General features: G+C 42.2%; 1 protein-coding gene across 1 annotated transcript; it reads left to right on the top strand.

Moving 5' to 3' along the window:
* The first annotated feature begins 15,521 nt into the window (after positions 1 to 15,521).
* On the top strand, positions 15,522 to 54,387 carry LOC124798587. Its single transcript, XM_047262050.1, has 4 exons — positions 15,522 to 15,701; positions 25,643 to 25,792; positions 45,063 to 45,230; positions 54,037 to 54,387. Exons 1-4 carry the CDS (start codon positions 15,534 to 15,536, stop codon positions 54,187 to 54,189), a joined length of 639 nt encoding a protein of 212 aa, XP_047118006.1. The 5' UTR covers positions 15,522 to 15,533; the 3' UTR covers positions 54,190 to 54,387.
* The last annotated feature ends 16,427 nt before the right edge of the window (positions 54,388 to 70,814 follow it).

The following is a 70,814-nucleotide window of genomic DNA, read 5'->3' as shown; positions in this document are numbered from 1 at the left end:
GATAGTGGCGACACGCGGGTCCGACGTATACTACCGGACCGCGGCCGATTTAAAGGCTACCACCTAGCAAGTGTGGTGTCTGGCGGTGACACCACAGTCTCATCATACATTCTTTCAGCTTCTTAATGATAGACATTTTTGCCACTCCGTTGGGTGTTGGTTTCATGTCTATTTTGCTCACTTTGCCTACTATAATGTGGTCAATATGCTGCTAATAGTAGCTTTCCCGAATTCTCATTTCCTCGTTCATTATTAGACCCAATCCTTCAATATCCCTATTTGATTTCGTATTTATGTCCCTCTACTCACGTGACTGGAGGTTCTGTTCTTCCCGAACCTAACTCCACTGATTCCGACTGTATGTGTTTTCAACTTATCCAGTACCCATTTTAAATTCTATATCATACCTACACGCTTAAGGGTTCTACCGCTCCACAATCCGATCCATAGAATATTATCCTGATAATGAGATTCTCCTGAGTAGTTCCCACTGTTTACCCCCAGAATACTTTGTCCAAGATATCCGTGGTCTAGGGGTAGCGTATTTGATTAATAAACAAAAAAAGTCTTTGATTAATAATAAAAAAAACGACTTCGGTCCCGGGTTCGAACCTCGCCGAAGACTGAAACGGTACAGTAGTTTCCGCTCTATAAGCAGCAGGTTTCGCTGCTCGCCCGCACCGGAAAATAGAAACAGAGGCGGCTCCGCAGCCAATTTTATTACACCACGCGGCCGGCCGCGGGTGCAACACAACCCATGTGGACGGGTGGAAAGAAATGTGTCAGGCTTCATAATACGTATTTATATTTGTCGTGTATTATGCGTTTCTTGTACGTGAATGTGAATCTGCACATGAACTTTACTAATCCTCCTCACACCTTTCCGTAAAGCGTGGCCAAATCTTTGTTGTAGTATAGTAGTGCCAACCTTACTCCTGGCTAGGGGATCAGAGAGACAGCACAGGCAGGTAAAAGTCAAAGACTTTCCAGTGTCACAAGATTTGGGGTGGAGAGGTTGGTCACGGCCAAGTGGTTCGACCATCCCCTCCACCGGGGCCCAGCAAGACCTCCGGGTGCCCGCGATATTCTAAGAGTGTTACAGAAGACGGGTAAGTGAGCAGACGTGCCCTCAGTGCGTCTGTCTCAATGTTCACGCATGGAAGAAAGGTATTCGAATATTTGTACTAATTCTTTTATTTCCAGCATCGGATTGTGTAAGGAAATGAATGATCTCGTTAATTTAGGAAATTTGACCCCCTGTGTTAACGTATCTGGTCCCCAGTTTGCCCGTTATCCTCCTCACATAGTGGAAGTCCTATGTAAAATGTTGGGAGACTTTGCTGATGTACATTTGGCCAACGCAATTTCGTCTTACCTGTAGAAATATGCGTGCAGATTAGTGTATAAGTTGAAAATTTGTAATATCTGTAAACAGAAACAATTGCTGCTATCGGTGTAAAATCGTGTGATAATGCTTAAAATAAATAGGAAATCAACTGTCATCAATCTTTAACATACCTTAAAAATCCCAAGAAGTCAAGTTAAAGGAATTTATTTAAAATAAAAGCTACAGAATGCAGGGACCCACACATCAGCGTGTGAGCCCTCCAGCCCCTTGCCTAGTAACGTACAGAAAGAACACGCTCTCTAGGTAGAGCCCTCAAGCTCGTCTCCCCAGTTATCCGTTGCGCAATTTTGACTCAGGGCTTGACATCAACTTTCGTCTGGCGTCCCAAGGCAAGGAGGTTGGACGGTAAACTTTCAAGACATCCGGCACAAGAGGAAACCCTCATTCTGCCAACGGCCTTGTCAAAGAGGCTGAAGGAGCGGACAGAGATTCAGGGCACTCTCTCGTCCTAGGGGTGCGAAACTGCCCCTAAAGGCGGAAGAAGCAGCAAGGATCAACAGCATTAAGATGCAGAAGGCAATGAAAACCACTACATTAAAGGACAAATAACGTGTATCCACAGGACATGTGACCCGTAACTGAAGAAGTGCCATGATGATCTCTCCATTGGCAAAAGAGTCCCCCATTCGGATCTCCGAGAGAGGTCTTCCGAGGGAGAGGTTACCATGAGAAAAAGATTGAATAATCAACTAAAGGATAGCGTTCTACGAGTGAAACGATAGTTCAAGATTACATGCCGACGTCGCAAACAGAAGATGAAAAGAAAAAGTGTATGAGGATATTGAAAGGGTAATACGGTATGTAAATGGGGATGAAAGTCTAATAGTAACGGGGGACTGGAATGCAGATGTAGGGGAAGGAGTAGAAGAAAAGGTTACGGGAGATTATGGGCTTGGGACAAGGACTGAGAGAGGAGAAAGACTAATTAAGTTCTGTATCCAGTTTCAGCTAGTAATAGCGAACACTCTGTTCAAGAATCACAAGGGGAGGAGGTATACTTGGAAAAGGCCAGGTGATACGGGAGGATTTCAGTTAGATTACATCATGGTCAGACAGAGATTCCGAAATTAGATACTGGATTGTAAGGCGTACCCAGGAGCAGATATAGACTCAGATTACAATATAGTAGTGATTAAGAGTAGGCTGAAGTTTTAGACATTGACCAGGAAGAATCAATACGCAAAGAAGTGAGATACGGAAGTACTAAGGAATGACAAGATACGGTTGATGTTTTCTAAGGTTATAGATAGAGCAATAAGGAATAGCTCAGTAGGCAGTACAGTTGAAGAGGAATGACCATCTCTACGAAGGGCTATCACAGAAGTTGGGAAGTAAAACATAGGTACAAAGAAGGTAACTACGAAGAAACCATGGGTAACACATGAAATACTTCAATTGGCCGATGGAAGGAGGAAGTACAAAAATGTTCCTGGAAACTCAGGAGTACAGAAATACAAGTCGCTGAGGAATCAAATAAATTAGGAGTCCAGGGAAGCTAAGACGAAATGGCTGCAGGAAAAATGTGAAGACATCGAAAAAGAAATGATTGTTGGAAGTACAGACTCAGCATACAAGAAAGTAAAAAAAAAAAACTTCGGTGACATTAAAAGCAAGGGTGATAACTTTAAGAGTGCAACGGGAATTCAACTGTTAAATGCAGAGGAGAGAGCGTATAGGTGGAAACAATACATTGAAAGCCTCTACGAGGGGGAAGATTTGTCTGATGTGATAGAAGAAGAAACAGGAGTCGATTTAGAAGAGATAAGGGATTTAGTATTAGAATCAGTATTTAAAAGAGCTTTGGAGGACTTAAAATCAAATAAGGCCGAAGGGATATATAACATTCCATCAGAATTTTTAAAATCATTAGGGAAAGTGGCAACAAAGCGACGACTATTCACGGCCGGCCGAAGTGGCCGAGCGGTTCTAGGCGCCACAGTCTGGAACCGCGCGACCGCTACGGTCGCAGGTTCGAATTCTGCCTCGGGCATGGATGTGTGTGATGACCTTAGGTTAGTTAGGTTTAAGTAGTTCTAAGTTCTAGGGGACTGATGACCTCAGCAGTTAAGCCCCATAGTGCTCAGAGCCATTTGAACATATTTGACTATTCACGCTGGTGTGTAGAATGTATGAGTCCGCGACATACGATCTGACTTTCAGAAAAGCATCATCCACACAATTCCGAAGACAGCAAGAGCTGAGTGCGAGAATTATCGCACAATCAACTTAACAGCTCATGCATCGAAGCTGCTTACAAGAGTAATATACAGAAGAATGGAAAAGAAAATTGAGAATGCGCTAGGTGACGATCAGTTTGGCTTTAGGAAAAGTAAAAGGGACGAGAGAGGTAATTCTGACGTTTCGGCTAATAATGGAAGCAAGGCTAAAGAAAAATCAAGACACTTTCGTAGGATTTGTCGACCTGGAAAAAGCGTTCGATAATGTAAAGTGGTGCAAGATGTTCGAAATTCTGAAGAAGTATGGGTAAGCTAAAAGGGAAGACGGGTCATATACAACGTATACAACAGCCAAGATGCAATAATTAGAGTGGACGACCAAGAACGAAGTGCTCGTATTAAAATGGGTGTAAGACAAGGATGTAGCCTTTCACCACTACTGTTCAATCTGTACATCGAGGAAGCAATGATGGAAATAAAAGAAAGGTTCAGGAGTGGAATTAAAATTCAAGGTGAAAGGATATCAATGATATGATTCGCTGATGAAATGGCTGTCTTGAGTGAAAGTGAAGAAGAATTACATCATCTTCTGAACGAAACGGTCTAATTTGTACAAAGTATGGACTGAGAGTAAATCGAACAAAGATGAAGGTAATGAGAAGCAGCAGAAATGAGAACAGTGAGAAACTTAACATTAGGACTGATCGCCACGACATAGATGCAGTTCAGGAATTCTGCTAGCTAGACAGTGAAATAACCAATGACGGACGGAGCAAGGAGGACATCAGAAGCAGGATAGCAATGGAAAAAAGTGCATTCCTGGCCAAGAGAAGTCTACTAATATCAAATATCGGCCTTAATTTGAGGACGAAATTTCTGAGGATGTACGTCTGACGTGCAGCATTGTATGGTAGTGAAACATGGACTGTGGGAAAACCAGAACAGAAGAGAATCGAATCATTTGAAATGTGGTTCTACAGACGAATGTTGAAAATTAGGTGGACTGATAAGGTACGCAATGAGGAGGTTTTGCGCAGAATCAGAGAGGAAAGCACTGATAAGGAGGAAGGACAGGATGATAGGACATCTGTAGAGAGCAAAAACTGTAGAGAGCAAAAACTGTAGAGAGCAAAAACTATAGAGAGCAAAAACTATAGAGAGCAAAGAGCAAAAACTGTAGAGAGCAAAAGCTGTAGAGAGCAAAAACTGTAGAGAGCAAAAACTGTAGAGAGCAAAAGCTGTAGAGAGCAAAAACTGTCGAGAGCAAAAACTGTAGAGAGCAAAAACTGTAGAGAGCAAAAACTGTAGAGACCAAAAACTGTAGAGAGCAAAAACTGTAGAGGAAGATAGTTACTGGAATACATCCAGAAAATAATTGAGGACATAGGTTGCAAGTGCTACCTTGTGCAAGAAGTTAGCACAGGAGAGGAATTCGTGAAGAAAAAAAAAAAAGACTTAGCATTGCTATGTAGGCTAATGTTAGAAGGTCTGATCAGTCAGTCTTCTAGATCGTTGCTCCTGCAATTACTGAACAGGCTGTTGTTCCTCTTCAGGAATCACAGACTGGTCTGTCCACATGTATCTTCCGTTGTGATTACACCTGCGATAAGGCTACCTGTATCTCAGAAACACTCCAGGTCCGTGGGTCATGGCGGGTGTGGTCAATTGGGTGGTGGTGGGGGGGGGGGGGGTGCGACCTAGTGCTTATGGTACTCCTCGATTGTTTATGTAAAACCAATTGCATCTAGTCAGTGGGCGACACCCATTTTAGTGAGTAGAAATCCGGATTTTTTATCATTTTAAAGCATTTATCAATGAAGTCCTGCAGTAGATGTCTATTCAGTTCCTCAGCCAGATGATTACTGAATTTACTATTTAGATTTAGCTGACAATTGCCTGTAACTATATGTAGATGCCGAATTTAAAAATTTTCTTTGTAATAAGTATAACCGATTATCTTCCGGCTGGTAAAATTTTAAAAATACTTTGAACAGGTTACAGAGTGGGTAGTACAAACTACAGGATTTTTAGAGGTCGTTATACTCAGTAGATCTACTTGGGAGCAACACTGTAAGGTGTCAGGCAAATCCAACACCTTCCATGAAAACCCTAACATGATAAGCAAATCCAGTAGTATGTCACATAGCTCCGAATAAATCGTGACATTAAATTAACCAAAGTAATACGAGTAACGAGTGAGCAAATGGAATACCACAGACTAACACAAGAATGCCTAAATGCATGTCATACCTTGCCACCGTCAGGCAGACGCAGTTCCGAAGGGAGAAACGAGAACAGAAGCCGAGAGCAGAAACGTGTTAAGCTGAAGGCCCTACGATAAGGGACGGACACCCACGTCGCCAGCTAACCGCTAGGACCAACCCAGTCGCAAGTTTTAGCGTGAGACCTTTTCGCGTCTCTGTTATGTCAGGACCACCCCCCCCCCCCCCCCCAGCCCATGTTAAAAGCTAGAGCCCTCCAGAAGAACAGTACAGATCTTACGATAACACAAAAAGGGCCACCCCAGTCGCACGTTTTAGCGTGAGACCTTTTCGCGTCTCTGTTACGTAAGGACCACCCCCCCCCCCCCCCCCCCCCGCCCATGTTGAAAGCTAGAGCCCTCCAGAAGAACAGTATAGATCTTATGATAACACAAAAAGGGTCACCCCAACCGCAAGCTTTAGCGTGAGACTTTTTCGCGTCTCTTTTACGTCAGGACCACCCCTCAGCCCATGTTGAAAGCTAGAGCCCTCCAGAAGAACAGTATAGATCTTACGATAACACAAAAAAGGCCACCCCAACCACAAGTTTTAGCGTGAGACTTTTTCACGTCTCTTTTACGTCAGGACCACCCCCCAGCCCATGTTAAGAGATAGAGCCCTCCAGAAGAACAGTATAGATCTTACGATAACATAAAAAGGATCACATCAGCTGCAAGTTTTAGCGTGAGACTTTTTCGCGTCTCTGTTACGTTGCAAACTTTAAAAACATTGCCCCACCACGAAAAGTATAACGTTTCTCATTGGACAGACAGAATTTTTGTAGGCGGAGCTTAAGGTTAACATTGAGACCCTGATTGGTCAGATGAAAACACAGCCAGATAGTTTTTTTTTAAGCCAACTTCGGTAAATTGTAGTATGGAGAAGTTAGGGGAGAGTTGCTTCCGAGACGGCGAGGTGAGCGGAGCTGTGCTGTTCGCCGCCCCATGACGAACACCGGCAAGGTAATGAACGCACGCGATGCCGCATAACAGCGCATAAATCTTCACTCAGAACTGCAGAAGTCTCATCTGTTACACCCCCTTTTTGCGTAATAGTAGTGTCGATCGTCAATTAAAGCTCATAGTGTTCACATTTGCCACTTGAAGTAAAAATCTGAAACGCGATGATTTTTCTGTTATACAGTTATTGAGAAGCCACATCAGCTACTGTAATTTACGACTAATTAGATAAGTAATTAAATATAATTGAGGGTCACTGTAGACCATTTTGATAGTTTTCTCTTTTGTGAAACTTAATTTAAACCTAGATTATAGATGTGATATGGCATAGGTCATCCTTCGATCCATTGTAAAACTTGGAAACCCATTCAGGGAATATTCGTTCACATTTTTGTTGAACACAGTTGGTTTTTACCATCCTGTATTAAAACATTTCCTTTTATCAATAGTGCAATTTATAAACAATGTTTTGTGAGTAGAATAAAATTTCCAATGGTAAACTTAACTGCTTTTTCGACGTTATTTTACCAGCTAACTAAAAATAGGAAAGCCTTGAATCCCTTCCACTATAGTTAGTATTAAGATTCTTTTACAGGGAGTGCAGTGGAGCTGACGCTGAAATCATTAAGTATTTGATTATATCATCGCTAGTCTCACTGAACTCTTCTGAACTCTACATGTCATGTGTGGTCTGGCGTCTCCTTACCAGCAACAGGTCCCAGGTTCAAAATAGTCAATTCCCTAAAAAAACACGCTCAGAGCGTCGTTGCGCGAAAGTGGTAGGGAGACACGATATAGAACAAACAGACACCACGCAGAGTGTTAGAACACTTCATTAGTTCAGCTGTTTAATCGTGGTTGTTGGTTCAAATACGAATTGAGTAAGTGTAGCTTTTCCCTTAAGTGTTCAGTTCCTTGGCTACGTAATGAGCCAAAATGATCTCAGGCCTGCGGCCGAACACGTCTGTGCAATTGACAATCTCCATGGCGTACAGAAACTTGGATCGCCATTCGTTCTTAAGGAAGATCTGTCATTATGATAAGTTTTTACCGAATTTTGTGCAGACACCGTTGGCCTCAATCAATCCTAAAAAGGGGCGTCAAATTTCAGAGGTCAACAATTTATCACAATGATTTCTTGAAGCTAAACTTATTTTTTATGTCTGCTCCCTGCCTGGCCACCTTACTGTCCTGACGACAGGTACTTCATAACTGGTGACTGGCGCTGTTCTGTCACAGAAGTTGTCAAATAGATCAGAACAACTATTGCGTATTCGTCTAAAACACTGACAATGACAAACGTCCATTACAATCGGAGAAAAGGATGTATTGGCTATTATTTACAATACAAAATAAAAACATTTTTTACACTGGTAAACTCCACCTGACGACGGACACAAAGCCACTATTTTTTTGGGCTCCTAGTGCACCCATCAAATAAGATGACGCAGAGATTACAGGAATGGGTGCAGTTTGCGAGCAGTTACAAATATAAGGTCTACTACTGCTTGAACGCGCATCATGTTTCATCTACTGATGGATCCAGATAATGACTATCATTCAAGAGATACTGTGCTTCCAAGATTTACGAAAATATGGACACGCTAGTCAGATTCCTCGTGATGCACTGAGATTGTATTCACTCTAACATCAGAAACTGACACTACACAAAATAATACTAATGCACATTTTGGTTGCTTGGTGCTCCTGCCTAAAACTACTCGTATGTAAGCACAACTAAGCATTCAAGACTCGATGAGCCAGAGACTCAATTTCAACCAGGGTGTACCTCTACTGTCTACAGAAGAATCCAAATTCCAGCTGATGATCCTGACTATGCTCAGGTCTCATATTCTCAAGCTATTACACGAATAGCACTGGCGTAAGTCGAGGACGGGGGGCTTCTTTGTGTGCCATACTAACAACCATGTGACCATGTGCAGCGTCTTTGAAAGGCACTACGTGAGGTATAGTAATAAATTCTGGCACTACGCCATGTCCGATGTGACAATACAGACAAAAGACTGTGGGGTGCCTGTGTAGGTCTGATCGCAGCCCCCAGCTATGGAAGCCCTATCTCTGCTGGTAGAGCAAGTCCCGGAGGCTCTCACGCCGCCACCGAGCTGCTTGTAGGGGTGCCAAGCTCTCGTGCCCTTGACGTCGCTTGTGCCATTTTTATCCCGTGCACTCTCCCTCCATTGGCCGGTAAAAGAGAACAGGCATCTAGTAACCAGCCGCTGTATCGATATGGTAAGAAGCATAGGCAACGATATCTTTGCGAAGGAAAGTTCGCTTGCTTCGTCCGCGATCCCAGAGATCGCCAACACATCACTTGGGGATGATCGTTTCTTCAACTGGATCGAATGTTCCTATCTCACCACTCAAGCCTACGAATACCACTGTAAATCTCGGCTTCATCTCCTGGTTTTGGAACTCAAATTGAATGTGTTGTTGTTTAGGACTATTCTGCCATTGTTAACTGGCAGTGTTCATGTGTGCTCCCATTACTTGTAATAGCAAAGTTCTCGGTCTACTGAGTTATCGGTCATCAGCCTGTGACATCAGATTAGCCTTAAACAATTATTTCTACATCATGCTCCACTTTATTAACTACATAGTTCATTGTGTTAATGTCTAATAATGTGTTGCCATCATATTTGAGAGGCAACGACCTTGCCGCAGTGGATACACCGGTTCCCGTGAGATCACCGAAGTTAAGCGCTGTTAGGCGTGGCCGGCATATGGCTGGGTGACCATCTAGGCCGCCATGCGCTGCTTCCATTTTTCGGGGTGCACTCAGCCTCGTGATGCCAATTGAGGAACTACTCGACCGAATAGAAGCGGCTCCGGTCACAGAAAACCATCATAACGACCGGGAGAGCGGTGTGCTGACCACACGACCCTCCTATCTGCATCCTCAACTGAGGATGAGACGGCGGTTGGATGGTCCCGATGGGCTACTTGTGGCCTGAAGACGCAGTGCTTTTTTTATCATACTTGAGGCGAGAGTATGTAGTTGTACTGGAGCTCCACTCTCACATTACTTTGGAGAACCTCTTATAACTTCAAATTATAGGGCATAGAGATTAGCATAGAAACAGAAATATCACAACTTAACCCCTCAAAGCTTAAGTTTTTACTTTGGCTGATGACTTACCGCACGAGTTGGTAGACATCGTTGGCAGGGCGTCGAAATCAGTGTCACAAAAGAACACGGAACCCATAGACGATGTGTGACAATATCTGTGGCGTTACCGCGGAAAGAGCAGCCGCAATGTGTTCCTGACTCCGAGCAAAGTAATAGAACTGCTGTACTATTCAACAAGTTTCTCGGACATTGGTGTGTGGGCGTCAGATCGCATCGCTACCACAGTGGCTTCTGGCAGCTGATTCCCGCAGGTGGGGTACGTCCGTCAGGCGGCGCCATCCCTTCAACAGCGTGCGCAGCTCCCGATCGTCGTGTGCACCAGCAACCGCGTCACAATAAGAAGATCCCACTGTACCACACACCGCCTGCAGACTGAGTTGCTTATCTCCACCTCCAGTTCTATCAACATCTTAAGCGTTTCTTACAAACTATGAACACTGCTATTCCTCTTGGTTATCATTTTGAAATGTACTTGGGCTTCGTCCGCTCTGCAGAGCTCACGGTTTTCTCGCTCTTGTACCGAAACGTTGCCTGTTCGTAATGACCGCTTCTGAAGTGGCGTGACTTACAATTCCACCATGTTTAATGTGGTCCGAAGTAACCCGCAAATGTCGTCATGAGCCGGACGCAGTGGCCGAGTGGTTCTAGACGCTTCAGTCTGGAACCGCACGACCGCTACGGTCGCAGGTTCGAATCCTGCCTCGGGCATGGATGTGTGTGATGTCCGAAGGTTAGTTAGGTTTAAGTAGTTCTAAGTCCTAAAATGGTTCAAATGGCTCTGAGCACTATGGGACTTAACATCTGTGGTCATCAGTCCCCTAGAACTTAGAACTAGTTAAACCTAACTAACCTAAGGACATCACACACATCCATGCCCGAGGCAGGATTCGAACCTGCGACCGTAGCAGTCCCGCGGTTCCGGACTGAGCGCCTAGAACCGCTAGACCACCGCGGCCGGCTCTAAGTCGTAAGGGACTGATGACCTCAGATTTTAAGTCCCATAGTACTCAGAACCATTTGAACCATTTTTGTCGGCATGAGTTTTACTAACTGAAGCTCCAGTACCATAAAAAATGTTTGTTTTCACACGACTGGTTGCAGCCTTTATGCCATTATTAATAGATTCATTCCTAATTTTTTTGTCTGTTCTTGTTTCGTATTTTTTATTTTCTAGAGGGAACTGTTTGACATTCGGTCTATTTCTTTCCAGTCAATATGCCACTAGGTTGGGAGTGTGGTAGATGGGATCCCAATCGGAAATATTTAGGAGTCGACTTGCAGTTGTGGAATTCGCCTGACTGTATAGATAAAGTCTCTTAGTACCGTTAATCGGTACACGGGGTTCGAACTGTGAGGGTACTGGTGTGTAGTATCTGTAAGTGGTTGTTCTTTGGAGGGCGACAATGTCCAGTGGCGCAGAGATTCGCAAGCTGAAGCAGTTGTTGAGAGGCTGTGGAAGGTGTAGGCTGCGTGAGCCAAAAGCGGTTCCGTAGCGAAGGATTTATCTCTATGTTTAATAGTAGTGGCACACAGTTTGAATGATAATGTGTTTATGTTTGTGCAGTGTGATAAAGGAAAGAAATTAAATTTTACCAGTTCTTAATGCGTCTCCATCAGTTAGTACCACACCACTGCATTTAACAACGAACCAAGTCTCGATATACACGGTCAAGTAAAACATGAGGAATGTAACATAATAATCATTAATTAACCCATATAATCTCCAAGGAGTCGGGAGCTTATAGAACTATATATTTTAACTTATTTTATCCACCATCTTATCCAAAAATTAAAAGAGATTGTATGTATGTATGTGTAAGGGTTGGACAGAAATGTGGGAACATCGCGACAAATGCGTCCTTGAACATAAATGCAGATGCCACCAATGTCTGCATATTCCACTGCCGTATTTGATCGTGAGTTGCACCTGTGAACAATTCTCTGTACGTGGTCAGAACAGTGTTCTGTGTAATTGTGGGCACATAATACCGGAGTCAAGTGGATTCGAACGCGGGCAAGTTGTTGGTACTTTTATGATGGGTGCTTTCCCAACCAATGTCAGCCTAAGTGCTAGGTGTTTCAAGGGGCCCCGTATCGAATTTTGTGTTGCATAGGGGAAAAGTAGAGGAACATTATCCACTAAGCTATAACTCGAACGAAAGCGTGTGTTGAGGAACAGTCGTTGAAGAGGACGAGAGCTGCAAAAGTCACTGCAGAACTGAATGTCGCACTTCCATACTGTACTAAAATTCCTTACTCCTTCGAAATTACCACTCCAACCTGCAAAAGATCCAAATCATTATCAGCAAAGACTCCATGATTATAAAATCCACAAACCCTGAATTCTACTCCTAGCTACTGGGCAAACTCTCTGCCATAACGTTTGGTCACCACGTGTCCTAGCGCCCTCTCGCACCATCACGTCCCAGAAAACATTAATTCCCTTCCGACTCTCACTGTCTTGATCGAAGGTGTTCGCCCAGAGATCACGACAGAGCAGGTTGACCGAGAACTGAATTCAAACCCCAACACCTCTGTCAGAAAAGCTCTCCGAATCCATAACATCTCTGGCACTACACTCCTTGTGCGTACTTTCTCGGAAATCCCATCATCCTTCAGTCACCCATATCGTCCTCATTTTCCACTGCAGTAAAAACAAGAACATTCCCAACATCAAACCTATTCATACTGCTGCCAGAATTACCTCATATATAATCTGCACCTGATCAAAATTTAGAAACCAACCCACGTGCCCCACTGAAACAATAACATTATCTATCTCCTTCAAAATGTGGTCAATCCCATACAACGTATCCTTGTAAGTAAAACCAAATTTACTCTCACTGTAATGGCACTGCTCCCCGACAACTCTTTATATCCGAATATCTCATCTGCTTTGTATAAAATTTACAACCCTTTGAATATCCCATATAGTACAAGAAATCCAAGTGGCTGCCCATTCATTGTTCCACATAAATTCCACTACAACATTTTCTCGAAACCATTCCCAATTCGTTTTCACCAATTTACACGCCATCGTAGAATTCGGAGAACAAATGCTATTCACCAGTCACCAGGTATCAATATTATTGAGCCTTCGTGGCGTACCTTGGAGAGAAGGGAGCGCCAACAACGTTACCTAAACTTGCCAATATTCTTCAGGAATCATGGTTTAAGATTCACTAGAAAACCATACATGGCATGTATTTATTCATTTCGAGACGATTGGAAGTTTTTTTGAAGGGCAACGGGTTTTCTACACCGTATTAGGCATGATAATGTGTCGTATTTTTGATGTCATATTTTTGTCCAGTTCTTTGCCCCGCCCCCTTCCCCTTTCCTCCACCCCCGCGCTGGGATGTCAACTGTGGTGTTGCTTATCTTTACCCTTTGATTCTTCAAAAAATGTCTAAAAATATAAAAATTTACAATGTTAAAATTCTGATTAAGTTTATGAAACAATGATGACGATTGTAGCACATTTGTAGTCGTAGTAAGAATGAAGTGTTTTGGGCTCATGCTGTGAGTGTGGATAAGGATGTGGGAGGTATTGGGGAGGATGTTGAATGGACAAGGATGAGAGATGTCTATGTGGGAAGGAATCGGTAGTTGGTTCAAATGGCTCTGAGCACTATGGGACTTAACTTCTGAGGTCATCAGTCCCCTAGAACTTAGAACTACTTAAGCCTAACTAACCTAAGGACATCACGCACGTCCATGCCCGAGACAGGATTCGAACCGGCGACCGTAGCGGTCGCGCGGTTCCGGACTGTAGCGCCTAGAACCGCTCGGCCACTTCGGCCGGCGAATCGGTAGTTGGGATGTGGCTGTTAGGATAGGAGTGGAATGCCAGCTGGGACAGGAATGGTTTGGTCGGGGCTTTTATTTGGTGATTGGCTGAATAGGTTAGGGTACGGTTGGAAGGAGGGGTCGATCTCAAAGGTAAGTTCATGTCTGGAAGGCAAAAGAATTGAAATTCCGCTTGGAAAGGATATCAGGTGCTTTGAGTTGGAGTGAAGGTGAGACAGGGGTGCGGCAACAGGGCTGGGTTCTCAAGTGTGTGGGGGCTGTAGTGTGTTGGGATACGGACTCAAAACAACTACACCTCTCCTATATCTTTTGTAAACGTAATTGCTGAAGGCGAGAGGGCACTTTGAGTACTACATTGGCAAAGGTAAGGATGAGACAAACAAGGGTCTTGCGGGGGCATTTAGTCCCAATGTTCCACACGTTAGTCTATTTGTAGTTTTAGTAGGATCGGTATTTCCGCCAGAGAAAAAAGCCATGTTTCAGAGGACAGTGCAATATACGAGTAAGACTTCACATTGCAGAACTCCACGGACCTACAGTGGGTTTCAGAACACGCAGCTCTTTCACCCACACCTGCAGCCACTCTTCTGGACATTGACGCTGGTCCAGCTGGCTCAATAACGAGTTCGGAGCCTAAAGAAACATAATTCATTTATGTCACCCCTCCCCCATCCTCCTCTGTTATGTCAGCCTGTTCATTTCTCCTCCGTGTGCTCTGGTGTCACCTTCGCGTGCCGTTGCAACAAGAGAAGTGTAGTATTTTGTATGGTCCATACAACTATTTCTGCAAGGTGCATTTGTTGAAACGTCTGTAGAGCGTTAATGGATTCCAGGCGTATAAAAAACGAGTTCCTTTGACTTACTTCACGCGTCCCAGTGCCTTCAGGTTCGCATCCAGCACAGGATGATACGCTGTAATCAAATCTAGTAGGAGAATTCTCAAGACATGAGAGTAAGTTCGTCTGGATTGCTTAATATATTTTAGTTCGTTACGTAGTTTCGTGTATAGTCACCATCAGATCAAGATTCAGAACTTGCAAAACAAATTTCAGGACCAGTTTCAATAAAACCTATGCAAACGTGGGAGCATCGAGTTGATATGTCGTATTAGATGAAAATTTGTAAACGATATAGACTAGCTTACAAGCAAAAATGCACAGTGATCACCGAATTATTGTGCGAATTCATTTCCTTCACTAATAAAAGCTTCTCTCACAAGGCTGAGTGTGTCCCATACCACTCCTCCCAACAAGGAAAACTGATTGAAATCACTGGCAGATCCGGAAATCGCTTCCTGGTCTCTCGCATGGCAGCCATTTACAGTGACTACTCAGCTACGGAGGCGGTCGATCTCTGGTGGTAGGGGAACGTTAAACATCACTCAAAGTCCTTAACTCGTATCAGGGACGAAACGTTACGACTTTGTAACTGAGCACATAGCGGGTTGTAGCAATCGAGATTAGTTCGTAGTGGCCTGCGTAACTATGTAATTTTCCTCTGCAGCAGAAAGGGGACGGCCAAACGTGGTGTGCCACAACAACGTGCCGTTCACAACGTTTATCGCCCATCGTCACGAAGCGTTTAAAGCCGGAAAGAATACCGTGTTGGACGCCGAACAAATAGCCACCGGATCCGCTTCCGGTCGCGACTGTATCTCTATCCGGTGCGTCTCCCGCTACCACAAAGCACTCTGCGTTCTGCCGCCCGAGCTTCAAGTTCGGACGGAGGTCTCTCTTATCTCGAGGCTCATGACGCACGGCGGCCATATAAATGATGGAGGCTGGGCAGGGGCTGTCAGACCCTGTGGGAGGCCTAAGCTTAGCCGGTGGCCCCAGCTGGAGTGGGCTGCGAGACGTGGGCATGGGGCGCTGGGCAGTCCTCGCTGTGGTGCTGGTCTGGACCTGTCTCGTCTCCGCTCAGGTGGACCAGCCGTACAAGGTACTGACCGCGATACGCCTGCCAAGTGTGCCATTAAGACATCGCGCCTTGCATCTGAGATAATGGGAGATGAACAGCAGTGAAAGATGGAAACTACCACTTTGTTAATTATTATTAAGAAAGTGTCAAGTGCAATTTGAAAAATCTGTCCCATCATGTAAACGTACAAGAAATATTCTGCTGGCCATTATAACTGCAACGCCAAGATGCAACATAAATAATAAAACTTTACTCGTTGTATGCATAGGCAATGGCCTTGCCGCAGTGGGTACACCGGTTCCCGTGAGATCACCGAAGTTAAGCGTTGTTGGGCGTGGCTGGAACTTGGATGGGTGACCATCCACCTGCCATGTGCTGTTTCCATTTTTTGGGGTGCACTCAGCCTCGTGATGCCAATTGAGGAGCTACTCGACCGAATAGCGGCGGCTTCGGTCAAGAATAGCATCATAACGACCGGGAGACCAGTGAGTTGACCACATGCCCCTCCTATCCGCATCCTCAGCTGAGGATGACACGGCGGTCGGATGGTGCCGGTAGGCCACTCGTGGCCTGAATGCGGAGTGCTTTTTTCGTTGTATGTATACAATAGACTGGAAACACCTACATCTACACATACATCTACATCATACTTTGTAAGCCACCTAATGGTGTGTGGCAGAGGGTGCTTTCGGTACCAGTATCTGTATTGGCACTAATTTCTCGAATTTTCTCCTTGTGGTAAACACGCGAGATGTATGTGGGGGAGAAGCAATATGTTGTCCGACTCCTCCTGAAAAGTGCTTTCCCGAAGTTTCAACAGTAAATCTCTCCGTGATGCACAACGCCACTTTTGTAACGTCTGCAAGTGGAATTTGTTTAGCATCTCCGTAATGCTCCCTCGCCAGCTAAACGATCCCGTGACGAAACGCGCCGCTCTTCGTTGGATCTTCTCTATTTCCTCTATCAGTCCTACCTGATTGGGATCCCACATAGATGAACAATACCCAAGAATCGGGCGAACAAGAGTCTTATAAACCACTTCTTTTGTGGACGACTTACATTCTTTTAAGATTCTGCTGATGCAACTTAGTATGGCGTCCGTTTTTCCCACTATCTGTTTTATGTAGTCTTTCCACTTAAGGTCGCTCTTGATAGTTACGCCCAGATATTTTACGACAGACGCTGTCTCCAGCTGTTTGTCATCAATAGTGTAGCTGTACGTTAGAGGATATCTTTTCCTATGTATGCGCAATGTGTTACATTTATTTACGTTCAGGGTCAACTGCCAGAGCCTGCAGCATTCATCAATTCTCTGCAGGCCGTTCTGCAAATTCTTACTATGTTCTGGAGTTGCTACTTTGGTATAGACAACTGCATCATCTGCAAATAGCGTTAAAGATTATCCGACGCTTTCTACTTGATCATTTAATTTATTTATATGTATTTACATATATTGTAAACTGCAACGAACCTATCACACTTCCCTGTGGTATTCCGGATATTACCTTTACATTTATCGATTTAGTTCCATTAAGAGCGACTTGTTGAGGACTATCTGCAACAAATTCTTGAATCCAATCGAAAGTCTTCTCCAATACTCCATAAGCTCGTATTTTTTTTGTTAAACGGCAATGCGCTGTTTTTTTTCCAAAATCAAGGAACACGGCATCAACGTGAGCGCCATTGTCACTGCGCTGTGGATCTCATGTGGAAGAACAGAGCGAGCTGAGTTTCGCAGGATCTCTGTTTGCGGAATCCATGTTGATTTTTATAGAGGAGATGTTCATTTTCCAAAAACGTCATAATTCTTGAGCATAAAACATGTTTCATAATTCTACAACAGATTGACGTCAATGATATAGGTGTATAATTGTGTGGATCTGTCTTAGGGCCTTTCTTAAAAACGGGAATGACCTGCTCGTTTTTCCAGTAGTTAGGTACCTTTCGTTGCTCAAGCGATCTACGATAAATTACTGCCAGAAGGGGAGCAAGTTCTTTCGCATAATCTTTATAGAATCTTTTAGGTATCTCATCTGGTCCTGACGCCTTTTTCACTACTAAGCGAGTGTAGCGGCTTTTCAGTTCCGCGATCGGTTATTTCAATATCTGGCATTTCGACGTTCGTACGACGACTGAAAGGAGGGACAGTGCTACGATCTTCCGCGGTGAAACAACTTCGGAAGACGAATTCAGTATTTCGGCCTTCTCTGTGCTATCTTCCGTATATATGAGTTCTTATGGGAACTGAGCGTATATAGGCTGCAAAATTTAGTACACAGACCTACCACGTCTGGCGGCAACAACGACTGTAAACCATCTCGCTCTAGAATCGAACTGAGCCTGGATGAGAGGTGCGGACATGTCATTCCATGTTGCTTCAAGGCCATGACACAGTTCATCAGTCATAGCACCTGGTGAGTGGTGACGCGCATCTTTCTAGGCGACCCACAACCACAGGTTTTCGTAGAGTGAGATATCTGGGCAACGTTTTGCTCAGCGGAAGCGTCTAACACTATTACTCTGTGAATTGCGGAAGTTAATAGAGGTGAACTGGAACAAGAAACCCATAATGTTAGAACACAGTGTCAATTTGCGCTGCTTCACGCAGTCACGTCGAATAAACATATAGGTGTAACGTCGTAAAGCGATATGAAGTGAAACGAGCACTTAATGACGGTGTAGGGAAGATGAATGGTCGACTTCGGTTTATTGAGAGAAGTTTAGGAATCTGTATGGGAGATGGCGCGCAGTGCGACCCATTCTTCAGTACTTATAGAGGTTTGGGATTCCCAGCCCGCCTCTGAATAACTTCGATGTCTTTCCATAATTCGACCTGAATTAAGGAAAGACATCGAAATAATTCAGAGATGGGCTGCTATATTTGTAACTTGTAGGTTCGATCAACTCACAAGTATTACAGAGATACTTGATGAACTCAGGTCAGTATCCCTGGAAGGAAGACAACGTTCCCTTCACGGCATACTATTGAGAAAATTGAGAGAAATGGCATTTGAAGCTGACTGCAAACGATTCTACTGCCACTAATGTACATTTACGTAAGTATAGATAGCCGACTTTCCCTTGCATTCTCTGGGAGTGGAACAGGAGTATAGCTGGAAGAGTGTGTTTGTAGATGTAAATGAAGATGTATCGCGGTGGGAAAGACAGTATGGGCAGCATGAGGTCTTCCGTTAAGTCGTTAAAATACAAAGTCAGACAGACCTCGAAAATGGAGCACAGCCACTGGCCTTAATACTTGAGAAACGGAACGGCTGCCAAATTTTCCAGCTGCGTGGACGGTAGGTCATCGTGTTGTGTATCCATCGCCACTCAATCTCATCACCTCAAGATCATATGGTGATGAACTCAAACTGGTGCAAACCCCTGTGGTGTCTGTAACATATAGTGTATGTGTATATGTGGTTGTCCAGTTTTGCCTCCGCACTAGCATTCTCACGCCTACAAATAATTAAGACGACTCTACCATTGACAATCTACACCTAGGGATTTCCATAAAACGAAGTATCGTGTTGTGGTTTTACTTCACTTCATTTTAGCACATCAAACCAATGACTCCTGTCGAGATGCTACTAGAATCAATCATAACTTGGATACCGTAAATTATTTATTCTAAAAACACAAGTAGACTACAAGAATAAATAAATATGAAGTAACCACTGTCACATTCTACGCTACATCCAGTTTCGAGATTGGCAGAATGCGTGTTTGACTTTCTTTACACCACGCCCCCCCCACCTTTTCTTTGTTATTAGACGGACATGAATTGGCTGACATTGATATGTGGTGAGAAACAGGAGTCCTCGGCCCTGACTGGCTCTTTCAGAAAACGCTCAGTGGACAAGCAGTGGAGCTCAATACATTTATTGCGAGAGTTTCCCCGTCCTCCAAGCAAGAGGGCGCATTTCACCTAGTAAAGTATAGACTGCATTTGTACAGCATCAGTAGTCCGCTCGGCGGGGCACTGGACGTTGTGCAGAAGACGTACGTGACATACTCGCAATTCTCTGCCTACACAATGCACGCACAATGCCGTCCGCAAAGCTAAATTTAATTTTAGCCAATCTCTCCAACATTAAAACACATGGTCCGTTTCTCCCAAATAACATTAGTCCATCTCTCGCGATTGTCTGGGAGAGATGGACTACACCGACTTCTGCCTGCAAAGTGCGAACTCTGTGGCCATTTTAGGTTAATTTCATGCCTACACGTTTGTCATGCTGGCTGAAAAAAAACTGCTTCAAGATTGTACAAACTAAGTCTTATTAATAAAATTAAGTAACTACACAATAAATCTTTTCGGATTATCTGAAAGAAGAATGCGATTCTTCTCCAGAACCAAGACGAATAAAACAGCAACACTTCCTAGCCACGTTCGTTAACAAAAGAGCTTCCTCACAAATAGTGATGTCCTCTCTCTAGCGGCGCATTTGTTAAATACGCCACTGGTTCGTCTCGCCCATTGAACCAGCTCTCCTGGACTTACCCTAATTTGCAGTTCCTGTTGGTGTCGCAGTTTTCATGACAGCAGTGGATAACTTCTTATAAATTATTATGATGAACCCGTTTGAAGCCTCTGTTAAAACTCCGTGAGAATCTACAGGCAAACATTATGTATTGAGTATTAAGATTCTCCTCAGGTGAATTTGGTTTCACATGCAGGACATCTGTGTAGCATTCTCCTGCCTGACGACATTCGTATAGGTCTTGGTGCTATATCTCATTGTGTAGCCATGATTCTATCATGCGCTCACGTAGGTAAAAAGGGCCACAGAGCGTGGATCGGTCAGTTGCGATGCCACTATCCGAATGTACTGTAATATTTTTAGACCATGCGGCATCGGACGTCTTGTAAACGGCTATCGCGTGTAATAAGCCTGAATAGCTTTGCTATGTAGTTCAGACTACTACACGGAATTACTGAATAAATATTGGCGATGGCGTACAAGAAATCAAATGTTAAATGAATTCTGATTTTCATTAACAAAAATAACCTCTTTGAAGTGACTGAACAGAATGCACTAACTAGTGTACGTTAATCACGCCTAGCAGGCGAACAACATTTAAGTAACACAAAATACAAACACATATGATAAACACTTGAACTTACTGTAAGTTAGATTGATCTACACCAACTGTCAGCAATGATTTTAATGTTACTGAATTTGCATTGTACTGAATGTACAATGAGTACTGTGGTGGCAATAAATTCTTTAATTGAATAATCAATGAACACATAGAACTGATGGTTACTAGAGACGTCAAAAACATTACTTTAGAATAATTTTGTTCTAATGGGACTGAATGAGTTTTTAAGTTGATAATGTACTGAAAAGCCACCACATCGAGTTGAACTGTAATTAATGTGGCACAGTACCTGGCGTCTTCTGTCAGTTGTATAATCCGGCGTTTGTTGGAAATTTTCGGCGTTATCTCTGATTATATCCTCTTGTTGCATTAATATGCCGATACTCAAGTAATATACCCTTTTTACTGGTATTGCTGCACACACAGTGATGGATTTGGGATAATAATGAACTATTTTCTGTAAATAATTGATGACACTCGTGGAATGCACTTTGAATCACAAACTTATTATTTCACTCAGACATTACACTGTAGAGAACTTGACTTGATAAATTCATAAACTGGTTCGCTACGGATAAATGTACTTGTTATGACGGCGGTATAAAATACACTGTTCATAAAAACACTGTCGTACGATAACTACTAGTTCGTTGCTTGTGCTGGCATGAGCTCATCAGTGGATCTCATATGGTAGTAAGATCACATTGCAACATTAGCTGCAGACACCGGTCACTTCATACCTTGCTGCTGGTCGCTGCAGTCCGTCGTAAATTATGCAGACTTCCACAAGGCGTGCCATGTGCTTTTTGAGCGGGAACAGCAACTATATCGTTCACAAGCCGTCTCCGCCGAAATGTTGCATCCTGCAAGCCTTATTGTCCATTTTACTTGCTGACACACCATAAATCCAGTCCGTGTTTGTTGTAAGCTCAATTTTAACTGTCTATAAGCAACGTTACCGTACCGCACTAACACTGTCACTTTCGCGCCGCATAATCTCTGTTCTGCATCTGAACAGTTCCAGAACACATCTCTATCTACTGCCAAATTCACACACCAACCTGCATTGTCCACGTTCTCGGGGATTTCTCTCACATTTAAACATTAATTTACACTATGCCAAGTTCTCTATTTACAAATGGACGTACCATAACATTACCATATTCAATTACAGTCATATTTTATATATATAACTAATATTAAATTAATATTTTTACTATACGTAATAATGTTATCCTAGTTTAATGCTTCTTTATTTTGTCGTCCGAGTGCAGCATTATTCAGATACTGTCTTACTCGTAGTGCTATTTCATTTGACTGCCGCCAGGCGGAAGCACCTGTGCTTTTGTTTGCGAAACTATCCAACAGATGGCATGAGCGTCCACTTATTCAACTGCTGCGCCTCGGCTATGCTTCGTTGTGGCATTATACAGTCTCGAGCGAAACTCGTTTTCGAGAATGAGTTTTGTATATCTGTTTTTGTAAGTAAGGTATACCCGTTTTTACTATCATTTTCTATCCTAAAAAAGTGTTTCTATAATTTTCAGTGTGATAGTATCCCAAGATGCGATGAACTTTTTGAAATATTTCATGAAGCCTTCAGTTGCCATTCTCTTTATTTCCTGTGCGATTGTACAATTTCGGCCTTTGGCCATTTTAAAGTATTTTATGAATGATTTTTAGTATCAGATTATGTCATATATGTCATTGCTCCTATGGCATCATGTTCTGGTCATAAAATAAATACGAGGTGTTCACGCTATTTTAGAAGGACATTATTTTCGAGCAACTGCATGACGACCTCTGATTTATTTTATGACCATAACATGATGCCATAGGAGCAATGACATATGACATAATCTGCTAGTAGAAAATCATCCATAAAATACATGAAAATGGCCTAAGGCCAAAATTGTACAATCGTACAATAAATGAAGAGAATGGCAACTGAAGGCTTTAAGAAATCTTTCTAAAATAGTATATTCTAAGAAGTTGGTTTCCAGGAAAGTCTCTTGGTAAGATGTCCCGTGACATGAGTCTTTTCCTTTTTCTTTTGTTTGTCTTGAACAGTTAGCCATCTTTCTGGGACTGAAAACTTGCATTGCCAATTTTAGATGTCGAGAACTAAGTTTGTGTCTTTAAAACTGTACCTTCTGCAAAAGATTACGTTTTTCTTTAGTCTTTATCAAAAACATATTTAGAAACCTATGTGTTATCTTTAGCGGGTCTCGTTTTGTTTCTGTAACATACAATACAAAGAATTTGGGTAGTTTCCGTTTTTAGGCCTAAAAACTATATTTGTATTTATTTTTGTTGTGATTACTCTTCTGAAACTCCTTTGAAAGTAATCACTCTTAGAACAACGAAACTCAACTGGGGGCCAAGCCACACAATAACCCTGGGTTCGGTATGGGGCTGCGGTGGGGTGGGTGGACTGCTGTGTCTGTTGCAGGGTAGTGAACCACTGAGGGCTACGGTGGGACGAAGCCTCTCCATTGTTTCTAGGTCCCTGGTTTAATATATACATACAAGATGACACATCGGTGTCATAAATATTTGGATACAGAATAAAAAGATAAAATGTAGATTTTTGAGCATGCTCGACATTCAAAACCCAAAATTAAAAATTTAGGTCTTAAAATCGATTATTTGTTACATTTTAAACCCCTGGCTCAGATAGCAGCTTCAGAACATAGTTAATTTCATCCAGCATGTGTCCAAACCAAACTTAGTTTATCTGCTCAACAATAATATTAGCAAACTGTTGTGTACATAGTACCGCGTAGTCAGCGCATACACAACTTTCCCACTAGAGCGCGCCCCGCTAAGCACAACAGCGCAGGTGCAGCGTTGGTCCGCCTCCGCACTACGAGATGGCGCTGTCTTAGAGACGGACCAAATTCTGCTTCCGTCGATCCGCGTATTAGGAGGAGGAGGAGATTAGTGTTTAACATCCCATCGACAACGAGGTCATTAGAGATGGAGTGCAAGCTCGGGTGAGGGAAGGATGGGGAAGGAAATCGGCCGTGCCCTTTCAAAGGAACCATCCCGGCATTTGCCTGAAGCGATTTAGGGAAATCACGGAAAACCTAAATCAGGATGGCCGGAGACGGGATTGAACCGTCGTCCTCCCGAATGCGAGTCCAGTGTGCTAACCACTGCGCCACCTCGCTCGGTTGATCCGCGTATTAATATGCAACACAGCCAATGAGGTTGCTGCTAATGTAGAACCTTTTCTCCTCGTGGATCACACTCGCGCAGTGATACCTGAATGCACGAGGTGTTATAACGAGTGTACAGACCTCCGATTAGTCAGTCTGCATTTATCTGCACCAGTCTACAGTCAAGTTTCAGTCTGCGCCTGATAAGATTATCATATTCCTGTACATAGCCATGAAGATAAATGTATAGACACTTTGTCAAGTATCAGAGATATGTGAGAATAAGATTAATGGACCAAGACCAAAGGAACTTCATATTGTCAATTGTAAACAGCATCCAGAATCAAGTAACCTAAAGTCTATGCTTTTTATTATTTTAATAAATGTGTGTGAAAACTAATCAAGTTCTGTTTAAAGTTGGTCACCGTCAATCTGCTACTCTAAGCGTGCAAGTGGCATTTCTATCGTCTGACCTAATGGCAGAAGATAAACACGCCACGATAAGACCACGAGACATATTGCTGACACTCGCCTACTTCGTTAGAGCGACAAGTCAAATAATCTGATGGTGTGTGTACCGAAGGTCTTACAGTACGCACATCACACAAACCTTCCAATTATAGTGTTAAAATGTTCTTGATGAGTTTTCGCACATGCCAGAGCAGTGATAACATTCCTTTACTTCTAGCTTCATCGATACTAAATTCTGGCAGAGCAGTGTTCAATTTTACGTGAGTATTTCACTGGGAAGGTGGGAGCTTCATCCTGTTAAGTGACAAGATTAGCAGAAGCGTAACAAATGTGCGTCTAAGTGGTACTGGTGCCCACACCCATCGTTCATTGGGAAAAGTCAACTTTACCAAATCCACAATGACTTGCAGGTTTAATGTTATAGTGACTGGCTTTTCTGCTCCTCACTGAATAATAGCTTGTCGCTGAACTCATCCTTTGGTACAAGGTTCTGAATTTTACTGCTGTTGGTTGTGCTTTTTGTCGTGCTTGCTACTCCCAACTGCTGGGAGAAATGTACTTGCACTACTTATAGCGAGGTGGTTTCCTTAATTTGCAAGTAGTCCCCGTTGCTGATTTGCTTGGGCTCTTTACACGAACAGCTCGAATCCTCCCCAGTATCTTCTTTGACGTCTGTGGGCGACCAGGACAGTTTGTAGTCCATAAATAAACAGTAAATCGCAATAGTAGCACTCAACATTGTATGCAGTTCAAATGCAGTGGGCACTTGTTAAATTGTCTTCTAATGTGCATTTGCACGGTGGTATGTGTGCATTTCATAAACTGCTATGAAGCCACCATTTATTAAAAACAGAAACAGAGTTTTTTGTGATGAATACGTGAATTATACACGCAAGTATGAAACTTATGGTTGACAAACTCACACGATCATCTAGCGTCGCATGCTATCCTGGATCACGTATGTTATTTCGAAACAGAATAAATCAGGTTTACTTTTTATAAACACTTTTGATATTTTTCTATCGTTATTTGTATTTAATCATTTTTTTCGTACATAAAATAAGTTAGTTTTACTAACAGTTGTGAAGATATTGTTTTATAGCCTATCTATTTTCGTTACTTTTATTTTGCAGCTTTAGTTTACCATTGTGAGATATTCCGCCACTAACCAGATTTTTCTTCAAATTGTACTTTATTTATACTAATTTTTTACATTTCTTGCAGGATATTAAAATCAATGGCGTGGCGCCATGTGACGACAATGACGAATTGGTTGTGGCAATTCGAGAGCATGCTGTTGAAAGGATAGATCGGTCGGTACTAGAGGCGAACGCCACAACTGAAGTAACAAAGGAACTTCCCGTTGGCTTGAGCGTGAGTAACACAATATTAACCACTTCCTATGTTGCTGGAACAGTCTCTTACATGAAAGAAATGACATCCTCCCATTATCCCCATTGATGTAGTTGATATGTAGACCCAACACGTTGTTTGAACACAACTCAAAAGTTCTAGATACAGCTTCAATTCATTTTGCATTGAAGATATATAATTTGTAAAAGAAATAACTGTACTAGATACCAGAGCCAAAGGCTCCTCGCTTTAATCTGTGCTTACTCCTCTCCTCAAGGAAAACTTCACAGGTAATGTGTACGTATTTACGAAAATGTCGCGCATCATGCAATATTGACAGTAATATAGCTGCATTAGTAAACGAGGGGAGTAAACAAATTAAAGTCAGAGTAATTAACAGGTACAGATCAGTAGTGCCCACAGGGATGGGGGTGGGCTCTGTGGGGTGGGCGTAGCGGAGTTGAGGGGTGGGGCGAGGGGGGGGGGGGGGACTGCTCCTACTCAGAATTCGTTTAGGTTACCGATATGAAAAAGGGTGTACTGTATAACAACAGTATCCGAGTTTTTTTGCGACTTACAGTTCTTGGAAAATGATTATAAAATGATCTGAAAATAACCATAAAATGGCATAAATATGATACAAAATATAAGTAACGTGAGCTGTAAAATAAATGGGAGGTTGGAACTGAAACTACAAAAGGATAAAATTTTTCTTTAATAAATATCATTCTTCGACGCTGTGCGAAAATTATTGTGTAACCATCTTCCAGAGCTATCGCAGTGTATGACAGTCGGCATCAGAGGCTCTCGAAACTGATGCAACTTCTGTTTCTCGGACAATCTGCTCTAGCAGTTCGAGCATTTACTGAAACTGCTGGAGCGTGCTCTTTGATATTTTCTTAACTTATAAAAAGTAATCTAAAAAAATCGACTCACAAATGTCGATATTTCACGAATAGACATTACACGCGGTGCAATATCGATACTAAATATCGATATTTTGATTCAGTAACCATCTTTGACAAAAGTTAACAGCAGTAAATGACGTGACGGTTGCAATAGGCAAATTAACTATCAGTTTTTTTTAGAGAACATCTTATTCGCCGTTGACTGTAGTAATGCTTTATTTCACAATTGCAATTTCGGCCTTTCCAAGTGGTACTGCAAAAGATTTTGTTGCAGCACATGTCAGACTTCATGTCAGTACCACCTGAAAATGGCCCAAATGCCTAAATTGCAATTGGGAAATAAATGATTCCTACAGTCAAAGGTGAATGTAATGTCCTTTAAGAAATTCTACATGACTGTGAACCCCGACCATGGGAAGTTATCCATCAGTTTATTTTCGCCACATATAAATACATTCTAGAGCGACATTGTTGCGTTTCTCCTGGAGGCACATGCGTTGTTCGTTCTTTCCAGCATTAAAAGAACAAACTGTTGTGTCAATAATGGATGATAAACACAACCAAGTAAAATCTTAAAAACGATACCACCCATGAAAAATGAAATACAGTACAGTACCTCCATGACGAGAAATGCCAAATTAATTTTAAATTTGTTTATCCAGAGTATTCGGGACTGTTACATGTCAACAAAGTCTGGCAATTACTGTTAAGCTATAATAAAATGAAATGATACTGCCAATCAACTGAGTGAAGAAACAACTACATCTGTATGCGTTCCCAACAAGACAACACCTATATCAGATTTCATTTCTCCCAATCTGATATAGACCGATTACGTGACCCGATGTCGACCAGTGTCTACATATACATAGGACCTGTATTTCTCCCGATCCGATGTAGAGCGATTTCGCGTCCTGTGGCCGTTTTTGTGTTGGTTTCTGCTGGAAACGAACGTTCTCCTGAATAAGAGACTTAGAAAAAAAGTGTGGGTTCAGCAGTTTAACCAACGAAGATAGAGAGGCCAATATAAGTGTTCGAACATAAACATGTTTGCTAGTTCTGTCTTTTCTATAGTTATGCATAGAAAGTAGACAAAAATACAACTGGTACAAATTAAAGCTGAGTCTTCTACTAAACAAATGCAACTGAAATATATTTCCACTTCCAGAAAGAACTAAAATAGTTTCTTCATCTGGAACGAAGTATTCGAACAGAGGACAGCTAGTATTTAGTTAACATCTCCTTTCTACAAATTACTGCTGTTAGCCTTTCGGACACTGTCTGTAAATGAATTTTGGTGACTGCAGAGTGCATATTTCTCCACTTTGAAGAAGTGCTTTCAGATGGTCCTTACTTCTCATGTGGTGGTTCCTAACACGATCTTCGTATTCATTCCAGATGTTATCTGTGGGATTTAAATTGGCGATTAGGGCGGTGTCTTCAAAGTGTGAGGAGTGTTGTACACGATCCAAAGCTTCATAGTTTCAGCGGAATGCTGCCGGAAGTAGTAATCATTTCCTAATCGCGGCCTCTTGCGCGCATCTTAAGATTCTTAAGAATCCCCCTGTATGCCAACTTATCCGTGATCCCATCAATAAACGCGAATTTCCAACGCCTGATGGATAGCCCCATACCATTACAATGCCTCCTCCATGCTTCACTGCAGCTACCATGTTCTTAGGTCTCGATTCTGTATTTGGTAGCCTTAGCCTTCACACTGAGACATCCACCACCATTGCACCAGTTGAATTTGCTCTCGTCCGACCAGAAAATGTGATCCCAGAATTAGGATGGTTTCACCACCTACTCGTCACCAAGTTCTAAATGCTTTTTCGGATTCACATGATGGACGTATGGTTACCTCGTATGAATGCGAGCATTGTAACAACTTAAATTGGGAAGAACACACAGAATATGTTGTAGGAAAGGTGAACCAAAGACTGCGATTTATTGGCGGAAGATGACAGAAGATGCAACAAATCTACTACTGAGACTGTCTACACCACGCTGGTCCGCCCTCTTTTGGAGCACTACCATGTGGTGTGGGATCCTTACGAGGTACGATTAATGGAAGACATAGAGAAAGTTCAAAGAAAAGAATAACGTTTTGTGTTATCGAGAAACGAGTGTCACGGCCAGAATTTGGGATGAACATAATTAAAACAGAGGTGTTTCTCGTTGCTGTGGGATCTTAACACGAAATTTCAATTATCAGCTTTCTGCTCCGAATGCGACAATATTTTGTTCAAGCCGTCCTGCGTAGGGAGAAACGTTCATAATAATAAAATACGGTAAATCAGAGCTCGCACGGAAAGATACAGGTGTTCGTTTTCCCCTCTGCGCTGTTCCAGAGTGAAAGAAGAGATTTATTATGAAGGTAGTTCGATGAACCCTCTACCAAGCACTTAAATGTGATTTGCACAGTATCCATGTAGCTGTAGATGTATATGTAACCGGAACTATTTAAAACCTGGTCAACTGTTCTTGTGTGAATATCGTTCAAGGCATCCTCTGATTTCAGATGCCGTCAACCTCGGATTTTGCTTCACCATTTTTATTGTTTTTCCCCTGTCTCTAGTAGGAAGTTTCGGTGGAGCGCCACATCTCTGCTTTTTCACAACGCTATTAGTCTAGTCGAAGCACTGAATGGTAGAGAACACCGTAGTTTTGCTTCTGTTGACTGCACTGGCAGTTTCAGAGAGGAATATGTGTTGTTTGTGAAGATTAATTAAAACATTCCTCTCTTCCAGCGTTGTCTCTTCACATTCACACCCCATTTCACTCGTGAACGCTTACAGGTACGTCACGACTGTGAGCAACTGTTGCGAGGCGTAGGATGAATACAACGGCTTCGTGGTGGGGCACAAAGCAGTCGTAACACAGTGACTGATAAATATATGAACTACGATATTACAAATATAGTTTCTGAGACACATAATGATAACGTTTGTATGTTTACAAATTCGTAGATGTGCAGGACAGTTTTTTGAAACCCGGCAGCCTTTACAGAATTACCCAGATAAATTCAAGGACTATCACCATATGACTGTAAAAATATTTGATATTGTTGAAGGTGCAAGCAACGATAGAACTGATCGACATGGCAGATTTAAGGCCCAAGCAGAGAGGTGCACAAGTGCAAAATCTGTATAGATACTCTAGCAAAACGAAAAAGCAACAACGCACCACGAAGGCATGATCCGAATGGGACGGAAATCAGTAGATGTGATGTACATGTACAGAAAGAAATGACGACAGTTTCAGAAAAACTGGATGATTTTTTCAAGAGAAAAACTTCACAAACTGAGCAAGTCAATAACGTGTTGGTCCACCTCAGGGCCTTATTCAAACAGTTATTCGGCTTGATATTGAGTGATAGAGTTGTTCGTTGCCCTGCTGGGTGATATCGAGCCAAATTCTGTACAGTTGGTGCGGTTATATCGCCAAAATCCAGAGCTGGTTGCACGACCCTGCCTATAATGCCCCAAACATTCTCAACTGGAGAGGGATCCAGCGACCTTATTGGTCAAGGCGGGGTTTGGCGAGCACGTAGCTGTTGCCGGGTGCGGGCGGGCATTATATTACTGAAAAGTAAGCCCAGGATAGCTTGCAATGAAGGGCAGTAGAACAGGATGTAGAATGACGTTGACGTACTGCTGTGCTGTAAGGATTGCGTGGACATCCTGATATGAAAAAAAAATGGCACCGCAGACCATCAGTCGTGGCTGTCGGGCCATACGGCTGGTGAAGGCAACGCAACGCTGTACGCGGCGTCTCTACGCGCCATTGCTCGTCATCGGGGTTCAGTTCGAAATTGGATTGAAGACAACGCTGAAGACAATTCTACTGCAGCAATCAGATTCCAGACCGAAGACGTATTTGGAGATGCCTCTGTCAGGAGTGGGAAACCAACCTGAATGACGTCAGCCATAGGGACCGACAGCCAGGTGTGACGGTCTGGGATGCTATTTGTTTTCTTGGCAGAACCCCCCTTTGGTCGTCTTCCGTGGCACCCTTACAGCACAGCGGTACATCGACGATATTCTACGCCACGTTTTATTGCTCTTTATGGTAAGCCATCCAGAGTTTACGTTTCAGCAAGATAAATGCCTGCCCATACACGTCGAGAGCATTTACTGCTTCGCCGGGAAGGTCACCGGATATAACCCCAATTGAGAATTTTTGGAGCGTTACGAGCAGGGGCCTCCAACCAGATCGGGACTTTGACGATCTAAAGCGCCAGTTGTACAGAATAATTACGCGGACATCCAACATGTCTATCAGTCAATGCCAAGCGAAATTAGTGCTTGCATAAGGGCCAGATGTGGAGCAACGAGTCATTAGGTTGCTCAATTTGTGAAACTTTATCTCTTGAATAACTCATCCATTTGTTTCTCTGTACACGTATATGACATCTACCGATTTCCATCCTATTCGCCGGCCGAAGTGGCCTTGCGGTTAAAGGCGCTGCAGTGTGGAACCGCAAGACCGCTACGGTCGCAGGTTCGAATCCTGCCTCAGGCATGGATGTTTGTGATGTCCTTAGGTTAATTAGGTTTAACTAGTTCTAAGTTCTAGGGGACTGATGACCTCAGAAGTTGAGTCCCATAGTGCTCAGAGCCATTTGAACCATTTTGAACCGTCCTATTCGAATAATCCCTTCGCGGTGTATCTGAGAAAACCCGCTGGGCAGAACAGGTGATTAGGATTGTGGAAAGGGCCAAATAAAGTGTTGGTCAGTTTCACATCAAAACACCTTTAAAACAAAACAGCACATAGCCGAACCTTTACAACTACGAGTTTCAAAATCTAATTCTTAAAAATTAACAAGATAAATTTCAAGTGACTGAAGACATGCAGTTAAAATTGCAAATAATATATATATATATATATATATATATATATATATATATATATATATATAATCTCAGAAATAGGCGGAAAGCCTCAAGGAAAAATAAAAACGGCTGAAGGCCATAATTAAATTTCAAAATTTTAACATATATTACATAATCTTTTAAGGCAGAAGGCCGCTTAATGGCAAATTTGAGAATAAGGCTTTAAGCAGCTGAAGGCCCATAGTTGATTTTCCAAAAATTCAAAAATACGTTAACCTTCAAGTTTTCAATGGGGGAAAGCACACTAAATTAAAAAAAGAAAACAACGCAACGACAATAACTAAATTTAAGAATAAGGTTTTAAGCGGCTGAAAGCCCACAATTCATTTACATAGATTGATTTACATAAAACACAACAAAATTTTTTTTTTCTTTTAAAGCATTGGCTATAATAGATTGCCAATAGACCATTAAACACCCTTGAAAAGGGCAATATAGAAAACAGCACGCACCCCCCCCCCCCCTACCTCTCCACCCCCGGTGGGCCTGCCCTCGAAACATTAAGGTTCACTTAGGTGAGTCAGGTGATGGGCCGAAGTACACTTGCTCTATCGGTAACCCAACCAAGAGACACTCACGGACCGACCGAGCAACCGACTTGCTAGCCACCAATCGGTACACAAAAACTCAAAGACCAAACAGTTACGGATGTGGTTATCCACAATGAAATATGTAGTAAGCTGTCAAAACTACACACCATGTTGGACAGTGGCAACAGGTGTGGAAAGGGCGCTGCCTGAAATTACGTTAGTGGCCAGGACAGGTAACCGAACACTAACGGCCACATGGCAGAAAATTCCGCTGGTACACCTGAATTGTAGTGAACCAATATAGTTAATTCCACCGCATGGCGGCTCAGATTCACCACTACAAACACTCGGTGTTGCTCGCAGGACAAGCTCTCCAAAAGCGACCTACCGAAACGAACGACACAACATGAACGGACGTGGCTTGGGTACTTAACACACCACTCAACTTTGACGTCCTGGGTCGGTGAGCCACGAAGCTCGTAGCGGTCGGACAGCTCCACACACGCTCCGACACTGCACAGGGACAGCCAGTGGACCCAGCCGACTGCACCGCACGGAGATATCCTCCCTGGTCCGCACCAACCGACCTACTCCTTCAGAATGCCGCTAACATCTAAAATAGTCGTCAGTAGAAATAACGCAAACTACACACACAACCTGACAAACTTGCACGAAGACCTGAAGGATACCCAACAGCAACTAACAAGGGAACCTCCCCATCGCATCCCCCTCAGATTTAGTTATAAGTTGGCACAGTGGATAGGCCTTGAAAAACTGAACACAGATCAATCGAGAAAACAGGAAGAAGTTGTGTGGAACTATGAAAAAGTAAGCAAAATATACAAACTGAGTAGTCCATGCGCAACATATGGAATATCAAGGAGAGTCTCAGCTCAGGGGCGCCGTGGTCCCGTGGTTAGCGTGAGCAGCTGCGGAACGAGAGGTCCTTGGTTCAAGTCTTTCCTCGAGTGAAGTGTTTAATTTTTTATTTTCAGACAATTATCAAAGTTCAGACACTCACACACAATCAACTTCGCTCTCCAAAATTCCAGGACATGTTCAGATTTGCTTGGACACATGCAGGATTTGACGGTCTACACACGGAAAAATTTGAAAACGTTAAAAGGGAAACCTGTGTGACTGTGAAACTGTTGCAGTTTATGTGACAAACTCTTATGTTTTCATCACTTTTTTGGGAGTGGTTATCACATCCACAAGGAAACCTAAATCGGGCAAGGTAGAAGAATCTTTTTACCCATTCGCCAAGTGTACAAGTTAGGTGGGTCGACAACATATTCCTGTCATGTGACGCACATGCCGTCACCAGTGTCGTATAGAATGTATCAGGCGTGTTTTCCTGTGGAGGAATTGGTTGACCTATGACCTTGCGATCAAATGTTTTCGGTTCCCATTGGAGAGGCACGTCCTTTCGTCTACTAATCGCACGGTTTTGCGGTGCGGTCGCAAAACACACACTAAACTTATTACAGTGAACAGAGACGTCAATGAACGAACGGACAGACCATAACTTTGCGAAAATAAAGGAAGTAAAGTTTTCACACGAGGGAAGCCTTGAGCCGAGGACCTCTCGTTCCGCAGCTGCTCACGCTAACCACGGGACCACTGCGCTCCTGAGTTCAGACTCTCCTTTATGTTGCCTATCTTGCGCATGGACTACTAAGTTTGTATATTTTGCTTATTTTTTTTCATAGTCCCACACAACTTCTTCCTGTTTTCTCATCTGTGTTCAGTTTTTCAAGGCCTATCCACTGTGCCAACTTATAACCAAATCTGAAGGGGGTGCGATGGGTAGGTTCCCTTGTAAGCATGTGTGAAGACAAATCAGGAGTCGATGCACACACACACACACACACACACACACACACACACACACACGCACAGCCCACTCATGAACGATCGGTCCGTTAGGACGACCGACCGCCGGTCCACCAAGACCGTGGCCCGGCTCAAGTGATGTGTGGCGGCAATGGTCGGGCGAGCCATGTCGACGCAGACCTCACAGCTCCAACCCGACTGCACTAGTGCCGCATTGCAACTCCCCGACTGGCAGGTCCGGTCTGCGTTCCAGACGCGTTCCAACTGACTGGCAGCCCGAACTCGCGACCCGAACTGCGTTACGACAGACAACGACCGGGAAGTAATAACAGTCGAACAAAGATACTACGAGAGGAGATATACTGATACACGCTGCTAGCACCGCTCACGGTTAGGCAAAGCAGCAACTCAGTGACAACAGTAATTTAAATTAACGTAGTACGTTAAAAACACGGAGTAAAATACATGATGGTGGAAACTTGAGCCACGCACGGCTCAGTGTCTTTTCTTGCCTTAGAGTCTAGATTGAAAAATAATTAGTGGCGTAAGACTGACACAGACAGTACTGGTAGAAGAAAAAATTTTCGAGTAACCATGGCGCCGCTAACAAACATGACGCGAGAGCTTTAAGAATGTGTGGCTGCAAGCCACAAGTGTAAAATATTTCCTAGTTACTAAAAATCTATTTGAAATGTAATTTTTTCGAGTAAGCTTTCATCTGATTTGGCGTAAATTTCAGAAGGTCAGTCTCAACAAGAAATACAATTCTAGTCCAGCACGTTACTTGACACAAATTACTGTACAATAGTCCCTGTTGAAAGATTTGCTCCACATGTCGTCCTCCCATATGGGGGCAGTACGGCACTCGTCTCCGCAGAGAGCCACGAATAACACACCCAGTTCATCTCGTAAATCTTGACACCACTGAACAGAATAATCACAATGTCCTGTTACCCCGTATTGCGTGTCCACATATTCGTAGACTGTGGCATTATTTTCATGGGGCATCATGACAGAAGACAACTTAGGCGTAGTGTAACTAATATTTATTCCAAAGTGCCCGTGTCTAAGCCACCGTTTTCACAACAGAGTATGATGCTCCTCTATGTACGATGTGAAATCCACCTCAGCGTTGCTGGCGCGATGGCAGCAAGTATCCCACAACGTGTGGCAGGAAACTTCTGTTAATGAACTCCCGTATTACACTGTCGCAAGATTAGAGATCAAGACTTCGGAGTGACCATTCCAAAGGTACAGGCAAATGGACAGAACCACGTCCAATCCATTTATCAGGAAATAACGCACTGAGATATTCTCTAAGGGCAATAGTATAATGGACTGATGCTCCATTCTGCTGGAACCATACACGACCGAACATTCCCCGATCTTACAGAGGTGGGATAAACCGATCACGTAACATGGTGAGATATGCAGTATGATTCACAGCACTGTCAAAGAAAAAATGGACCTACCAGTTGGGCTGCAGACATTGCAGTGCAAGGCATGATGTGTGGTGGATCGTGATTAAGTTCTTCATAAAAATGTGAGTTTCCTTCATCCCAGAAATAAATGTTTCTCACGTTTGCTCTGCGATAAACAGCACTCTCTTCCGAGGAAAACACTTTCCATCTTCAACGAAGAGCTGTGAGGACATCGAGAATTCGGCCACAAGCCTGATGATGTTACTGTGTGTCATTACCACTCAATTCATTTATGAACTGAGGTATAATAACTTCAACTTTATACGTTTTCGTAATGTCGAATGGAGAAGGGACTTCTCTGGGGAACATTCGACAGACGCTGCAGCCTCGACAAAAATTTCCAGTCGTGTTAATGGACGTCCTGAACGGAGATCTTCCATTATAAAAATGTTCGTTTCGATGGGAAGGTTTTCGAAACATTACAGTGAAATCATGCTGAATATCTCACCAAGTTTTCCCTGTATGGGGTCGTTTGTGAGCCTACGTGCTCATTACGATCCGTTCCTCCAAGGTGTAAGTGGACTCATCGGCCTTGATTCAGAATATATCAGCACCTGCATGAATAAGAAACAACAAACGTCTAAGTAATACATAGGGGGTAATGGGACTTTGTGATCATTCTGCATCGCGGATACAGTTCTTAAACCGTATTAACGGGAGTGCTGTACGCAGCACTTCTGTGGCGACCCCACACAAAAAAATTGAAAGGTCTGATGTCATTTGATCTCCGAGGCCAAGGTACAAGCTTGGTGTGACCTATCCATCTTGGACCACGTCGACGCATTAGATATCAGCAACAAAATGTGCCTGTGCTCATCATGCTTGAGCCACATTTCCCGAAGTTGTGCATGGTTGGAGGGGGGGGGGGGGGGGGAGGAGGGGATGCGTGAAATTTGAGCCCAATTAAATGGGAACTTAATAGAAACTTGTGCATTTCAAATACATTCCTACTAAGTAGGACACTATTTGATAATGAAGTCAATGGCAGTTCGTAGCTACACATTCCCAATTTGCAGCAGTCAGCTCGGACCAGGGCAATGCTGTCACTGCTGCAATACTGGTTATTTTTCGTGTTTAACTATTCCTGTTAGTGCATATCGCTAAAACGAATGTCGCACTCGACTAATTTGGGTTCACTACATCGAATGGACACGTAAAATGCAGTGTTAAAAATATTTTTTTTTTTTTTTGTTTTTTTGTAACGGGAAAGAAACCGACGATTTCCGTCCACATTAGACATCCCATGGCAGACGTGATAAGCAGTATGTTTTTGGGTTGACTCCAGCTAGCAACGGCCAAAACAAAATTACAAAAATCTCCCGAAACACCAGGAAACATGAGCCTGACGACTCTTAGGAGGGGCGTCCGGTATGTAAGAAGAATATATTTTTCACTAATAATGAAATCAAACAGCAATCAGGTTTTTATAATTTGTTTTTATTACTGGTACTTGAAGTTCAGAACACAAATATCAAAAGGCCAAAACCGTACGACTCAACTAACAAAAATTCTCGAGGGAATTAACTTTAAGTTTTCGGAACATCTTTAAAATTAAAAAAAACATGGTCTACGAGCATTTCCGTGGAGCGTAAATTACATGAAGGGGGGAAAAATGCTCCACAGAGACTGGTAATCGCTGCTTCTTTTGGTAATAATTTTTTCATTCTTTCCCCTTTCAGTTCGCAAACGTACGTCATGTAAATATAAAATTCATCAAATATTTGCTAACTAACAAGTATGTGTCATTTTTATGAAAAATGCACGTCTCTATATTTCTTATTCTACAGCACACACAAAATTGCATTGCAAAAGTAATTCTTAGTTATCGATCTATTCTAAGAGATAGTTAATAAAGATTGTTTCAATTAAAAAAAGAGAAACATTAAAAATTAAATTTTTTATCTTTACATTTATCATGCTTCATGTGAACTATCGCCAACCACTTCTACCACAGCGCCACAACGTCCGTCGACGAATTGACCTTGATTTAGGTTATTAAAGACGCTAGGAGAGAGCGAAGAAGAGGAAAGAGTACACACTGAGGGCCTCTATGAGATGCAAGATTTGTCTGATGTGATAGAAGAAGAAAACGGGAGTCGACTTAGAAGAGCTAGGGATCCAGTATTAGAATCAGAATCTAAATTAGCTTTGGAAGAGTTAAGATTAAATAAGGCAGAAGGAATAGATGACATTCCACCAGGATTTCTAAAATCATTGGCGGGCAGGAACGGCTACAAAGCGCCTATTCACGTTGGTATGTACAATGTATGAGTTTGGCAATGTACCTTCTGACTTTCGGAAAAGTATCGTCCACACATTACGAAGACTGCAAGAACTGCCAAATGCGAGAATTATCGCACAATCAGCTTACCACCTCATGCATCGAAGTTGCTGACTAGAATAATATAAAGAAAAATCGAAAAGAAAATTGAGCATATGTTAGATGACGATCAGCTTGGCTTTAGGAAAGGTAAATGCGCCACAGAGGCAGTTCTGAGGATGCGGTTGATAAAGGAAGCAAGTGTAAAGAAAAATCAAAACACTTTCATAGGATCTGTCGGCTTAGAGAAAGGGTTCGATAATGTAAAATAGTGCAAGATGTTCGAAATTCTGAGGGAAACAGGTCTAAGCTATAGGGAGAGACGGGTAGTATTCAGCATAAGAGACAAGAGGGACCAATAAGAGTACAAGACCAAGAACGGAGCGCTCGGATTAAAAAGGGTGTTAGACAGGGATCTAGTCTTTCGCCCATAGTGCTCAATCTATACATCGAAGAAACAGTGGTGGAAATAAAAGAAAGGTCCAAGAGTGAAATTATAATTCAAAGTGAAATGATATCAATGATAAGATTCACTGACGACACAGCTATCCCGAGCGAAAGTGTAGAAAAATTACAGGATCTATTGAATGGAATGTACAGTCTAATGAGTATTGAGAGTAAATCGAAGAAACACGAAAGTAATGAGAAGTATCAGAAATGAGAACAGCGAGAAAACATCAGGACTGATGGTCACGAAGTAGACGACCATAAGGACTTTTGCTGTCTAGGCAGTAAAATAACCCACGACGGACGGAGAAAGGAAGGTATAAAAAGCGAACCAGCGCTGGACAAAAGCAAACTAGTATCAAACATCTTAATTTGAGGAAAAAAATTCTGAGAATGTATGTTTGGTTTGGGGCACAGAAGTAGTGAAAAGTAGACTGTGGGAAAACCGAAACATAAGAGAATCGAAGCACTTGAGATGTTGTGCTACAGACGAATGTTCAAAATTAGGTGGACTGATAAGATGAGGACTGAGGACGTACGGCGCAGAATCGGAGTGGAGAGGAGTATATGGAAACCACTGACAAGAAGAAGAGACAGTACGATAGGATATCTGTTAAGACATCAGAATATAACTGCCATGGTACTAGAGGAAGCTGTAGAGTGTGAAAACTGTAGAGGAAGACAGGGACTGGAATACTTGTAGCATATAATTGAGGACGAAGGTTGCAAGACATTGGTGAAAAAAATTCAATGTCGATTTTTTTTCCTCTAGGGTTGCGTAGAACTGCTAGTGACTGATATTTGAGTTCTGAACTTTATTTATTTATTTATGCATTTATTTTACCCGGCAAGATTAGGGCCTTCAGGCCCTCTCTTACATCTAACCAGGCATACGTAGATTCAACAAATTTCAGTTTCTACAGAACATTAAGGACATATAACATGTTATACAGTATTAATGTTACAGAAAAAAAATAGAGATTATAAAAGTAGTACAATGATAATTATAACAATCAAAAAATAATTATAACAGTCAATAATAATAATAATAATAATAATAATAATGACTATGTATATGAAAGTAAACATATTTTTCTTTTATGAATGTCAGTCCTATTGCTAGTTGGGAATTTACTCGTTATATTCTTGCAGCTTGTGAGTTATTCTCATCAAGCAGAGACATAAGACGATAGAATGGGGTGAAAGAGATATAGAAGAGGTAGATAGGTTAGAGGAAGAGAAATAGAATGGTAAAATTCGAAGCTATGATGGAGAGGAGAAAGAAAAAGATGAGAGGGGCACAACAATGGAGGCTATACCGTCCCTAATATGTAAGTCTTGAGTTCCCTCTTGAATGTTGAGTGGTTCTGGATAAGACGCAGATCACAGGGGACTGCGTTCCATAGTCGTATGACTGAGATGGAGAATGACACGGAGAAAGATTTCGTGTTATGTAAAGGTACAGTCAAGATGCTAGACTTATCCGATATGGTATTGCGGTTATGTAGTATAAAATCAAAAATTATGAAAATACGATTGCTGTGTGTCTCGTTTTAAGAGACTGTAGAGGTCTCAGGTGTTACCTTACATGGAAATGAAGTGTTACTTGTTTTAACTTTTAGCACTGTAATAAGGTTTAGGAATTTATTGCAACGGGCCCCATATAAATACTGGTCGTATTAGTGCAGTATGTATCTGAACATAGCCTGTTGCACCAGGTGCTTTATGTTTTTTAAATATTTTACCGATGACAAACATTTTATAACGTGCTATTTTCATTCACTTGACGACTTAGGCGTGGCGTCAGCGTAAAATGGACTTGTTTCAGAACAAAAGATTTGAAGACCTAGTCTGTTGAAACCGGTTGTCTTAAACAAATATATATATATATATATATATATATATATATATATATATATATATATATATATATATATATTATGCGGTCTTGGCTGTTGAATGGTTTTTAGCAATTAAACAGATTGCCCTTGAGTTCCTTGAAAATAAGAAAATTCAATTTCGAAACTTACATTCTGTTCGTGTCTGAACTGTTTATCGTTCACATTTCCCTTCCGTACAGAGGAACATCCCAGACAAATACCTTCAGAAAAAGCTTAACATTTAAATTCATATTCCTTGTTAACAAATTTATCTTTTTCAGAAATTTTTTCTTGCTTCCTATCTTCTTTTCGTTAATTTCTCCAAAGTGCAATATGATCTTCCAACGAGATCTACCGTTTTTCCACTTTTACGTAAATCATTCGTCAGTATTTGACTTATTAAACTTGTAGTTCGGTAATATTCTCACTTATCAGCACCCACCTTCTGTGCAACTGTTTTCTACAATGATAAGTCTTCTGATTTCATGTGGTTAGCCACAGCTTGCGTTTCTGTGCCGAACTCTTCATTCAGAGTAGCATTTAACAAACCTACTACCTCAATTATTTGTGGTGTCTATTCTGGTGTCCGTCTTCCCCTACAGATTTTACCCTCTACAGCTCCTAGCACCATTAAGTTATCACCTGATGTTGTAACACATATCTTATCATCCGGTCCTCTATTGTGGTCACTATTTTCGATATGTTCCTTTCTTTTCCGATTTTGCGGAAAACCGGGCGCATTTCGTTTCAGTTCACCTAATTTTCAGCAATCTTCTACCACATCACATCTGAAAAGCTTCGAGTGTCTTCTTCTTCGGTTTCCAACAGTCCAAGATTCACTTCCATAAAATGCTGTGACCAAGACATACGTCTCTGAAATTTCTTCCTCAAATTAAGGCCAATGTTTGATAGTACACAGTAGACTTCTCCTTGCAGAAATGCTATCTTCGCCCTGAATTTTAATCTCACTCCTAAATCTTTCACTTACGTCATTTGCTTCTTCGACGTTATATCTGAACGGCAAAAGATAAAGGCTGCATCCCTGTTTTACATCATTTTTTAATGTCCGCCTCCATATCTGAGTCGTCAGTGTGGTGGAACGCCATGTGTGTGTTTGTGTGCGTGTATGGGAGGGGAGGGGTGGGGGCGGTTCGATTTCCGGCTGTCTTGGAGATTTTGTCCGCTCGGAGACTGGGTGTTGTCCTCGTCATCATTTCACTCTCATCGACGCACAAGTCGCCGAAGTGGCGTCAGCTAAGCAGACTTGCACACGTGGCGGGGCTCCACCGCCTTTCCACAGAAAACAAAATAAACTCTTTTTAACCCTAGCACCTCATTCTTAGACATCCATCTTATTGTTACTTCTTTGTTCTTTTACATATAGCGTACACCTGCAGTCCCGAGGTTTCTAATGCCCTGCACCATTTTACAATGTCGAACGTTTTCTCTAGGTCGACAAATCCCACAAAGGTGCCTTGATTTTTCTCAAGTCTTGCTTCCGTTATCAAGCGCAACGTCAAAACTGACTCTCTGGTGCCGTTACCTTTCCTAATGCCAAAACCAGATGCTCAGTTTTGTTTTACATTCTTCTATATGCTCTTAAGCCGTGTATGCCACAATTCTCGCATTGACCTGCCATCGCTATTTTTGGAATTGTGCGGATGATATTTTTCCGAAACTCTGTTGGTATGTCTCCAGTCTTATAGATTAGTATCTTTTCGTGACCTTAGGCTTTTACAAGTATGTCTCCTCCTCTTGCGATTTTTGAACCAGCTGAAGTTTACTGCAGAACTCCATTAGTCTTGGTCCTGTTTCGTTCCTACTACAGAGTCTATATTTTCTCGTAACACCATCTTCTGTTCCTTCTCCTACTATAACGTTCCAGTCCCCAATAATTATTAGATTATCATCTTCTTTTACGTGCTGAATTACACGTTAAATCCCGTCATGTAGTCTCCCTCCATCTACGCTTGCGACGTCGGCATGTGTAGGTGAATCTTTGTTGCTGAAGTTGGTTTCTGTAGATTCTTATGGGAATAATCCTTTTCAAAGTACATCTCTGTCGTATCTTTCCAGTCATGACGAATCCTATTTCCGCTATCCCATTTTCTGCTGCTCTCGGTGTTACTCAATATTCGTCTCTCCCTGAAATACTTATCTTCTTTCTATTTCACTTCACTGACCCTCACAGTATCTAGAGTAAACCTTAGCACTGTATTCGTCAGGTTTATTAGCTTTCCTAGTACATTCATGCTTCTGACATTCCACGCTCCGATAGACTTCGTTGGTTATTCAATCTTTCTCTCAGGGTCACCTCCCTCTTGGCAGTTGCCAGTGAAGAGAGCGTCATGACACTTTTTTATGAATGCGTAATGACCACATCTTTTTTGTCTTTAGTGCAGTGGTTTCCATTGTCTTTCTGGACCAGAATCCTACCCCAAGAACAAGATGGCGCCAAATGATTTACCACTAGACCACTGTGTCCCTCTCTCCTTCCCTTTTGTAGAATATGAATGATTACACTCTTCTTCAAATCCAAAGTACTTCGCCTGCCTCACATAACCTCAATGCCAGTGGAATAACAGTTCTGATGAGTCTTCCAGGCTGCATAGCCTTGGTCGAAGAAGTTTTTCGTTTCCTGAAGTTTCGTCCAGAGGAGCACTGGACTCTTTGGAGGTGCTCCTGGTGACGACGCTGAGTCTCGCCGGCTCAGTAATGGAATGTTAATCGAATGATACTGTTGTGGCTGTATCTCCCTAGGTTCTCAGCATCTGAGCAAATATCTTCTACTTCAAGGGCCTTGTTTCAACTTAGGTCTTTCTTGCTCTTCCGGTAGTATCTCTGATCTCATCTTGGTATACTTCTTCTTCTCTTTCCATAATACTGTCTTCAAGATTGTTCTCCTTTTGGAGATACTCTGTATATGCCTATCACCTTTCAGCATTCCCTTCTTTGCTTAGTACTGGTTTGTCATCTGAGCTCTTAATATTTTTCAAAGATCTCTTCAATTTTCCTATAAGCTATATCTACCTTTTCTATAGTCATGCATTCTTCTACAGCTTTGCGTTTCCCCTCCAGCTATTCTTGCTTAGTAATTTTGTACTTTCTGAAAAATCTCAATTTCTACAGATCTGTGACTCCGTTTGTGTGCTTCATTTGATGTTATATTTTTTTTCTTCTTCAGTTAAATTAGATATCTCTTGAGTTATCCATACATTTATAATGGGCATTGTCTTATTCCCCTTACAGACTTTCAGGATTTATAGAGGGGACTGAGTAGATAATATTCTGAGCCCATGTCCGGAAACGTACCGCTTCCGTCCTATAACCGTTTGAACACGTGTTGCTAACGATACCACTTTTACTCAGAACATCGCATGTTTTAGAATGTCAGTCACTAGTAACCAAACAAAAAAAAAGTAAACTTAATCAGTCTTCACAGACACTATTGATTGGAGTTCAACTTAAGCCGTTTTTGTCCTTTTCAAAGAAGGGTAGCAGTCTGGTTCACGACAAGTAAGACATCAAGTTCGGTGCACACATTGTATCTATGAATGATGTTGTGGTGCACGCGCTCTATCACAGGTGGTGTCTCTGCAAGCTTTCCTGCAGCGGCCACAGCTCGCGAAACCCTATCTTTTTCTGTCTCTACTGGAATCTCACAGAGCAAACTCTTCATTTCATCCCAGAGGAAAAAGTCCAATGGACTCAAATCCGGTGATCATGGAGGCCGTGGGACTGGACCAGTTCGGTCTATCCACCTGTAAACGAATCGTTGGTCCAGGTGTTCCCGCACATGACGTGACAAATGAGGGGACTCGCCGTCATGCCGAAAACATATCTTGACGGACATCCTATGGCACATCATCCAACAACACACCCACTTGTTGTACGAGGGTCAAGTAGATGGGATCCGTGAACTTGGGTGGAAGCGTGTACAGTCCAGTCACACGACCATCCAGAATAAATATCGACACATTGATTCCAAATCTGCGTTGGAATCCCTGTACATACGTAGCATGCGTGTTTTCGACTTCCTAGAGATGGCTGTTTCGAGAATTGAGAACGCAGTGCCTAGTAAATTACCATTCATCCGTGAAGAGAATGCGCCGTCGAAGTACTAGGGGATCGTTGATGCAACGGCACAGAATCTGCGTACAGAACTCAACGTGTGGTGCAAAATCGGCTGACGTTAGTGATCGTGTCCTTTGGAGATGGGATGAATGTAGTTGTTACTCATGAAGAAAACACCAGATGGTGCTGGGAGCAATACCCATTTCACTTGCAAATGCTCGTATACTCGTTGGCGGGTTCTCTTCAGTGTGATGCAGTAAGACTCCACCCAATTCGGGTGTGCGGCGGCTTCTTAGAGCACCACAGTAACGCTTGCTCACGGTGAAGGTACGCCTTTCTTGAAGCAGTTGCCTAACTGTGGCGAAAAGGATATGCGATGGATTCGGGCGTTGTGGATAACGACCTTCATAAAGGCGACGAGCAACTCATCGATTACCGTGAGTTTTACTATACGGAAGGATCATGTCGGTGTATTCTGCAAACGAATACTCAACCATGTTGAGCTAAGTCTCACAGACACCTGAATTGGACTCGAACCAGGTGAGAGAGGTAGGGTAGACATCAGCCGATCCGGTAAGCACCACTCACAGTGACTACACTGTCGCAAAGCTACCTAGGAAATATATCTTCAAATGGATATTTTCAAATGCCTGTAGCACGGAAACCGTACGTTTTCGGACATGGGTTACAGTTCAAAATATTGTATACTCAGTCCCCTCTAAAAGCACTAGAAGTCTGCAAGGAGAATTTTAGAGCACCTTGTATTAGTTCTGAGAGATCCATTTTTAAGCAGCCCCAAGTTTTTTTCAACTTTCAAAGCGCTGTGTAGATGACTATTGTGCAACCATGATTTTCCGTTTCATCGAAAGCATTGTCAACCAACAATGTTTTATTTCGTTTTTCTTTTTTGTACACAGGTGAAGGTGGAATTCACGAGGTGTGACTCCAAATCGCAGCCATCTAGCTGCTCTCTCTTTTTCGAGGAAGAGTTTGACGACTTCTGTGATCGCATCAACGATCCCAACACACCCTGGTCGAACGCCGTCAAGACAACATCTCCACCGGTCGAATGTCCCGTGCAGCCGGTACGTTCCATACAGCAAAGTTAATTTGTACTCAGTGCGTTGTACGAAATGAAAATATCAATGTGAACAATGAAATCAAATCAGTACACCATCGCATTTACTGCGATAATCGTGGCAACTGCAAATACATGGTGTTTCAAAGTTGTGTAGGTTTTAAGACTTTTTAAAATTTATTACATTCAACTTACAATTATCAAAAAATAAATGAAAGAACAACTGGAACAGCTTTTCACGCAAGTGTTCAATGTGGGCATATTTCGTCAAATATCGAGTCGTTAGGCGCGTTCTTCCCAAACTTTGATCAGTATGACTGGAGTAATTGTTGCAACAACGCTGTTTCTAAAGTCGGGTAGATCCGCTGGTAACGGAGACACGTACACAATGTTCCATTATAATCCCCCATAGGTAAAAATCACAAGGCGTCAAGTCGTGTCTGACCGTAGAGGTCATGTAAAACAAGCTATGTCATCCAGCCCCGTGCGGCCAATCCAGCGGTCGGGTGCATCGTGTTTTAATCCATTGCATACTGAGTTTATGCCAGTGGGGCTTCGCGCCATTATGGTGCCAAACAAAGTTTTGTAGTTCAGTTTATTCCATTTGAGGAAGCAGCCACATAGTTGTAGCGCATCATGATAAGAAATATCAGTTACAGTTGCTTCACCGAAAAAGAATGGCTCATAAACTTTCCGCCGCGATTCGACTTAAAAACTGTTCCACGAGTCTCGTAACTGTACCATCTCGTGCGGATTTGCTGACCCACAGATGCAAACGTTATGTATCATGTCCATTATAAGTATCCTATCCGGGCTGTTATGCCGTGGTCGGTTGATGAATTCTGTGGTGATCACCACAGAATTCATCAACCGACCACGGCATAACAGCCCGGATAATTATAATGGACATGATGTTTCCGGCCGTGAAAGTTTACATTTTAGTATCAAACGTTATGTATGTTGACATGAAACGTCGATTCATCACTGAGGACGACACTATTCAGGAAATACTCATCGTCATGTAGCAACATTCGTTTGCAAAGGTAGCACGTGAACAATACTCTGTAGGCTTTAGAGCTTCTAACAACTGCAGACGTTAAGGACGCAGTTACAAGCTTCGCCTTTCTAGCACGTGAACAATGCTTTGTAGGCTTTAGAGCTTCTAACAACTGCAGACGTTAAGGACGCAGTTGCAAGCTTCGCCTTTCTAGCACGTGAACAATACTTTGTAGGCTTTAGAGCCTCTAACAACTGCAGACGTTAAGGACGCAGTTGCAAGCTTCGCCTTCAAAGTCTAGACATATATGTTAGTGGAAACGCTAATTGACGACTAGCCTTCCGAACTGATTTCTTGGGCTCTGTGCGAAAGACCCTCACTTGTTCAACACATTTTTCAGTGCTTTCGGTCGTTCCACACTCTTTGCTATCCACACACGTACAAAGAAAACTGAGTGAGTTGCTTTTTCATTTAATGTGTTAAAATGATTGCAAGTTGAATGTAATAAATGACACAAAGCCTCAAAAACCGTATATTCCGTTCAGGGGCTGTAGAAGGTAAAAACTGTAGAGGAAAACAGAAACGGAATACATCCAGCAAGTAATTGAGGATGTAGGTTGCATGTGTTACTTTGAGATGAAGAGGTTGGCACAGGAGACGAATTAGTGGCGGGTCGCATCAAACCGGTCAAAAGACTGAACACTTAAAAAATAATAATAATAATAATTTTAAAATGTCCTGTATATGCTAGACTACTTCCAACAAAAATTAACCAAGCATCACTAGTAGTTGTCATAACCACTTACGTCATCCAAGCGCGGTTGACTCAAACTGTTAGTCTCACTGTTATTTCTCCCTTACTATTTCCGAGAAACTCGATACGAGTCATGACATAAGAAAATTACCTTGATAACCACGTTTGTGAACTAACCTGAATGATGAAACTGAAAGTGTTACAGATGTTACCACCAGAACACACCTCTGCAGTGCTCAAACATCGGTTCCCCCAGTGGTGCTATTTATTCCAACACACTTCGTGCAAAAACTTTTAGTTGTATTGTGTGCAACAAATGCCCTGAAGGGACGAAACACTGCCCACCGCTAGAATAAATAGCTCCTAGAAGCATTTCGGGCACGTCATGTGATAAGTTAAATACATAACGGAAGGAAAGACCTATAAGAAATGATTCTAGCTTCGATACGGTCCGCTATGGAGAAATCCTCTGACATAAGCTACTTTGAGAGAGGACAGATGGCCACGGCCACGCGCCTGCAACCAGGCGTCTCGGAAATGCCGAAGCAGGTCAGTGATTCGCGTGCTACTATGTTAGGTATGTATGGAAACTGGCTGAAGGCTGGTGAACCCGCGAGCAGGCGACAAGATGTTAGACATCCATGCTTCATAACAGAACGTGGAGGTCCGAGAGTCTTGCCCTATCTGTAAAGCATTACTGGTGGCAATCTGTGGCAGATCTGACGGCACTGTACAATGCTTGTGCAGAAAAAAGTGCTTCAGATCAAACCGTTCAGCGCACTTCGTTGAACACGACGCTTCGCAGCAGGTGACTTTAGGTGTTCCCATGTTGACCCAACAACACCGTCAATTAAGATTGCAGTGAACATGGGATCATTGAGACTTGACTATGGAGAAGAGAAAAAGTGTCTTGTGATCGGATGAATCACGTTTCTTGTGACACCAGGTTGAATATTATCCTTTCATGCTTACTCGGAGTTAAAGATGGCCTGATGATGGCTTGATAAAAGACCGAAACCGATCACCAAATGAGATGTATACGATTCACATGCCATCTGGACTGTTTTATTGAAATAGTTTTAATATAATTTTATCGATCGCCGTTTTCCTAAGCAAAATGTTCTAAAAATTATGAAGCGATTTGAACGGAACACACCTTGGCTGCTACCAGCTGCCAGACCAGAGCCCACAAACAATTAGTCCGTAATTTAGGGGAATTGCGTGGAGTTTCATGTAGACATGCTGCGTTGCGATTGGTAAGAAATGTTAAACGCAATCACAAAGCTAATGTGATACTCTGTACGGCTGTATTCTACTCAGTACATGACAGGATCTGCATCGAACACCATTCAGGACTCAAGGAGTGCATCATCAACCTTGGCGCCAGTATCTGCTACCTTCTCTCGAAGCTGTCGAATCCGTGTCACACAGACTCGCTGGTGCTTGCCTTAGAAAGATGCTCCATAACGGTATTAGGAGGGTCATCATAATGGTTTCGCTCGGAAATACGATTGCGAGTTGTAAAGTAATGCCTCAGAAATTCTTATGTGCAAACTCTGAGAGCTTTTTAAATGAAACGAACTTCATTACCATTCGACAGTTTTATTCTTCATGTTTTCATATTTGTTTCTCTACATGGTCACCCTGGCGTCGAACACATTTCTCCCTGTGAGAGAGCAGGTTTGGCAATTGAGGAAAACTTCACAAGCAAAAAACACTAAAAAAGCATATATTGGATGGCTGGTTTCGACAGAGCAACCCTGTACGCTGTCATCATCGAATTTTGTGCTTTAAAGCATTACAATATATTGTTCGTGATAGTGGGAATTGTATATACAATGTGAAATGACTTGCAGCATTGGTGGACAATATATTGTAATATTTTAAAGCCTAAGATCTGATGACAGATCGGCTCTGTCGAAACCAATTACCCAATATAATGCTTTTTAGCGATCTTTGCTTGTGGAGTGTTCTTTAATAATGTATGTTCCAGACATCCGCCATACTGACGAGTGAGGAATATAGAGAGCCGTTCAGCTGCCCGTACAGGTAAGTTTTATGCAACCCGCAACGTCTCCTAGAACCACATAGGAGATTTTCATATTCCCTCGTTCGCTACATGAAAACTATTAGCCCTACTAAAAATGAAGGTAACTTTTTTGTAGTAAATTTCGTGTAGTTAAAATTTTGTACTGGGGTATGTTCCTGCTGGAGACCACAATTTTCGTGGTAGTACAGAAAACCGCATTTGCAGGTCACTTCTGTATGTTTTTCTTGCATGATTCGAAAACTATGACCTCTAGCGAAAACGTATCATAGTACAAAATGTAACTACATTAAATTTCCTACAGAAAGGTCCCATTCATTTTTTCTGCAGGGCTGATAGTTTTCATGTAGTGAGAAAGAGAATGTGAAAACCTTGCAAGTGGTGTTTTGAGGCACTGCGGATAGCATAGAACCCGTGGGTAGTGGCACCTGGATCACCCTGTGCAAAGATCAGGTTGTTGCAACAGTCATTGTGTAATGTTTGAGTTCATTCACGGACCCACAACCACACATCTGTTTGCACCGCTTCATGACTATCAAAGTCAGCTCCTCGAAAGTATTGTTTAAATTTTGGAAATAGAAGAAGATTGGATGGGATGAAGTCGGTACTGTACGGAGTATGTCGCAGTGCTCGTCTATAGCCTGACACTGTCTCGCTGAAAGAGACGGTGCTCCACATGTGGACAAATCTTTGGATTCGTGCTTTCAGTTCTCTGAGGGTCTCGCAGAACACCGACATAGTTAAGTTATATATACCTTCATATAACATGCTACAATTTGGAGTGACAGAGGGTTGCAACTTGCGTCAGCGAAGCGAGAAAGTCGCTCGAGTAATGTGCGTCACATGTAACTCATCTACAGACTTGAGAAGAGAATAAAAAATTCGGAGGCACTGCTTTTCAGCACCTGCTCGTAAATGTCAATAAATGTTTAGCTATTGATTAACAATTAAAAACGCAGATCACCTATTTCCACTCGTTGAATATAAGACTTCTTCTCAATTTCATCAGTTTTTACAATCCCACAGGAAAAGTCCGAAATATCTTCCACTTACATTACACAGAATGAAGTCGTTGGCTCTTTGATTGGAGTACCCTGTCATGTACCCTTAAACGGCATCGAAGACATTCGCAAGTACGCACGACACGTTGATAAAACATTTGATAGCAATAAATTTTATATAGGGCGAAAGTGCGGGTCCTCACATCCAGTAGAGGGCGCCGTTTTGAGTGGTGGCTCGCCAGGCTCAGCGCTTGGGCTTGGTATTGGGCTGTTTCGCTATGCACCAAAAATGGTTCAAATGGCTCTGAGCACTATGCGACTTAACTTATGAGATCATCAGTCGCCTAGAACTTAGAACTAATTAAACCTAACTAACCTAAGGACATCCCACACATCCATGCCCGAGGCAGGACTCGAACCTGCCACCGGAGCGCGCTATGCACCGGTTGCCAGCATAATGCCCTCATTGTGGACATTCTCTAAGATCTTCAGATACGTCTGTCTTGCAGATCTTTACAAAGTACAACAACTGAAATCCATGGAAGTTTTTTTCTGGTGACAATTTTCTTTTCTCCTTGCCCATTGTACCTGTACAACAGAGATTGAACGAGTAACGGTAAACTGCGAAATATTGAACCATTTCGGATCACGTTTTATGCCCATGCATTATGTAATTTCTCGAGATCACAAATTACCTTTTCCGCAGTCAAAGTGAATTCTGAAAACAGCAGTCGTGTGAAAGCCAGTTCGCCCTGTTTGTCCACGTGGTCCAGGTGGCAGCAGATACTGGCGCGGTGCCTAAGTCGATGCCGAGTTCCTTGAGTTCTGGACGGTGCTCGATACAGTTCCCAGCTGTCTTCGCCTGAATAAAATGTGGACACAGGGAATGAAATACGAGGTTAATGATTGGATTTAAGAGTTGTGACAAACGTATGGCAGCATTTTCTTAGTTACTTGTTCCACAAATCAGTTGAACGATTCTTTTATCGAAACATTCTGGAATGACTCAGGAAAACATCTTCAGACGTAAAGGTAGCTTAGGGTGTAACTCGTGGGAATTTTACAGGATCAATACTCATTAAAATGTATAGAACGGAATCTCGATATTATTCCGGGGACGGTACTACATGTGCTATTAAGAGAAAGTTGGCTGAGCGAACTATGTACAAGAGCTACCTTCTCCTTTCAGGCGGTTTCTGTCCCTGACTGTACCCATTCTGCTGGCAGCGCTTTTAACAGAGTACCATGTTGTAGTGTTTCAAATAGCCCACCAAGGCAAAAACTCACTTCTTTTCCTTTATCACTATTTCAGCGTCCCCCCCCCCACCCCCCGCCCCCCGGAAACTGGAGTTGGAACGGTACGACTCAGCCATGCTGACTCTACAGCCGTCCATAACTGCGAAAGTGTTGCTGGTGCAGGATTTTATGCGCGAACTGACTTCTCGATTATGTCCCATAAATATTCGATGGGAGTCACATCGGGCTATCAGGATGACCAAACTATCCGCCTGAATTTTTCAGAATGATTTTCAATCGAATCACGAACAGCTGAGCACCTGTGACATGGCGCATTGTTGTTTGGGAAACGTGATGTCCATGAATGGGTGCAAATGATTTCCAAGTAGTCGAACATCCAGAGGACCCAGTCCATTCCGCGTAAACACAGCCCACACCATTATGGAGCCACCACCAGCTTGTACAGTGCCATTTAGACAACTTTTGTCCCAGGCTTCGTGGGGCTTGCGCCATAATCGAACCCTACCATTAGCTCTTATCAATAGAAATCGGGACTCATCTGATCAGATTCGGCTTAACAATCGCCTAGGGTCCAACCGACAAGGTCACGAGCCCAGGAGAGGCACTGAAGGCGATGTCACTCTTTTCAGTTACCTGCTGCCATAGTCCATTAATGCCAAACGTCGCCACGCTATCCTAACGGACGCGTCTGTCATACGTCCCACACGGATTTCTGCGGTTATACCGCGCTGTGTTGCCTGTCTGTTAGCACTGACATCTCTACTCAAACGCCGCTGCTCTTGGTACAGTATTCACACTGTGGATCACAGAGTACTGAATTCCCTAACGATTTCAGGAATGGAATGTCTGATGCGTCCAGTTTCAATCGCCATCCCGCGTTCAGAGTCTGCTAATTCCCGTCTTGTGGCCAGAACTGCGTCGGACACCTTTTCATACGAATCATCTGAGTACAAACGACAGATCCGCCAAAGCACTGCCCTTTCGTACCTTGTGTGCGCGATACTATCACCATTTTTAAATGTGAATGTCGCTATTCAATGACTTTTGCTACCTCAGTGTAAGTCAGTGGATTTCCCCAAGCCGGCCGTTGTGGCCGAGCGGTTCTAGGCGCTTCAGTCCGGTACCGCGCCGCTGCTACGGTCTCAGGTTCGAATCCTGCCTCGGGCATGGATGTGTGTGAGGTCCTTAGGTTAGTTAGGTTTAAGTAGTTCTAAGTCTAGGGGACTGATGACCTCAGATGTTAAGTCCCATAGTGCTCAGAGCCATTTGAACCATTTTTGGATTTCCCCACTTGCGCCCTGTGTCGTCTCTAGAATGGGTCTTCGTTCGTCTCTGCTCCCCTTCTATACTTTCCAGTTATCTCGTGGTGGGCAGCGATCGTAATGTTTAGTCTCATCAGCTAATTATTTTGCCTTACTCTGAGGTGAGCAACCAGCTTACAAAATTGTCAAAATATCTTCGACTGCGGTATTGTTTCCTTAACCGACACCAATAAGAATTTTTTTTTTTTGATTGCAACATTTCAGAGAAAATTGAATTTACTTCTGCACGTATGATGGTTGTGTTTATTATGCGTAGAGAGTAGAGTTATTGATATTGAATATGTGATATCATAATTTATCTCAAAATGTTATGTGTAACTGTAATTTATTGGCATGTCGTGACTCCAACTAAATTTCACAGTAACTGAGATGCTTTTATCTCTTTTTGGGTAAGTTACCATGTAATCATATTTTTGGAGGATTATGTTTGCTTTATGAGTTGCTCATTTTGTCGACCAGATAAAAATTACCAAACTAAAGAGCCTAAGAACAAGAAAGGGAGACAGCATCTCAAAAGGGAGTGAAACATGCAGGCTATTTCCCAGGTTATTGAATATGTACCATGAACAAACAATAAGAGGAAATTCAAGGTTAGAGGAAGTAAACAATTTAATATTTGTTGATGAGATTTGAATTCTGTCAGAGAAAACCAAGGAACTGGAAAATCGGTTGAACGGAATGGATAGCGTGTTGAATAGATGCTAAAAGATGAACAACGAAACTGAAACAAAGGGAATGGAGTTTAGAAGAAATAAATGAGGCGTGTCTGAGCTAATTAGATTAGGAAACGAGTTCTGCCATTTCGGCAGCAAAGTAACAAATGATTGCCACAGTAGAGAAGATTTAAGGTTTATATAAGTATTTCAGCATGTAATATAAATTTAAGTGTGAGGTATTGGTTTGGAGTGTAAATTTATACAGAAGTGAAATGTAAACTATAAAGACGACAGACAAAAGTAGAATACAAGCTAATAAAACTTCTTGCCTCTGATGAACGCAGAAGATTCGACTGATAGATCGGAGAACTAATGAAGAGGTACTGAACTGCTCTGAAGGAATTTGTTGATAAGACACATCCTGAAGCAGTAATGGTTATGGAATTAAAGTGTGGTGGTAAAATTGTAGAGGGAGACGAAGGATTTACTGTGAAAAGCATATACAAATTACTGTAGTTTGCAGTAGGTATGAAGACACGCAGAGGCTTGCACGGGGTAGACTACCGTGAAGAAATTGATCAAACCAGTGTTCGTACTCACAACAACAACAGGAAAAACAATTCATATGTGCAATTGCTAATCACTGTACTTGTACAGGAAGTGAAATTTAAGAAGAACATGGCACAGAGCAAAATCCGTATTGTTCTTCGCCATTTCCTCTCATTTACCTACGTCATCTGCGAACTGTCAGATTACATATGGCTTTGTTTTGTTTTCAGGACACTTTCTTAACGTTAGGTACGCTGATAGACGCTACCACATTGGACAACGCCCCAGAAGGCTACTGGACGGCTAAGTTGCAAGCGGTGCGGGACGGTGAAACTGTATTTTGTCTCCTGGCCGATGCGAAAATCATAGAAGTTGTACTGTAATCGCTGCAGACCCGGCTTATGATTAGCTACTAGGAATAATGTTTTTAAACGGATAGAGGCTGTTTATTCTGCAGAATATGAGCACAAAGGGAAATAGAAGAACCAGGTGGTAACTACGCTTATTTTGTGTACCTTGAATGTAATTGTATTTAACTTGTCGTATGTAAACCTGATAATAAAAGATATACAGAAACGAGAGCAGAGATTAATGTGAAAGTCCAGAACGAACTCAATTTACAATAGAGACGGGGGTGAAAACAGAAGACAGAGTTACATAATTTCTGCTTCCAGCACTTGGAGTTCAGCTCGTGATAAAATGTAGCATACAGGGTAAGACGTTATCCTTTATGTTACTTGAGGAAATGAAAATTTGAAAATAAACATTAAGTAATAGGATTTCAATAAAGATATTAACAAATGATACAGTAAAAATCACAAAACGATATTCAGGTGATCTAAAATTGTATTCATTTAAAATTTATCAATCACTTTAATGGTGTTAAACAAATCGGTTCTCTCATTTCGAGAGATATCTATGAAAAGCCTTTCAAACCTATCCTCTCTGTTAGGCATCTAGTGCTTAAATGCAGTGATGAACAACATTATGACGTCTGCCACAGCGAGAGTGAATGCCTCCTGGTAAGGTTACGAGCGTGTGGTGTGGTACTGAAAGAATATAAGCTTAGTAGACATGATGGGGGGATAATTCAGGCAACAGTATGCAAATAGAGAAATAAGTAAAGCAATAAAACCGGTCCTGGTGTAAAGATTTATGGTGCCCTATCCTTCCTGTACCCCCTCTCCCTCCCTCTTGGTGAACTGAGTAATGTGTACATGGCATGCTGTTGAGTGACTGATTGAGCAGTTCATCTTGAATGTGTAGATACTTCCCCCACCCTTTCCCCTCCCTCCCAGTAGACCACATATTGTGTTATTTAACATCTAATTACTTACCCAGTTAGGATTATCCTATTCCTTATCACTATAATTAATTACCTAAAACTCCCACTCCCCCTTCCATCTAGGCCTGTCATTCCGTGTTTATTCAACAATAATTCTATTAGCGTTTGCCTCGGTAGCTGCGCGGTCAGCGTGGTAGATCACTGAGCGAAGGGGTCCTGGTTTGATATCCGGCCCCGTTGAAGATTTTCTCCACTTGGACGCTGTATTGTACAGACGCAAGCATTGTCATAAATGACATTCCACTATTGAGGTGGCTGAATGAGCACAGTCCAAAAGTCAATATATTAAAAAAATGTTCTGTTACACAGCTAGGAGTACCCTTTTCCTTACATTTATAATTTATTATCCTTATCACCGATATATATTCCTCAATTCGTAAAATTTACAACCCAAGATGACATTCAGTATACTGTGCTACCACAACGAAACATCGCTGCCCAAGTTGGAGGAAGACAAAAGGGTCACCAAGATGGCACACATGTAAAGTTTTGTATAAAACTACGGAAATTTAAAAAAAATCCAAGTGAGATAGCTTACATGTTGCATGGTACATTTATTTAAGACTGTATCTGGATCTTTCGAGACATGTATCTAGCAGTATTATATTAAAAACACATTACTGGTCGCATGCAAGATGTCATTAGTTCTGTGCTAAAAAGCACAGTTAAACAGTTGAATATTGCATGATGTATCAATTTGAAACATTTCGTTAAGTTTCGGTACATGTAGCACATCGCAGCTTTTAAAATTATATGTGTAGCCGTCCATTTCGAACAAAGTATTCTCTTACTGTATAACTGTGAAGAGGTTCATCTTCCTAAACAAAGTACACTGACAGTTCTGGGTTCTACGTTTAAAAATTACCAAAGGCACTTTTTTATGCAGTTGTACTGCACCCATACCAGTTCCTGCATCAACGTCCAGTGAGCCTCACACTGACAATGGTGCCCTGATACCACCTTCCACCGCTGTGTTCAAGGTGCGACAGAAGGAATGCAAGCCACGGCGCCAAGCCCGTCTGATTTCCTGACCTCCACCCCACACCCCGCGTTCATGTGTGGATACAGTGGCCCATATGCTATGGTCTAGCATGGAATATTACACAGTTTCTGTTGCACTAGGAGTAGTTCTAGAAATTCAATTTTTCGATTTGTCTTAATGGCTGGGGACTCGGTACACGTCACACACAGGTGCATGTGGAATGCAGCACATATGCACGAACAGACAGTATTTATGAGCCATCACGCCATCAGTGCTGGAGCTATGAGGCAGCAGACTGGCTGCCGTTAGTTGCATGCTGTACTCTGCCGCAAGTCGTCTTGTTATAGTGCTAATGTGCATAAAGCGATAGACATTATGTTTAAACACACTATGGTCTGTAGCAGTCACACATTATCAATCTCACCTTCTGTTTCTTATGCAAACATACACACACACACATGTAGATTTTTCCAGCTGTAGTAATAATACAATTTTTATAACGTTCACCAGCCAGTACTACCAGGGAGGGAGAAAATCAGATCCGATGCATAACACAGATTTCTTCCACGCCATTACAGGTACACAGTCCAGTCAGAGTAACGTAACCACCTAATATCTGCCACTTTAGCTGAGTGGTCAGTGCGTTTGACAGTCCTGCAGGGGGCCCGAGTTCGATTACTGGCTAGGTCAGAGATTTTCTCCGTACACAGACAGGCTGTTGTGTTGACCTAATCACCATTTCATCATCATTGACATGCAAGTCCCCCATTATGGGGTCAAAAGAAAAGTCTTGCAACTCGGTAGCCGAACTTCCCCAGATGGGGACTCCCACAATCAATACCATACTATCATTTAATTTCAACCTCCTGTCAAAAGCGTGAATAATCAAATTCTGCAGCGCGGGCCTTTGTGAGACGTGATGTCGATGTGGTTCTGGAAGGTACCAACAGCAATGTGGAGCCATGCCGGTTCCAGTGACGTCGCCAGGTGCGCTGGGTTTCTCTGTGCAGGACCCATGGCACAAGCAGCCCGATCGAGGTGGTCCCACAGATTCTCAATGGGGTTTAATTCCGAAGAGTCTGGTGCCCTGGGAGTATGACAAACACATCCTGTTGCTCTTCGAAACACGCACGTACACTGCGAGCAGTGTGACACGAATTAAACTGTCGTGCTGTAGATGCCATCCTGCTGAGGGGAAGACATTGTGATGTGCCGGTCGGCACGAATAATGTCATCCGCACGATTCAGTATGTGTGCAGCAGTGGCTGTGGCAGGACGTCCCGAACGTGGCTGATCGTGGAGCTCTGTTTCTGCATTTCTTGAGGCTGTAACTTTCTTTACCTATCGCCCAATGGTACTCCTATCAACTGCCGCATCGCCATAGAATGCACAGAAACGTTTATAGGTGTTCACAACGGTTTCTTTTTCTGCACACAAAAATTCAGTAGCAGTTAGGTTAGGTTAGTGTTGTTTAACGTCCCGTCGACAACGAGGTCATTAGAGACGGAGCGTGAGCTCGGGTTAGGAAAGGATGGGGAAGGAAATCGGCCGCGCCCTTTGAAAGGAACCATCCCGGCATTTGCCTAAAACGATTTAGGGAAAACACGGAAAACCTAACTCAGGATGGCTGGAGACGGGATTGAACCGTCGTCCTCCCGAATGCGAGTCCAGTGTGCAATTCAATAGCAGCACGCTGCTTGTAACGTGAGTTGTATGTAGACGCCCGCTGTACTACGGCTCTGCCATCTGCCAGAACGGTTCGAAACTTCACCGGCGCCAGAACAAACATCAAATGTGAACCATCAACAAGGACGTTTGTCTACGTATATTAATGGCTTTTTTAAAAAATATGAGGCATTACTTATTGAACGACCCTCGTACCATCCACTGTTAGTGCTGCCGCCCGCCGTCAGTAAGTGGTTATTGCACATAGTTGTCGAACATAATCGTAGGTGACATTAACGTGACTGGAGCATGCCTATTCTTTGTTGAACTAGGCATTGTACAGTAACTTCTCTAACTTTAATTAGTAATAGTTATGCATTGCTTAGGGTATCTGCAACCACACAGCACACTGGGAATGGGGACTGCACTTCTAATGCAAGAAGTAAAATGCCTGAATGGAAAGAATAGCATTCGCATCTCTTTCTGGAAGCAAGTTTTTACGCAGGTCGGGATTGACGAAATCCCTGACAGTCGCACACTGTTGTAATGCTGCATTTGGGATAACAACTATGATAGAAGTTTAATATTAGCTGCATACTTTGCTGCAATTATAGCGTCTTTGTTCCGATAAATCCATATATATAGGATGATTACAGTTAAAGTTAAACTTTCAAAACACTGTAAAAATAACACCACTGGTCAGAATGAAGTCAAATTGCAACGCAATATTATCGCAGAAGGGGGAAAACGTATGGCAGAAGAAAAACTAGTGTGAAAATTGATGAACAGGTGGCACTGTATGTGCCAGAATACACCTATCATGCGCACGACCCATTGAAGTTGGTATAAACACGCCGGATCATGGTTTTTTTCCTTTCGCGTCTGCGACGTTTGCCATAACTGTCTCAATGCAGGATCGCGCTGTGCTTGTAAGACTGTATTACAAGAATGATGAATGTGCACACATCGCCCTGCGGAAGTTTCGGACACTGAAGGGTTTGAAAAAAGACACTGATCCGATGACTGCCGTGGGTATGGAGAAAAGATTCGGAAATTGGAAAATACGGGCTCTTTTGGTGGACGACCTGATAGAGGGAGGAAACGAATTGATTCGACGAAAGTGGAAGCAGTGGCCACACCAATGCAGGAGGAGACGAGAGGTGGTGTGCAAATGTGTATTGCACGGAGAATTGCCCGAACATTGGACATATCCGTGAGCACAGAGCGTAATATCCTACGAAACATCCTTCTTTGGTATTCATTCAAAATTACGCATGTGCATGAGTTGCTTCCTGTTGACCTGCCAGCGAGAGAGACCTTTGCTATAGGATTTCTTGCTCTCATGGACGAGGACAATTATTGGCCGTGAAAGATTTTGTGTACAGACGAAGCCCCTTCCATCTGACAGGATATGTCAATACACAGAATTGTCTCATATGGGCAATGGAAAATCCACAGGCAAATCAACCAGTACCGTTTCATTTTGAAAAGGTCACTGTGTGGTGCGGGCTTTACGGCATCGTTTATGATAGGGCCATATTTTTTGATGGTAGGTGCTTCCGGGCATGTTACCTATACCGTCCCTGGCAAGCGCTATGAGTGTCTTTTGCTCAACCACGTCATTCCATCTCTCCAACAACGTGAATGTGTGGATGGGATCATTTTTGTGCAAGATGGCGCACCTCCGCACATTGCAAATCCAGTTAAGCAGCTGCTGAAGCGCCACTTCAGAAATGCTAGAATTATCAGCCTACCGTTTCCCTACTGCCTGGCCATCCCGATCACCTGATCTTAATCCGTGTGACTTGTGGCTGTGGGGCTATTTCGAAGATGTTGCGATCAGTGTTCCCATTGCAAACTTAGCTGCACTGAAGGCACGCATTGCGCAACACTATCTGAACGTGACCCCGGAAACACTTCCATCACTTGTGCAACATGCTGTTTCTCGATTTCAACCTGTTGCAGAAAACGGTGGACAGCACATTGAACATGTTTTGCGCTAGTCACACGGAAATTAACAATCCGATTTTATTTTGACATGCTTTTTATGTGGTTTTTGGCCTCAGAACAATTAAAATTCGATGTCGTTGATGCTTTTTATGCGGTTTTTGTCCTCAGGACAATTGAAATCCGATGTGATTTATGCTTTTTATGCGGTTTTTGGCCTCAGGACAATTAAAAACGGAAGTGAATGATAATTTTTATGCGGTTTTGGGCCTTAGGACAATTAAAACCGATTTTTTGCCATGCGTTGTGATATGACCTTACCGAGGTGGATGGGCTTGCGCAACTAACAGTATCACACCGGAACACCCATGGACCCTGAGTAGTACAGTTTGTTTAACGTAAAACGTACACCTTACGCATTGTTCTATGATTCATTTGTCATTTGTAGTCATCGACGACTATTAAATTATGATGCTTACAGTGCCATCTATTACTACATTCTGTAACTATCTATTTTTCTACTTGGCCGAGCGGTTCTAGGCGCTTCAGTCCGGAACCGCGCTGCTGCTACGGTCTTAGATTCGAATCCTGCCTCGGGCATGGACGTGTGTGATGTCCTTAGGTTAGTTAGGTTTAAGTAGTTTTATGTCTAGGGGACTGATGACGTTAGATGTTAAGTCCCATAGTGCTTAGAGGCTTAGAGCCATTTGAACACTTTTTTGTTTTTATTTTGCCCTACGTTTTCCCCTTCTCTGATAATATTCCGTTGCAATTTAACGTCATTCTAACCAGTGGTGTTATTTCTACAGCGGTTTGAAAAAAAATATATATATATATATATATATATATATATATATATATATATATATAGTGTATGTTCCACATCTCTTCGTAGATTAAAGGACAGATTACAACCAAACGTGGTACACATATCCTTTACTGTTTGGCAACTATCGCTGTGAGGGTAAGATCCACGTATATGTCACCGTTTAGGAGATATCAAAAATAACGAGATGCCTGAAAAACTTCTGCATCGAGCATTACAGCAAATGTATTACTTTCTTACTACTAACTCTATTCTAACAAATTTCGCAGACAGTATCTGTGCTGCTAAACGTACCTACAAAATTGTATGAATCTACTACTCATGTTTCAGGAAATACGACTTCATAAACAATTAAAAACAATGAAAAACTGCCGCAGCTTAAGTTTACTGCTTCTTTGCTGGTAACTTTATTCGCAACGTATTTCACTGACAATATACAAACACGCTGCTGAATTTACCTACACAAATGTATTATTGTACGACGCATAGTTCAAGAGATATGACGTGATAAAGACAGCGTCATGCATGAAGTCTTAATATACGTATTCTTTACTACTACAGTTGGAGTCACAGATGACGACGGTCGAGTTTAGGACTGTTCTGCGCACCTTCGTCACGCATTCTCAGACAGTCAATGAGCGTTCAGTTGTGGTTTGAGCGCTCTGCTCCGAATACCGTAGCTAATGTGAGCATAAAACGTGATCGTAGCGAATTTTTTAGCGAATTTTTATTCCATTTGTTGCCAGTTGTCATCTCTGATGGTAGTGGTAAGTGATACATTCCGCATAAGCAAGGGTGAGACATAACTTGCAGGACATACGCTTTTTTCAAGCAGAAAGCACACGCATGCGCGTACGGCAATGGTCGCTTGGATTCGTCAACAATGCAAACCTTGTTCATGCCTCGACATGTGCGAACCGCCTTTGTTCGTCGATCAGACAATAAAACCCTCCTACAGTCGAGTCAACTTAAGGATCTCCTGACACCTGGCAGCGATTTTGACAGTTTTCAACTGCGAATCGGAAACGGCTGTAGGCGAAAAGAATAGCCTTGTGTAGAGCACTGAAGAGGTGTCCTATAGATGCGTTTACAACATCGCACTGTAGACACCCGAAGCAGCTGTACTCATTGTACAGAGACTGCTCCATAATTTCGAAGGTGTTTTCAGGAATAAACTGAAATGAAATTTTTTCGGCTTTAGGCCTACACTACAAACAGAGTTAATTTTTTGTTTTCGTATCTGATAGAAAACTGTCAAAAAGAATACCCGGGAAATGCCGAATTTGTCAGCTAGTATTATCTGCAGTTTAAGGGTCTTTAGAACACGACCAGTTTCGGGATCTTATACGTCCATCTTCAGGTGTTGTATTGCAAATATCAAGAGACAGGAGATAATAAGTTTTACAAGCAACAGTACACATACAAAACAAAAACAAAAATATTTGAAAACTATCAGTCGGGCTAGCTGCTGTAAAACCTAAGTGCTGTGATCCCGAGCGCGGCGGTGTGCTACCAGGGAGCGCAGAGCATGGAGTAGTATATGCGAAGGACGAAGCAAACTGATAAACCAGAGTGGCAAAAGTACTGCCATCTGGTAAAGAGTTCTCGGACTTCCAGCCATGTGGCAGAGTCTTCAAACTTCTGGCCAGAAGATGAATATGTCACTCGTCGAAACGTCGCAGTTCGCCACCCGGCTGGAAGCCCGCGAACTCTTCACCAGCTGTATACGCCGGGAAAGCATACATTCACATGTACTGCCATCTGTTGACGGTAAGAAGGACTTGGGGCCACTATCCCGGCCTTTCACAATTTGAATTAGTGATTTACATTTAAAATGACGACAGAGAAAAGAAACATTATATGGAAAGTTACTTGAAAAATGTTAAAAGTGCAGTATGCGTGGCATTGGAACCCGTTGAACAGGGCAGTACAGAACTGTAGTGAAACTGAGTGGAAGCTGGTGACATAAAATTTATGTATAAACCGTAAAACGCAATGAAACTTTTCACTTCACGCGAGTGGCATGCGAGTTTACAATTTAGTGGAGATATACAGGGTGGTCAATTGATCGTGACCGGTCCAAATATTTCACGAAATAAGCGTCAAACGAAAAAACTACAAAGAACGAAACTTGTCTAGCTTGAAGGGGGAAACCAGATGGCGCCATGGTTGGCCCGCTAGATGGCGCAGCCATAGGTCAAACGGATATCAACTGCACTGCACTGAGGTTGACGTACATCATTTTGAGCATTTATTGCATTAATGTGGTATTCTCAGAAATGATAAGTTCACAAAGGTACATGTATCACATTGGAACAACAGAAATAAAATGTTCAAACGTACCTGCATTCTGTATTTTAATTTAAAAAACCTAGCTGTTACCAACTGTTCGCCTAAAATTGTGAGCCATATGTTTGTGACTATTACAGCGCCGTCTATCACAAAGCGAGAAAGGTGGTCCAACTAAAACATTCATATTTCTTTACGTACTAAATATGTAATAAAAATGGGAGTTCCTATTTAAAAAAACGCAGTTGATATCCGTTTGGCCTATGACAGCGTCATGTAGCGGGCCAACCGTAGCGCCATCTGGTTTCCCCCTTCAAGCTAGACAAGTTTCGTTTGACGCTTATTTCGTGAGATATTTGGCCCGGTCACTATAAATGGACCACCCTGTATATGTGGCGACGTACCTTACAACTGTAGCGGTATTTTCAACCTTTGGTATAACGCTCAGTTGTATGTAGTAGGTAGTATGTAGTAAATGACGCGCAGGACAATTGGAACATATTACCAGTTTCTGAATTTACGCAAGAGACTCGGTCTGGTAGCAGCCGCTATTACTTTTAATAGAACGTGTCTAGCATATAACGTAACCCCCAATTTCATCAGAGGACTGATCAATAGAATTACCGGTAGCTTACCATGTTACATTCAGCAGCTCATAAAAATTGGTGTCATTAAAAAATTAGACCTTTATATTAAAAAAATTCAAATAAGAAAGCCTATCTAACGCTCCTTAAATTTTGTAAAGAACTGACTCATTTTATTTCCGACGGCGAATATGCGCATGTTATGTATGTCATTGATTATCTGCAGGATAATGTTACTAGTTCTCATGTCAAGAAAGTGGAAAGGCCAGATTTGACTCTGTTTTAGAAGGAGCTCCTGAATGTAATTTTAGTTTCTACCATACGGTTGAGAAACACACTAGCGTAGTTTTTAATCGTGAGGAAATGTGCTTTTTAAATAAAGGGCCAGCCCATAATGTTGGATCCCCATTTAATCAAAATATGGCCTTTTCGTTGGGGGCCTATACTATCGTTGTCCTCGAGCAGGCTGATTCAGATAACGCACAAAAAATTACATCTCTCAAATACTGAATAAAGCCATTGGACTAGAACGTGGAACAGTAAATCATCAAAATCAGAAACAGTGGAATCCCCACAAGAAGTATGTGCACGCGTGAGACCAATCCATTTTGCGCGACATTAATACGAAGCTTCAGGAAAACCAAGCCATAATTGCGCGGGCGGACAAAGGCTGTACATCAATAGTTTTATATGAGGCTATGTACAGAAAGCCCCTTCTAACAATCGGTACCGGACTACCCTGTCTACTAAAAAACTCTACCCTACTCAAAAAAAAAATTTTTGCAGGATCCTATACGTAGGTGTTATATGTGTCAGGATCGGCAAATGGCTTAGAAAAGAGGGGATTATACCTGCCTTCTACACCCTCCGTAAGATCGAGCACCTATTGAAGCACCACGAAACCAAAGAAGACAATCGCTGCGCACAATGCGGCGTCTATCGCATACATAGGCCAAACTGGTCGCTCCTTTAACACATGGTTCAGAGTGCTTCATGATCTTAGCGATTCCAGATCCGCGCTCACTAACCACCTGAATGTTCATAACGATTCCATTTCAAATATAAACTGAAATTGCAGAAATCTACATATTCAACGGAAGAGCCCGGTTTTAAGGTTTTAAACATTTCAGAAGGAAAAGAAATAATCCGCAGCATTTGCCGTGATCCGATCCGCCGGGAATTTTGAATGAGCAAACTGAGCTTAAGCGCGCAGTTCTGCTAAATAACTTTTCTTTGTTGAAGCAGTGTCCAGCCTCATTTCGTTCTCTTTATGATTTATGATTTATGATTATTGTACGCCATACATGTATATTTCTTAACTGGGTCAGTGTTTATCGCCATTACTTTTGTGGCCTTAATTAGGCTTCACGAATGTACTGTTACGCCTGTTTCCTATAGTGAGGTCTGCAAGGCCCATCCAGTTTGTTTTACATAGCTGTAAAATGTCCTCTTTTAATAGGAGTTTGCATGTTTTTCATTTTTTATCTTATGAATATGGCGCATTATTGTGCTACGTCGTTATCTGTGTCCTCATTAATTTAAAATTTACCTGTCTTTCATGATGTAAAATTCGTCTCAAGTCTTATCCTATGCAAGCCTCGATCAGTTGTCGACTTTTAGTTAGCGGGTTTTAAATTGACGCCACTTTTAAAGTGTCCTTTTACTGCTATTGCTGCTAGCTATTAATTGGCATAATAGTTTTTGACAGTGTGGACTGTAAGTTTTTGCAACGTTCCATTTTGGTCAGTAGCGAGATGCTTGTAAATAGGAGTGGCACAGGTATATGTTCTTTTAGCTGATGACTGTGGTGTGTTGTTCCAAGTCGCCACATGTATGTCCCCACTAAATTAAAAACTTGCATGCCACTCGTATAAAGCGAAGAGTTTCATTGCGTTTTACGGATTATACATAAATTTTATGTCGCCGGCTTCCACTAAATTTTACACCAGTTCTGTACTGCCATGTTCAATATGTTCGTTTACCACGCTTAATGCACTTTCAATGTTTTTCATGTGACTTTCTATATAACGTTTTTTCATTTTTAATTTTAAATGTAAATCACTACTTCTAATTATAAACGGCCGGGTTACTGGCCCCACGTTCTTCTTGCCGTCAACAAATGGCAGTACGTTTGCCACTCTGGTGTACCAGTTTGCTTCCTCCGCGTACAGATGGCTCGCTGGTAGCACACCGCGTTTTGTACTAGTCCACCGCGGCGCTTGGGTTCACAGTGCCAAGTGTAAGTGTCCTGTTATTGTTTGCATATTTCTTTGCCCAGGTAGTCGTCCATAGTACTGTCTGGTGTCACTTCGGCATTGCTTAGGTTTTATAGCACCTGGACTGACCGGTAGTTTTCAAATTTTTATATGGAATTGTCTTTTTGTTTTTTAAGTCTACTACTGCGTGTAAAACTTATTATCTCCCGTCTCTTGCTATTTTCAGCACAACACCTAAAGATGGACGTATAAGATCCTGAAACCGGTCGTATTCTAAATAAAAGGACCTTACAACTGTAACAGTATAATGCTCAGTTGCGGGTATTCCCCCGACAGGATCCTTTGGATACACATTATGCCTTTAATGCAGTGGTTTATATTGATTCTGGATCCTCACGCCGTTGATCATTGCTGATTCTTTCGCCTGTTGGGGCAGTTACCCACCCCAAGGGCAACATAGCGCCCTGAACCTGTATCGGCTCCTCCACCCTGTTCGACACGGCCGTTGTATGAATGAGGGTGGCTTTTTATGCTGGAAGTCTTCGACCGCCACTGCTGATGATTTTTATTCAAAATTTAAGCGGAGCTGGGATTCGAACCTGGAACCGAAAACGCTACCCCTAGACCACAGTATACTACTAATTCATTGGCGTTGTTTTGTGTGTGTGTGTGTGTGTGTGTGTGTGTGTGTGTGTGTGTGTGTGTAATGCTTGACAATAGCCATTTGCTGGATAAAAGTGCCAGAATCTATACCACAGAGCCTCATGTGTATATGTAGGCAGAAAGTATTGAAAAGCAGTAATTTTTAAGGCATTTCAATTTTAATGTATACTTTAATAAAAGTGCATCAGAAATTTTACCCCAACGTAGCTGTTTTCGGGTTAAGAGTAACAGCATGCAAACAAAACAGACGCAGGGTGCTTATCTAAATACGGAAGGATGGCTGTAGATGTCTGATCATGAGCGAAAAGAAATTAATCCTGCATTTAAAAGAAAAATATATCTAATATTTATCGTAATGCACAAGCTTCGCATATAAAACGCGCATGTACTGCTACTGTTGTAACTTCATTGTCCCGTAACAGTAAAAGAAATTACATGTGCCTCACATAAACGCGCTACAAAAGTAACTTAGAGATTAAGCATCACTTGTTGATGAGATTAGCTTCATCTTTGTAGCACACATCACTGTTACCACTGAATACACGTATTCCCAGAGTTTCATACTTTAAGTCAGAGCACTTTTATGCATATCGCGCACAGTAATAATAATGTGCAGTTACGTCTCATATATACAAACCTAATACAGGGAAATATAATGTGTGTGTGTGTGTGTGTGTGTGTGTTTGTGTGTGTGTGTGTGTGTGTGTGTGTGTGTGTGTGTTCCATTTGCTAGATAAGTGCTAGAATCTATACCACAAAGCCTCATGTCTATGAGTAGGCGGCAAGTATAGAATTTTTAAGATATTTCACTTTTAATGTGTACTTTGATAAAATGGCAACAGCAAATTTCCCCCTAGGCAGATGGTTTGGAGTAAAGAGTAACAGTATGCATACAAAACGCATGTAGGGTGCTTAATACGGAACGATGTTTGTATATCTCTGATCATCAGCAAAAAGAAAGTAATCTTGGAAAATAAGCATATGTTGTAAGTATCCAAAAACCAGTATTAAACATGAATTACATTAATTAATGGGTGGTTACTCTTCTTTCAACACAGCTTGTCGCCATATGGCCGTATTTAGCAAGTAACTCTCTTTTTTACACAATAAATTCAACACGTATGTGATCTTGTTCACATGCAATTCATCGCCCACACGTACTTTATGTTGCTTCACACATTCCACCATGTCATTGAACACATTTTTAATATCACTGATTATTTGATATGTTCAGAGCGTAGGAAAACACACATTATGTATGTTTGTAACACATGACTTTTTTAAATGTGTACTTTACGTACTCTCCTACTCTAATAGTTTCAGAAATGTACTACTGCACACTTGCACACTATTACTATTGACACGGTTCTTTCACGTTCAACACTGAACGAGTGTAAGGCTATGGCAGGAAGAAAGTATCTGTGTTTGAATGAAAGTTCTGAATACGAACAGTAGAGTACTTTTCCGAAACTAGACAATGTGGCAGTCTGTTCAGAAAATGTACTCTAGAGCACACAAACAAAGGTCACCAACTGACTGAGGGGCACGTCGCATGAGAGAAGAACAGAAAGGCATGTCTGTACGGGTCAAGGACTGGCTGCTGAAAGAGGCTGACATCTGCTTCAGCTCACTCTCACCAGTCCACCCTGCAGCCTCCACGTGACCTTTCAGAGCTCTCAGATTACTTGAGGGTACTTAGAAAGCCTACCTCCATCAGCGGTGCTTCACTGAAACGTCACCCCGTCGGCATTACTGACTATGAGAATGGTTTGCACGTGGACAACACATGAAAGGCAGTAGCATTCAATGATATCTGGTACTATGCCAGCCTAAACAAGTATACAACTCTTCATTTTATGCAGGTAGGCTGTACAGAGAACGAAAACTAAAACGCTGGTACTGTACTGTACCAGCCCAAGCGTACTTATACATTTCTTAAATTAATTCATGTCTTTACTCCCATTGAGGTTAATATCAGCTGATGTATCGCAATTTCCTATGAAAAGTTGCTTATTTGGTTTTTGCCAAAGTCATTATCATGTAATGTCCTACATAGCAGTTCCATTATGATGACAGTTAATATGTCTTCCATATTACAAACTATGCAACAAGGAAAAATACATTCAGTCTCACGCTCAAACTAACACGATTGTTTTTATAAAACAGATGTGAAGATGGTCATTATAGACCGAAATCGGTAGTCTGATAACAAAAAATTTGTGACCATAGACGTGAAGTAAAGGAAATTTAACACTATTAATCTTGTTAATTGGAAAATGTATGTACCTAAACCAGTTGCTAGTAATGTGAAACCGAGATTTTTCAATACCTATTACAGTGTCTGATCTAGAATCGATTTTGCTACCCTACTTTTAAACACAAATATAACTGTGCAAATTACTTTTGGGTGTGTGATATCAATTAATATACACTGTATGTGACTATTAGTAAATGAGATTGAATATAACGATTATTTATCAATAATACTAAAATGACTTTCTCATGAAACAGTCACTCACAATGGCTAACTGTTGCATAACAAAAAATATGCCCTTATATAAAACGCATCAACTGGATTTATATGAAATTTTTCTCTCGAATACTGTTTCTAATTTTGTCTCGAAACGTTCATTTAGACCCTACAATAGAGTCTTTCCTTGCAACAGATGCCTCTGCTCTACTCCCTATGTACAATGCAAGAATGTGAAGTACTGAACTGCAAATAACTGAACTAAAACACTGCATGGCAAACTGCTTTATCTTACTTATTTTATTTAGATGTCTGCATCAGCAAATCAAACTTTTATTCCTTCTTTTGAAATACGATTCACTATCGACGAAATAGTGCAAGGCGTGACAGTCCAGGATTTCCCAAATATGTCTTCCACCTAATGGAAGGGATAAACTTCATGAAGTATTTATAAATGAATCAAGGTATTTTGAAATTATATTAAATATTTTTAATAACACAGAGAAGAGTGAAACTAACATGAACTATAAACCTTTCTTTAACATTGTCGTACAACATAAAAATTACTTTTACACAATAAAAAATTACGTAAAATTTACTGTTTGCCTTGTCAAATAAAATACTTTAACCAAGACGGGAGGGAGGAAGCTAATTGAAGTACTGAACACATGACCGATAATTCACTGGATACCAATATGTAGTTGGTGGCAGACACAATGAAATCTTTACACCACAATAATTACTCGACTATCGCTTTCAGCAAAATAAACTCAATGCAAATTACATTTTCTCCAGAATGAACTGCCTCTCTATAATATCCTCTTAATTCATCCTGTATCCTTAATTACACATCAGGGAGCATATCAATTCTCTGTGGTGTACATCCGCCACCCAAACTCTTCATTCCGCCGTGACACATTCTCTCCCTCTCTGCCGACAGCTGCTTCCGACTCCATCACTCGTCGGAGCTCTAATCAATAAAACAGCCTCTGGTTCCAATTTTCTCTCGAAAAGTTCCTTTAGCCACCACAATAGATTTTCGCCTTGCAATGGGTAACTCGGTTCTACTGTGTGTGTGTACACTGCAAGAATGTGAAGCTCTGAACTACACGAAGAGTGCATAGAGAATAGCGTGGCCGATAGATGCGCAATCTGCTGGGGAGAATGGTAGTGGTGTGGGCTGCGGGTAGGTGGCCAACGCACTGTAGAGGAGGGGAAATGCCCTTCTAAACTGAAGCTTTTTTTTTGTAAATGTTAGGTAGAGCTCCTCCACACCCACACTTGCATGTTGACCATTCAAATAGATCTATTGTCACATCTGCTTTGGTTAGTATCTAGGTGAATTCCGCTGAAAATGCAACAAAGAGTGCAATTTATTTTCTCTTAGCTTTTTAACAATTCGTAACTTTCAGATAAGCGTCATGAGCGGAGAATTTTAGTAAAACCTACATTTCTCTTGTTGCCATGTTAAAATTTGCTTCTTTTGCTAAGAAACAGTGGAGTTTACACAACGTCAACTCACTAACATGGCGTGCAGATGCAACTGCGAGAGCATCCTGAAACTGTATTTTAGTTAGTTTATTAAGCAACGAACTAAGGAAACATAAGGTCTGCAGCTTATGAAAAAGCACATCCTCGGTACAAATACAAACGTGTAATGTCTTCACCTACGCTGTTCCAAAACTCACAGCATTTCTCGTTTCACCACCTATCAGTGACCCTTAAAAATTACATTCTTCCATCGAAAAAGTCTATAGTTAGTGGATTAACATGGTAGAGAATGAAATTTTGCGCCGGCCGGGGTGGCCGAGCGGTTCTAGGCGCTGCAGTCTGGAACCACGCGACCGCTACGGTCGCAGGTTCGAATCCTGCCTCGGGCATGGATGTATGTGATGTCCTTAGGTTAGTTAGGTTTAAGTAGTTCTAAGTTCTAGGGGACTGATGACCTCAAAAGTTAAGTCCCATAGTGCTCAGAGCCATTTAAACCATTTGAATGAAATTTTGCATAATACCCATTAGGC

Source organism: Schistocerca piceifrons, chromosome 5 (genome assembly GCF_021461385.2).
Source record: "Schistocerca piceifrons isolate TAMUIC-IGC-003096 chromosome 5, iqSchPice1.1, whole genome shotgun sequence".
Taxonomy (NCBI): Eukaryota; Metazoa; Arthropoda; class Insecta; order Orthoptera; family Acrididae; genus Schistocerca; species Schistocerca piceifrons.
Note: the sequence above shows the minus strand (reverse complement) of the source record. Positions and strands in the feature narration are given on the sequence as shown.

Excerpts from the sequence above, each read along its gene's own strand:
- LOC124798587 (XM_047262050.1), top strand. The coding sequence starts at position 15,534 with ATGATGGAGGCTGGGCAGGGGCTGTCAGACCCTGTGGGAGGCCTAAGC. Across the intron at positions 15,702-25,642 it reads AGGTGGACCAGCCGTACAAG|GATATTAAAATCAATGGCGT; the intron begins GTACTGACCGCG and ends CATTTCTTGCAG. Across the intron at positions 45,231-54,036 it reads TCGAATGTCCCGTGCAGCCG|GACACTTTCTTAACGTTAGG; the intron begins GTACGTTCCATA and ends TTTTGTTTTCAG.